This window comes from Talpa europaea, assembly GCF_964194135.1.
Source record: "Talpa europaea genome assembly, chromosome: 6".
Taxonomy (NCBI): domain Eukaryota; kingdom Metazoa; phylum Chordata; class Mammalia; order Eulipotyphla; family Talpidae; genus Talpa; species Talpa europaea.
The window spans coordinates 57554889-57615836 of NC_140072.1; the positions used below are offsets into that span (position 1 = coordinate 57554889).

Sequence of the window (60948 nt, forward strand, 5' to 3'; positions counted from 1 at the left end):
ACGAGGTAGGAGAACCAGAGAAGGAGATGGTGGTCTCCTCATGCCTGCCAGGCCCACACCCCCTTCTCAAATTTGTCTTTCAACCCTGAACAAAGTGACTTCTCTCTGAGGCCCAACCCTCCCTTGTCTGTACAACCTGGTGGCACCTCCCTATGACCTATTTTCCTCTAGGTCCTTCAGATTCTGGCCACAATTCTAGGCTGAAGGTGGGAGGATGTAGGTGGTTGGTGGTTAGGGGATGGGGAACTCTGTGCCAGGCCAGAACCCCAGGGCAACACCCAAGTTGTCTCCTCCCTTCCCCTCATTGTGCTTGATAGAGAGCTGAACCCAGTCCTGAGTGAACAGGAAGGAGGTGGCCTGTGTCCCAGCTGCAGAAAATCATCCTCCCCAGTTATGTGTGAGGAGAGCTGGTCCGAGCCACCAGGCCCGCAGCCTCTCCTAGAGGGGGTGGCGAGGTTGGCGTCTGCAGCACCGGCGCCTGTGGCGGGAGGAACTCAGGGGTGGTTCTTACCTGGAAACCTAGAGTGAGACTTGAGATAGGTGCTGTGTGGATGTGAGATGATTGCAAATGCAATGTGTGAAGGTGGAACCCAGGCTGCTCTCCTGGGCGCAGAGTTTCAAAGGGGGAGCCCAGGAGAGTAGTGAGCACTTGATGCCTGGGTGAAGAGTTTGCCCTTGACCTGTACACTAAGGTATTTGAACTGTGGAGGAGTCGGAAGATTCCGCTGGCTCCTGGGTTGCGGGTGGAATGAGGCTGCTGGCAAGGAATCCAGTTTGGAAGGCATGGCAGTACCCAAACTTAGAGTCTGAATCTGAGGTGATGAAATGGAGGAGACAGTGTAAAGGCTTAATCCTGGCTGTATGTTAGCCTCACCTGTGGAGATCAAGCTTCTGGTGGTCCTGTTGTTGATTGGAGGCTCTAGAACCCCAGGTTTAAACCCAGCTGTACCTACCTCTTTGTGAACCAGAGAGTAATTCTGAGCCCAGGAGAAAGGCAGCATCAGCATCACCTGGAAGCTTGTTAGAAATTCAGAATTTCATCCCCAACCAGATTTGTCCTGGGATCAGCATGAAACAAGATCTCCAGGTGATTTTGATGCTATGAATGTTTGAAAAGCCTGGCCTAGAACATTCTGATCCCTCTAGTTAAGGGGTCAATCACAACCCCAATATTGACCACCACATACTGAATGCCTATTGAGGCCCCAGTCTGTGTTAGATAATTCCTTGTGCTTTTATCCTGCCAATGCATATTTTTGAAACTTTAGTTTTGAAATAATTGTAGACCTACAGAAAACCTGCAAATGCAGTACATAGAACTTCCAGTTTCCTCAAGTATTAATACTTCATTAAATTTAACATTCTCACTTTCTGTTTCTATAGGTATATGAACTATTTGAAAATGCAAATATGATAATCTACATACATCAATGTTCATTTCCTAAAAAAACAAGGAAATCCTGGATATAGTTACAACACAATGATCCAAACCAGGAAACTAACATTGAGTATTTTTGTAAACAAATGGTAAAGCAATACAATCTGACTTTTAAAAATACCAATAACACTAAAAAAAAAAAAAAAAAACACCAAAAAAGCAAAGAAGTTAGCATTGATACATAATACTAAAATTTTCCTACTATCCCAATAGTAATCTTTTTTTTTTAAGATTTTTTTTTTATTATTTATTTAGACAAGCACTGGGTACAGTCAGAAGCGCAGGAAGGTGAGAGAATTCACCAGGCCAGAGTGGGGAACAGAACAGGCAGACTGACGAAATGCACTGCTGAGGGGAGCAGCGGGCAGCAGGAGAGGTCTGCGCGCCATGTGGGACCCTCGGTCAGCAGCCAGGGATTGAACCAGCGCTGCAGAGGCTGCGGGCAGCTTCGCAGCCCAGTGCTCAACTGCTGCGCCACCAGGGGAGGCCCACAGTGGTAATCTTTATACAGAAGAAAACCATTGTTTTCTGGTCCAGGACCGTGCTGCCTTCCGTTGTCATGTCTCTGTTCTTTCCCTTTCCTCTGAACCAGTCCTCACTCTGGCTTTCATGACTTCCACATTTCTGAGGAGACCTGACCAGTTATTTTGTACGAGTGCTCTCAATTTGGGTGACTGGCATTTTCTCCTGATTAGATTTGGGTTATGTGTTTTTGGCAGGAATACCCAGAAGTGTGTCCCTCTCTGCGTCGCGTGAGGAAGCACAGAATGCCCATTTGCCCCATTAACCGCATAGTCACTTGCTCAGAGCGGTGTCTGCCAGGTTTCTCCACTGGAAAGTATTTTCTCAGTGTGATTGTTTGAATGTTGACTTAAATAGACTTATTATCTGTTTCTTACCCACCAGATCCACTGATAGTTCTTGCACGCCAACGATGATTTCTAATTCTGCTCTTTTGCATTTACTTGCTGGCATTCAACCCTAAAGAGGAGTTTTCCCTTCTTGTTTAATTATTTTATATTGCTGTAGATTCAGATTCTTGTTTTGTTCAATGGGTATACCCAGTTAGCATCATTATTTATTTCAATGCTCAAATTGTTTTAGATTTGGTCTTGGGGGCCCCTTCAAAATAGATCCTGTCTTCTTGGGACATGTCCCCATTGTGACCCGAGCCCATTCTTATTTTCTGTCACAAGACATTCCAGGTTCATCTTGTACCTCCCCTGCACCAGCTCTAGAATCAACCATTTCTCCAAGGAGCCCTGGTTCCTTTTGGTGGAGTCGGGTATTCAGAGTCCAAGACCTGGATGTTAGGTATGCTCATCGCTGTGAAGGTCTCGTTACTCCTAGGCCCGCTCAGTGGTCAGAGCTAAGAGCTAAGGAAAGACACACAGAATATCTGTTCTTGTTCTTTTTTGTATATATATAAATATATATAGAGAGAGTATATACTGATCCTGCTATCATATTGGCAACCCCTTCCTCCAACAGTGAAACCTGGCTCTATCTCTAGGTTGGTTGCTTGTTCAATCATAGAGTACTCAGAAGTTTCAGAGTTGCTAACCTGTAAGTCTGTGGAAAACAAACCTAGAACCATCAGTCATGAATCGCCTATTCAGGTGTGTGTGGGTGGTCCTTGGCCGCAAATAAGAAAGGTAAATTGTGAAATCAGGCTGCAGTCATCTCGGGAGAGCAAAGGTTCCCAGGTGTGCCAGGCTGAGATGCCAGTCTGCAGGTATTATTTTACCTGAGGACTCAATGTGTCCATCAGGAGGGCGGCTGGAGTCAGAACTCGAAACCCACGAACTCTCCTCTTGTGATGCTGAGGGCGTGGCTTGCCCCTGCGTCCCAGCGAGGTGAGCTGGCCTGCCCACCTGGGCCTCAGCCACTGAGGAGACACTGAGGCAGCTGGCAGGACGCCACTGCACATTCCATTTCCACCATTCACTGTCCTGCCACTGCCAAACAAGCCCGGTAATGAATGTGGCTTCCCTGCCTGGGCTCAAGGAGGGCATACTCTGGTCGGGCTGCTCTGACCATCCATTCTACCCAGCTGTTGTGTTTTCTCATTGTGGGCTCATAAATTGGTTACGTTCTGACTGCTCAGATAGCATGGGCCAGCCTCCCCCAAGCTGGACAGTGGTGAGCTCTCCAGGGTGTGTGTTGCCTGTGGGACCTACCTGGGCTGACTTTGCCCAGGCCTACCTCTCCAAGCTTCTGTGAGGATCTTCTGCACTGGGAAACGTGTGAAGTGAGCTATAGTCAGAAAGGCAAACAAACCCTAGGCCTGAGAGGGGGCTGGTGGGTGCTGTGTCCCTACCTTGTTCCCATCTGTGCGGGGGCTACAGAGAGGGCTGTGCATCTGGTGCTGCCTTGTAGGCCATGCATGGGGGCGCAAGGAACCCAGGTTGTGGGTGTTGTCTTTCTAGGGACACCAGGGAGTCTCCCTGTGATGTCCTACCCCTTCCTAAGGCCACTGAATGGTGTGTAGAGGCTTGTTCTCGTGACTGGCTACTGTCCAGCCCCTGCCAAGCCAGATCTGTCCTCCTCTCCTCTTGCTCATCCCAAGATCATCCCATCCAGGATGCGTGCACATGTTCTCATCCATGGGTTTAGGCAGGTATGAAGGATAGGGAAGAAAATGTCATGTCTACAGGCAGCTCTGGCTTTTGGCCACGTAACATAAGAAAACCCTAAAAAGACTGGCTGCTTGCTTGAGGTGGAAGGATCAGGAACAGAGGCCCCTATCAGTGTTTTCTCGGTTCAAGGTGTAAGGCTATAGTGAGGTTGTCTGGGGGGAATTCTGTGGGGAAGGGGCTGGGGGTCTTGACACAGGCTGAGGAGGCTCAGTGGGGAAGGAGGCCAATTCCAGAGTTATGTGAGGAGGAACCCACCGGACCCGGGGCATCAGTTACTAGTGTGAGAGAGACCAGTTTAAAGGAGCAGTTGTCAACTGGGGGTGATGCCAAGGCAGAGAGAATGGACTGAGCACAGCACATGTTGCTGATTTGGAAAGTTCTGAGTCTCCTGTGGGTTTTGTAGCCATTTTAACAGATGGGGAAATTGAAATCAGGCAAAGTTAATTTGCCCAGTTTTGCTTAAGTGGTAAATGACTGACCTTAGGTTGGAGTTTAAACCTGCTTGACATTAGAGTGTTCGATTCAGATCACTGGAGTGGTTTGGACAAAGATAGGTAACTGCCTGGCTTCATTTTTGCCAAATCTATTTCAAGTAGAGCAAGACCAGCCAGACAAAGTGGGAGGAAATGAATCTGAAAAGTCAGTGTCCAACAAATAGGTTTTGGTTAATTAAACAGTGTGTAAGCTATTTTCCGAGTTCAAACACATGAACTGGTTGGAAACATTGTTTTGATTAATTTATGAAAAAACATTCATATAACTGACCCAACAAACAGAGGGGACATAATTGGCTGAAAATGAACTAGCAGGAAAAAGAACCCTAAAATTTATCTCCCCAACTTCCAGATCCTTTTCTTTGTTACTGTTTGGTTAATTTTTTTAAACTTTTTAAATTCCTTTCAGTGTTTTTTGTTCATTTGTTTTATTTTACAAAAGCGGTGAGTGTTCATTATAGGAAAACCAGAAACTTAGGTCAATAGAAAAATATATAACAAGGGGAGGTACAGGTGGGAAAAACATATGTAACAAACCTTCTTAAAGGGCCCGGTACCCACTCACCCTCCCTACGTCAAATATGGCACATTTTTCCAGACCTTTCTTTATAGACATACATAAGGAGTATTTTCCTTCCTCTTCCACCCTCTCATTCTTGGTTTTTTTCTTTTCTTTTAGCAAAAATAGGATTACAGAGTAATTTCTGTTTTGTAAACTTTCAACTTCATCTAACCAAGTCCCTACTTTGAGACGTTCAGATTGTTGCTGATGTTTTGCTGTTAGAATCCTCACAGCACAGCAATGAAAAGGAGTCGCTACAGGCACAAGGGCACACAGCTCACAGCCTCGCATCCTGCAAACGAAGCCAGACACAAACTTGTACTTTTCCATTTATAGCATATCATAGAGCAGCTCAGCACATGAAGCCAGAGTGTGTGGAGATGGGTACTCGGGAGACACAGAAGGCTAGAAGGGTGTGATCTTGCTAGAAACTGGTAGCTGTGTCCCTTAGGGTTAATGACGTATGGGGGGAACCCTGGGGACAGGCAGTGTCCTGCTCCTTGAGGGGGTGGTGTTTATGTGGGCACTCACTTTATAATAATTCACTAAGTAGCACATTAATGTTTGCCATGTGCATGACATTCATGATACATGATCTCAAATGAACAGAAAGTTGTTAGCTAAAATACCAGGAGTTTAAAGCAGAGGGTCAAACTATTTTGAAATTTAGCAAGGCATGAAAGGATGAACTCTACCCCCAGGCTCGTCAAAATTCCAGTTAATATTTTTATATATAATTGAAATGTTATTGGTTTCAGGTATGTCACATGATGAGTGAACACTTGTGTTTATTGAGAAATGATCACAATTAGTCTCGCTGCCAGCTGGCTGTCACCACTCAGAGGGAACTCTTGGGACTGTCTTGGTAACTTCCAAGTACGTGCTTCAGTATCGCCAACTGCTGTTGCCATGCTGTTTATCCCAGCCCCAGAATTTATTTTCTGTCTGGAAGTTTGTATGTCCTCACCTCCTTTACTCACGGAGCTAACCCCCAGCCCCCACTCCTTCTGGCTATTGCCATTCTGTTCTTGGCGCCTGTGTCAAGATTCTAATTTTTTAAACATAATGTGGAGTGTATTTTAGGCTAAATTGTCCTTTGGACTGAATGGTTTTTCCTCTCAACTTTTTCTCAACCAAATTGTTTTCTATCAAATTGACCAAGTCATCTGGGTTATTTGAAAGCCGAGGCATCTTCTGTGCTTCTCACTGTGCTGCCTTTGCGCAGCTCTGATGGTGATAAAGTCCTTAATTAGTGGTAAATAAAAACCTCGTGTTTCACCATCTGCCCTTAGCGCATGTGACACTGGTGCTGTTGTCCTGGCTCAGCTCTGAGCCGCACATTTTTTCTTCTCTTATTCACCCCCCCACCCCCGCCCAACTGTGATTGGTCGAGCACGTACTGTGTCAAGAGCACCCAGCGCTCTAGGTGCTGGGACAGCGCTGCAGTGGGGGGTTCCGTCTCCGCTCTAGCACAGCCCATTTTAACACCAAACAGACCACAATATAATGTGTCTTATAGTGAGAAGAAGTCAGACAAGGTGGGGGGTAGTGGATAGAAACTGAAGGAGGACATGCAGTTTTATACAGAGGGGGTCGGTGGATAAGGTGACGTTTGTCCAGAGACCTGGATGAAGGGAGGGAACGAGCCATGCAAGCACCAAGGGCGGTGGGCATTCCAGATGGAGGGGGTAGCAAGTGCAAAGGCCCTGGGTGTTTGACAAACAGCCCATCTACCAGGGTGGGAGGAGGACATGAAGTCAGGGAGGGGGTTCAGGCCAGATCAGGAGGGGAGTTATCACTAAAGAGATTCAGGGATTCTGAGCTGATGGAGTTTCAGAGGAGGAGGCTGTGATCTATAGTCTATTTTAAAAGGTTGGTGTGGGAGGGCCTGGTGAGAGCCAGGAGTGGGAGGGGTGCGGAGCCTAGGAGACCTGCTTTGGGCTTGGCTGGGGCCCAGTGCCACCTTTAGCCCTGATCCCATTCTGGTAGTCTCACCTGGCCTCTAGGGTGCTGACTCTGGTGCTCCCTTCACTAGGGGTGGGGGAGCATTTAGCCCACTTGAAGCCCCTTTTGTTCTTTGACCTGTTAGCAGTAAATGGCACTCCTCTTGTGGCTGGTGGGGTCACAGTCAAGTATGGGAGCCTGGCCTCGGGTCCCAAGATGCCCTGGTGCACAATGCCCCTCACTTCCTGTCAAGAACATTTCGGATAGGCCGTCAGAAGGCCGGGGTGCCTTCTTGGGGTCCTCCTCAGCTGTGAGAATATGCCATTCAGACCTGCCTCCAAGTGGTTGTCTTCATGTAGAGTGGGACAGGGCTGAGGCCAGGTCCCGTTCGTGCCACCACACACTTTGCAGGTCAGGCTGTGTCCACTAATTTGACCTTGGTTGGGCCACAAGTAATTTGTTAATAAAATATTGAAATTTGCAAGTGAACTACCTTCTAAACATACAAAACAGAAGATTCCAGGCTCTTCCTTTAAAAACAGCATTCTCTCTTACTTGCAATCTAATGAACTTTCTTCAGTTGGGGATAGAGGGTGTTGTTCCCTCTGATTCTGACAGGTTACTCATACCCAGGTCAGTTCTGCCCCTGCCCTCCAGGAGTCCTTCCTCTAACAGTCAGAATTCCCTTTGCATTCAGCCCTGAGGCAGCTCCCTTCTGTTCTTCGGCAAATTTGTTCCCACTAAATCTCTCCCTCTCTCTCTCTCTCCCTCTCTCTCTCTCTCCCTCTCTCTCTCTCTCTCTCTCCCTCTTTCTCTCTCCCTCCTCCCTTCGTTCCCCCCTCCCTCTCTCGCTCCCTCTCTCCCTCCTTCTCCCCCCCACTCAGTCCCCACTCCAATCACCTCACTCATGCTTAATCAACCTACCTCCATTTGCTTGTAAAAGAAAAGTCTGGAGCAATTATTTTACGCAGGCAGAGCTCCTCTATGGCCATGCCCCTGTTCTCAACAAAAGTTGAGCTGACATGACTTCCAAAATTAAATATATAGAAAAGACTAGGAGGAAATTAGGACACAAATATACACAGGGTCTCAAATAATTACTGAAGATCAAGTGTGAATTTGACTCTGAGCTTCCAGGCAGCCAAAGCAAGAAGATAAAGATGATCCATTTCATGAATCACTGCTCCTCATGCAGTGAGGAAGGGGTCAACACACAGCCCTTCTTCAGGGCAAGCAGTGCAGTTACTATGCTGAGTTTTGAAAGATTTTGGCCAATATTAAAAGATCTCTATGTGGTGAAGGGAGAGCAGAGCCTCACCCAGGTCCTGTCTGCATTGGTTTCCTCTGATGCTGCTGCTCTGGGTCGCATGCTGTATCGTGTCCTACTAGTTTGCTTGACCAGAGCTGTTTTGACTAAAGATTTTAACTGCAAAGTGACAGGGGATTGTCACAGCTGCCATAGTTGCTCAGAGTGTACACTTGAAGTGTGACTTCTGGCTAAAGCTTTAACTACTGTTCTGAACTTCTTGTTGCAAAGATGCACGCAAATGCTGGGACTTCAGGCAGCTTGTATTCTTGTAAAATGTAGGCAAGATAATAAGGGTCTCTTAGTTTCAGCCACCCCTGCGCTGCCTGGTTTCTTGGAGAGGAGTCTTTGGAGTGCAAGCCTGGAGGAGTTTTAGGGTTTGTTTTGACTTTCTAAACAGTGCTTAGGTAGCCCTGAAAAAGGTCCCCTCCCCCACTGTTGGTCACATTTTGTCCCTGAGTCACCCTCCTCTCTGCTCCCCCTTTCAATTTAACCACTTCCTGCCCACTATTTGTTGTTTAAATAGCACAGTCAGAGTGACGTATTTGAACACATCCCCACCCTCTCGTGTAATTTTCCCTTCCAGGCTGATTTATTTTCTGAATGTCAGTATTTTGTCCCCTGAAAATCCCAGTTACGTTGCCAATGGTGTCCCAGCTTCTGTCCTCGCTAGGAAAATAGTCATAATTGCTTGGATATGCTGGATGCTTCCTGGACATGAGGCGCCAGGCCAGGTTCTTTCCATATCTTATCTCTCTGTCTCCCAGCAGCCCGGGGAAGAAAGTACTAAGTCCTCCTGACTTTATAGATTGGGAGCACAGAGCCGGGGACATGTGCCCAGGTCACCCAGTGTGTCAGGAGTCAAGTTGGCGTTGGCCCTTGGATCTGTTTGACCAGAATTGGTGCGCTCAGTCATCACCCAGGAACCCCTCTAGGGTTACTCAGGGACATGCCCCCTCTCACCTCCCGGGACCTCTCATTTCACTTGGGCAGCCCGCTTGCCCTTTGTTGATCAGCATTAGCTCCAGTGTTTCCTGATAAGAGCACCCTCTCGCTGATGGGGCTATCAGGCAAGGCAGGGGTTTGTCAGACATTGTTTTTAACTAAGTGAACTTTGCAGCAGGTGGTCATTTGGTCTCTCAACAACAGGTTGCCTTCAGGAGCTTCACAGCCTGGGCTGGTGTGGCTGGTGTGCTTCTCTCTTCCTCTGTCCCCTGGGCCTCCCAGGTGCCTTCTTTCCCAGAGCCATGGGTTTCCTTGAAGGTAGACATATTCAGGACAGACACAGAATTCCCCTGCCTTGACCTTTGGTCACCTCTGTCCCCAGGTTAGGCCAAGATCATCTCCAGGGCCTCAGTGAACTTTTTTTTCCCAAAAGATTTATTTTATTATGCATACAAGAACTAGGATGTAGGCCAGAGTTGCAGGAGGTAAGAGGATTCACCAGAGACAGAGTGGGGAATAGAACAGGCAGATCCACTGAAATACACCACGGAGGGCAGCAGCAGGTGAGACAGGAGAGGTCTGCCGTGCCATGTGGGTAGCTCCCTGGCGGGGGATCAAACTCCTGCCACAGTGGCTGGCGAAATCTTGATAGTGCTGAGACTTTAACCCCTGCACCACCAGGGAGGCCCTCAGTGAACTTCTCTAGCCCTGTGTCTCAGTACGTGTGAGATGACCATGGTTATGACATGAACCCATGAAAGACCCTTTCCATCAGGCTTCTGAGAACAAAACCAGGAAACCTTGGAAATGAGATGTGTCATCTTTGGGGCTGTGGGGAACTATCTTTCTGTGAGCGTTGTCTTAATTCTCTGCGGTTCAAAGCTTCCTCTCCGCCACAGTAAACAAGGACCCTGATGTTATGGAGAACTGAGCTTTCTTCGGTGGTGGTGGTAATTTGTTCTTTGGGGGTTCAATTTGGAGCCTGTCCAGAGATGGATCCTGGCATCGCATGCGCAGGCAGGGCGAGGCATGCCGGCCCTGAGCCGCGGAGAGAGCAGGATTGCCGACCACCTTTCCCAAGTAGAGGTTCCGGAGAGCTGCTCTCGCTCACCCTCCTCGCCAGCACGCGCTGACTTCTAGGGAACTCTACACACCTTTCAAAAATTTTTGGTGGTTTTTGGAATAAGAGTCCTTGGTCATGACGGAGAAAGACGCCTCTCCCCTTACTAACTCTATGCAAGTGCTTTTCTGGGGCGCGAGCCCAGATCAGGACAGGTCAGGATGATGCGCCAGGAGGTCATGGTCCCAGGGCTGCCCCCAGAGGGCAGGGATTTGGAGTTTCGTTCATTGAAAGGTGTTCAGCTCTGTGACAGAGCCTGGCTCAAAGGTGTTCGGTCCCCCTTTGCTAAATGAATAAATGTAAATTAAAGGAGTTAATATGCAAAAGAACTAACTTTTTAAACCAGGTTGTCTTTTTCTCCCCTTTGTGAATTGTGTGGAGCACAGGGTCTTTGACAGCCTGGTGTCTTCCCAGAAGACCCCCCCCCCCCCACCCCTTGACCCTTGTCCTCCGGGCCACACCCCAGCCACACGGGGTGCAGTGCCCTTTGCTGACTGCAGCCCTCTTGCACTGGCTGTTCTCTTTCCCTCTCGGACTTCTTGGTCTCCCTGCAGGGTTTCTGGCTAAGGCCCTCTCTCACCTGGGCTCAACTCGCATGCCACCACCTCTGTGATTCCCTTTAACACTTCCTTGTACAACTTTATTCCTTAACTAAGTTTACTGCATTCGAGCCTGAGTGTCGCTCTGTCTTTCCCGCCTGGCCATGGGCTGCTGGGAGATGGTGAAGTCTTGCTGGTCCCACATCCCTGGCACATTGCCCATGTATCACAGACCTCAAGAGCCAGTGCGTGAGCAGAAGTGGGTAAGTGAGGCAGCCGGCAATTACTAATTCTGATCAACGAATGGGCTCAGCCAAAGTCATACAATCGAAATTTGTACCATAGACTCCAGAGGTTGAAGACTTTTGGCCAATGAATTGTCCATGAAATTAAAAAGGATCTATGAACTCAGTTCTGTAGGTAAACACTGTGAGAGATTGAGCTGGGCACAAAACATCAGGAAGGCCAAAATTTCTTTCATAATGAAATAATTTATTATTTGTTAACGGTTAAACAATATAGAAGTTTACATATACACAGCAAAGATTTTCTAAAACATGTAGTTCTAAAAATGCATGTGCTAACTGTAGTAAAAAGCACCATTCTCTATGTCTTGACACAGGATTTACATTGGCGTATTTACATAAAGAAATAAACATCTGGAAAGAATTTCACACTCTCACCTGCTGCTCCCTGTCTAGGTTGCATTTACCACTAGGAAGATGCCCCTAACGTTGATGGTTGACAGTATCCCCAGAGCACCAATCTAGGGATGGGGGGTAAAGGCAAGTTTGATTCTCAGGTAAAAGCTAAAATGAAGACTGTCCCCTCAACCCCCTACCCTCCCAAATAGAATAAGTAATCAAAATTAAAAATCTGGGTAAATCTTAAATTTGGTGCCTAACTAATTCTCAGTCTATGATTTTGAGAGAAGACAGATACTCAATTTCTTTAGCTATTCAGTAGCTGAATCTAGCAGAGCCAGGCAGATATTTCTTTCAGAAGAATGTAAGAAAGTTGTCCATGTAACGTTAGTGAAAACAATCATGATAAATCATATATTGCACTCCCACCCCCAGGTATCTTTGAAATCAAAACATCCCATAGTCTACAGAGATCTTATCTGATGAGGAAAAACCATCTCATTTAAAGGGTCTTTTGGTTATCTTCCTCCAGGAAGGAATTTTAAGTGAGGAGTAGCCAGCTACCTAAACATCCAGCATCCAAGAGTCAGACATAAAAAAAGACTGACATGCAAGAAATTGTCTTGGAGTCTTTGACTTTCTGGTGTTCAACACGCAGGGCAGGTAAAGGAAAGACAAACGTGAGAAAAAAGAGAGTGAGTTTTGGGGGAATAAATGATCATAAAGGACAATGAAAGTGATATTCTTGCCAATGCAGTGCAATATAACAACCTAAATAATGTGTGTGTATATATACTCTTTAAAAATAAGTTTTCTTTCTTAAGGATGGGGGAGAGGCAAGAAGGAAAACAAAACCCAAAAAGTCCATTAGCAAAGCCACAAGATATCGCTAGCCAATTGTTCTGAGCATCACAATTTACCTAGTCCACATTTCTTCCCCTGCAATTTCCCACCCCCCCCTCCCCTTTTAGGATCAGCTCTGGGCCACTTCTGGAATGAAGAGGGGACACCTATGTGAAGTCCAGGTGAGACCTTTGTTACTTTTGATAAAAGGTTAAAGGAAATGCCCACCTTAAAAATAAACTGCAACCATTCAAGGGGCAGATTGCAGGGTCAGGGCCTACTTAGTTCTCAATTCTGAATTGACACTGAAATTATTTTGGTCTTGGGTTGACAGGGAGAAGGAACTAGGTCCTGCTCAAAAATATGATGCTCTTTGAATCATTAATTGGCATTAGATCTGTGACTACAGAAAATTGCTGACAGTCACATCAGCACCTGAAATTCAAAATCTCAGCTTAGCAAAAAACCCAAACAAAAAAAATACCCTGGGTGCTCAGCCCACCACTCTAAGCCAGCAAGGTGTGGATAGCAAGCTGTGTTTTCTGGGATGGCAACAGAAGCACACATATATATTTTCTCACTGCATGAAATTAAATTGGACTACGTAGTCTTATATTTTCCCATTTGCATTGCAATGGTATCAATAAGTGTAGTTTAGATTTTTTTTTTTGTTTTTTAAAATCAACTTTCACATAAAAATATGCATGTGCCTATATTTATACACATCTCTATTTACGTACAATTGTCAAAGTCTTAAAGGCTGGGGTTTATATATTTGCCCCCCCCTGCTTTCCCCAAACAACCCGAATAGAAATGTTTCTATTTTGCTTAAAAAAAAAAAAAAAAAACACAAAACCAAAAAGACTGTACAGCTCAGAACAGTCATGCTGGTGGCTCAGTGAATGAGGACAGATCGGTGAGTCAGGGCTGCCCATCAGCCGTGTGGGGAAGGGGATCAGCTGCCTTAGGGTGAGTTTGCTGGTCCTGGAAGTTAGTTTTGGTTAGAAAGAGGCCTGTCTAACATGTTGACTCGGTCTACCTTGAGCTCTGAAAGTCCTATCCAACCCTGGTGTCAGTTATCACAAGTGCATTAAAAACATAGCTCCATCCAGTCCCACATTTATATGCAATCAAATTGAAAAGGACCAGACAAACAGTGCAAAGGTCAAATAATTACTGTTTTATATTGGGACAGTACATTTCATATTTCAACCAAAAGACAAAAATGTAATTTAACTCAAAGGCACAACAATTAAAACACAGAGAATAATGGCATCTCTTCGATGCCTTATTTCTAAATTAAACAAATACACAAATTTTGTTCCCTTCCCTCCCCCAGTGTAAGCCCACAAGCTTTTCCCAAAGTCTTGAGTTTTCAATGCCTTATAGCATCTAGCATCGTGGACTTGTGAGGCGCTTGAACGTAGCAATTTAACAAAATGCTCACGAGGTGTAGCGAATGGCATCCAAAAGGGACCCCAAAGTGCAGATATCTTTTTCAAACATGTTACAGGCTGAGCTGGCTCTTTGAACACTATCACTCTGCTTCAATTCAGGCAGGCTTAAAAATGCAAAAGGCATACAAGTTGTATTTCAGTGCAAATCTTCAGCTGGTAGTTGGAAAAGATTCCAATGATTTAAAAAAAAAAAAATCCGTTGTGTCGCCTGTTCCTCCTCCCCCACCCCCCAAAGTGGAAATGAAGAAGGAAAAAAAAGAATTACAGATGACTTCGGAATCATTTTAGGAATCCACTACTGCCAATTAAATATTTTTAGTATATTAAAATATTTTTAATATATTAAAGAATCATTCAAAAGAAAAAGCCAACGCAAAAGTAATCTCGCGTTTCGACTGCTCTTCGTGTGTGGAACGAGCCTGGCAGGGTGTGTCTGGGCTTTCACTCTAGCTGTGTGGCGGTGGAGGCGCGGCGAGGCTGTGGTGAGCAGGAGCCGCAGGCCGGCAGGAGCCCAGGGCGGCCGGCACTGCTGCTTCAGCTGTGGAGCCCTTAGGTTGCAGTGGGTTTTAGGAATGTTCTCATCGCTTTGTGACACACACACTCTGTTTCAGCGTCACAGATTTTACAAATGGTTCAAATTCAATGAAAAAGATTCGGCAGAGGCTGAAAACAGCAAGACCTCAAAAATATGAATGCAAAAATATTAAGGGGGATGAGTCAATTTTGTAGATTCCTACATACAAAGTTTCTAGGACATCTATAAAAGCACAAAGTCATAAGAATTTATTTTCCATTACATTAGTTTATATAAAATGAATAAATAGTATTTATAGATTTAATGTGTCTTATGTACATATACATGTGCTCTGTTTTAGCTTAAATAAAAATGCTACAAAGTGGGAGACCACTTAAGGGAGAAATCATAACCCAAAAAAAATCAGCCTTTGAAACTATCAACCCAAAAGCCTCCATAAAGAAGTTTCTGGGTATATCCAAAAATAAGGAGAGGAATTCTGGTAATTCCGTACCATCCCCTCCTGTCACCTGCAACAGAGCAGAAATGTGGACTTTTCCTCTCACTGGTGGTGGACACTAGCTCAGCTAGTGCCAAAGCTCAGTTATTGCTGAAAGTTAAATAGGAAAATAGATTAGAATTGGACCAAATGTCACTTATTTGGGAAAAAAGGAGGCATAATCACTTTGTGTTAAGTGGGAAATGGAGATCTCATTTATCTCTGAGGTAGGAAAAAAAAATGTTCCAGAGACAAGTAGCATAACAAACTTCGAGGGGAAATGTGCCTCGGGAGAGCAGAACACAGCGCGGCCCCAAGAGCATCGCACAAAGATTGTACCGTTTTGTTTGTGAGAACAAACAAGGTTGGAACTTTGAGAAGCTGGGCAGCCCCAGAGACGTGCTATCAAGGTGTCCGTTTTAGGGTGAGAAATCCTGCTCTCCTCCACACGCGGGTCGGGCGGTTAGCGCGGCTGTGTGAGGGGTGCTTTCTGGAGGTATTCCTGACTCCTCCCTGGGGTAAGGTCCATGGTTAAGTGCTCTCAAACGCTGCTTTCAAAGCTTACTTTGGAGTTCTGAGATCAGGATCTCAGCTTGAGAAGTTTGTTTCCTTCAGGTTCCTAAGCACAAGACACATTCGGGCATTTTCTGCTAGGCAAGTAATATAGTGAGCTGGAGAACTTTAAGAAAGGTCTGGTAGACAACCCGGGGGCAGTAAAGGGGTAAGTGCTGAGATGTGAAAGTCGCTTATTCGGTCTAAGAATTCTTGGGTGCTTCAAATTGATTGGAATGTACGGTCTCTCAGAGACGAATTTTTATGGAGAGAGAGAGAGAAGCTACTGGATGCAGTCAGAAACCCACAATCCTAAGCACTTCCTTGAAAACTCTTACAAAGCTGATTTTGGTAAAGGTGGTACACTGAAGTTGACGTGCAAGGGAATCGTGGGCAGGTCCGATACACTACCTAATCAGATCCGACAGAACCATCCTGGAGGCAGCTGGGGCGACCACTCTTAGAGACCCAGACACGTCTTGTGATTGTCCTGGAGCTTTATTCTCTTGATGCTGGCGCTGGAGTAGCCCTCGTCACTGCCCAGGCTCTGCATGCTTCCCCGCTCGTCAGAATCGCTCACGCTGCTGCTGCTCCAGTCCAGATCCCCCGTGAGATAGTCTGTGCTTTCAACGTCAACATCGATTTCTTCTGTAGGGAGGATAAGAGAGAGACACTGGTGACGTCATCGTTAGAAAACTCAGGCTGGATGACAAAGCGACCCCAGGCAGGCCCCGCTTTGGACACGGAAGGCGAGAGGGACTTGTTGCTGGAGGTCACACTAAGCCCTCAATCACAAACGGGTATAGTTCTTCTCTGTTCTGCCTCTGACCTGTGGGACGGGGAGGGGAGGGGTGCGGGGAGGACATGAGGAGCATGGAGTGCGGCTCACCCCGGTCGGAGTCCGAACGCTCTGAGGAGACCGTGGAGCCGATGCTGTCCATCCGTATCCGCTCGATGCCCAGCTTCTCCAGCTGCCTCTTCAGGTGTCGCTGCTCTCGCTGAAGCTGGTCTATTTGGTGAATGGCTTTTCTGTCACAATCTTCAAGTTTCTGCAAGTCAGAGGGGTAGTGGTTGGAGCCCACAGGCATGTTTCAAAACAGGCAATGACCCTGCATCTTCCTCTCTAGCAATGAGATCGGCCAGTTTTCCTCAGACGCCATTGGGTGTGTGACTTGTCAAGTTTCTCACAGAGACGGGAAGTTGACTGGTCAGTGGCTCCTGTTTTCTTCTAACTTCAGTATTGACAATACTGTGGGGACCTAGAGCTTCACGGGGGTCCTGGGGAGTCGGAGCCCTTGGCTTGATACTGAAAAGACAGGTCTCCTTGTCTGCAGTGACACCCCAAACACCTAATCTGTCCCAACTAGGACACTGCATGCGATGGCGCTTAAACACATTTCCACTTAAAAATGTTTCTCTAAATACATGGCCCTATGACAGTATACTAATTCCTGTCCTGCCCACTCAACTAACTTGTTTGTTAGCAGGAAGTAGCTAATGCCCTGGAAATCCTGATTCCAAATTGTCCAGCAAAAGAGCACAGAAAACATTTCCATAGACCACATGTTTTTACAAACCTCTCCTGTAGCTTCTCATTATTGAGACGATTAAGAAGATTGATAAGCTTTTGCCCTAAACAGGTTCTTTTTCCCCAGAACTGTCATGTATACAGGCTACTAACCATAACTAAAGTGACACATGTCAGTCACTACACTATAAACATGTGCTGAACAGTGATCTGGCCACGGCGCTCAGGAGAGGGCATACTACTCCTTTACCCTGTGCTGTTCAAGCAACGTACTGAGGGCCGAGTCTATGCCAGATGGGTGGGGGAGGCAGGGTGAGGACAGCTTCCGTTGTGGAGTATACATTCATTCTCACAATGGAGACAGCCAAAGAGTCACACAAACCAACATCTGCCATGGCGACTGCTGCAAGAGAGACACCTAATGATAGGCCCACCCCTGAGGAAGGAGGTAATCAGGTCAGGGAAGGCTTCCCAGAGCTAGTGATACCTGTGCTGAGATCCGAAGGATGAGAAGTTAACTGGGTGAAGAAGGGAGGAGAAAATGCACCAAGCAGTGAAACAGCTTGTACAAAGGCCTTGAGGTAAGAGCAATGACAAGTGTGAGGACTGAAAGCCGGGGAAGCAGAGGAGAGCGTAGGGTGCAAGAGGCTGCCACACAGGCGGGCGAGGTCAGGCTGAACCTGAAGCAGGTTTGGTGACAGTGACCTGAGGCACAGAAGAATTTGCAACAAGGTGCTATGTTTGGGAGGACTGTTCTCAGGAAGCAAGGAGAGCAGCTATGGGGAGTCAGGGTAGAGGAATGTAGGGAGACGTCTGAGGAGTTTACCACAGTGATGATGGTCGGGTGAAGGTAGAGGCAGAGCAGGCTGAAAAATATTTAGGTCTTGGAGATGACTGAGATGACTAAGGAGCAAGAACCATAGACGACGGGAGTTTCTGGCTTCAACAATCGGATGGCTGGGTGGCCATTTAACTCCTGGTGCATAGGGGTGAGAAATATTCAGTTGGGTTCTGGATGTGTTGAGTTTGGGGTGCCTGTGATTCATCCATGAGGCAGGCTGGAAGCGTCCAAAGGGAGCACTGTCCTGGAGCTACACACTTGCTGTCCCATACAACAACAGCTGGCCCTTACTGCACAAGTGAGGCTAAGACAACTCCCCAAGGATATACTTACCTTTATGTGCAATTTGGCTTTTGTTAATAAACTCAAAGTAGTGTGTCTACTTGATTCGGGCCCAAGTGGTACCAGCCCCTTCAACTTTTCCAGGCACAAGCGAAGATGGGCCCGTCTGCAAAAAACAAGACCACAGGAACATTTGAGTTTGAGTGGCCCAAAATGTGGGCAAGAAGAGTTAAGTTTTATGAATGTGAAGCTGCCTAGGCGCTATGATGGCAAATGCCCCAATGATCTCTTTGCCAAATAAAATCTTTTGAAACCAAATAGCTCAGTGAAAACCCAGGAGTAGCAAAATCCAGGGCTTTCTAACATTAAATCTGCCTATAATACAGGAATTGGGATGGGGGCTAATATCTACTACTATCAGGTTTTTGGGTTACAGTGACCCACAGACACTCAAATTTAGAAAATATTGCCATGCTAGGGTGAGAATTGTCTTTCCCCTACTGTGATCACTAAAATCATCATAACCTTATTGCTGAATATAGTATTTACACATGTGAAGGACCTCTGTGTGTGCTTAGTCCTTATAGCTTTCTTTTTTTTTTTTTAAAGATTTATTTATTCAAGCACTGGGTACAGTCAGAAGCGCGGGAGGGTGAGAGAATTCACCAGAGCCAGAGCGGAGAGCAGAATAAGCAGACTGACGAAGTACACTGCTGAGGGGAGCAGCGGGCCGCAGGAGAGGTCTGTGCGTCATGTGGGACCCTCGCCGGCGGCTGGGGATTGAACGGGCGCTGCAGAGGCTGCGGGCAGCTTCGCAACCCAGCGCTCAACCGCTGTGCCACCGGAGGGGGGTGGGGAGCCCTTTATAGCTTTCTTTGTAATAGCAAAGACTGAACTGATAAAATTTTATGATACATCTAAACAGCTTTGGAACATGAATGATAATGTGCCCTATGAACTATTAGGCAAGAGGTCTTAGAAAAATTAAGATCTCATACTATGCGTGTGACAGGCTATCTTGGAATAAAAATGGAGGAAAGCAAATTACATTCATGTTTTCTTGTATGGATATAAAATCTGGAATGATTACATTAGAAACTAGTAACCGGCTGGGCAGGGAGGACTCTGGAAGAGTCGGTCCAGGCTAAGAAAAGGAAAGGAATCTTTACTCGTTTTTTTATACTTTTTGGTTTTTCAGCCTTGTAAATGACAATTCAAAAAATTAAAAACATTTAAGGAAAAAGTGTATCATTGGCATTACTATACTGACAAACATGCCAAACAGCTGGAGAAAACCACATGTTGAGCTGGAGTGTGGCAGAACAGCGCAAGAGCACAGTGAGGAGGACGGACAAAGGCTGAAGAGGAAGCCACAGCAATACACAGAAGAGAGAACCTTTAATCACAGGCTGACCAGAAGCACTCGAGCCCCCCAAGTTTTGGAAACTGATTAACTGAACCTTTGGTCTGGGTATTCTAGAAGAACCATGGATATGAGGAATGGCCAAGATTTGGAGTTTTTTCTTCAGTCCACCACCTCCTTCAAGCCTCCGCAGGTGAATCCAGCCCACAGTGACCCCTCCATCTTCTAAGTACTTGTTTATACTATTCATTGGGTAGTGCACTGCCCTGCCTGAACTGAGAGTTGCTTAATTATTCATTGCAAACTCCTTAGAAATTTTGGGTTGCAGCTTACCATAATGCCTCCCCCCACACATGCTTAGTGTTTGAAGAATGAGCTGTCATCTATTCAGCTAGACTAAAAGCTTCTCGAGGACAGGGTCCATTTCAACTACATCATACACCTTCCACAGTGCTCAGGGTTCAGGGCCCATACATGGCAACCTGGAGCACAGCTCTCCTAAACTGGGAGGCTACTCTCTGACTGAACTGGGAGACAACTTAATTTGTTCCTCCTTCTTCTCAAAAATTTCACAGTAGTAAAAGGTGGGAATGCAGATGAAAGAGGAACATTGCTTCCAAAAGTTCCAAGATAGGTTGACATGCAAAATACTGATGGAGGAAATTACATCCTTTACATCAAGACTTGGCACCCCAAGGCAATGGTACACTAGACATCCTTTTGAATCCTCAGCCTCATCTGCTCTGAGCCTCATTTTTCTTCTGGAATTTAAAGGAGATATCCTAGGTGCTCCAACAGCCCACTAAGCCTTGATAAACTCAAGGAGTAAAGCATTTGTTCCCAAGCTAGGGAAATTAATAGTACAAATGTCTATTTTATAAGGCAGCCATTTGCTCTGAAAACCTGTCCACATGGAATGGACACATGCAAAGACTCACTGTAGAGGATTGCTTCACGCATGACTGAATGAGGGGGGAAAATCCAGAGCTAACAGATTAACTGCCAAACTAGGAAACTGAATTCAAACATTTGAATTGTATTCAGACATTTTTTAGCCTGCTTGTTATTTGCAGCGACTGCATGATTCAGGATAGTGTCATATTAGTCCTTTTATGATGTGGGTTTATCTATAGATATGAGTGTGTAATTTTTTTAGGAAGTTTGTCTATTGATAAAAATATAATAATGTCATCTTTCCGTGCATGGTCATTTCAAGTTACTCAGGGAGTTTAGTCTCGAAAGTACAAATTTCACCACCCAAATGTGGGCTTCCAAAGAGCAACCGAGTTGTGAAGCTAGAAATCAAGCCATTTGACTAATCAGGCTGAGGATAATACATGTTCATTCAGTGTTTTCTGGCCTAGTTCTATGAAAATAGGACCAGAGTGCTTTCTTGATTTTTACAGGGACCCAAAGCCAACTTGTCTTTGGCAGTGCCTGCACAGGCCTTCTCTCGGGCCTCAATGCTCCAACCTAATGGCTGTCCTGCCCATCTGCCACCGCCTGCAGACACATCCCCTGGCCAGGGCCAACCACAGGGAGGGAGGAGTATATTAAGCAGGTTCTGTTCCATCCCACTGTAGTGAAATTCAATTTCTGAACCAGGAGCAAAAGCCAACAGGTCCTTGTAACAGCTCCCACTGAGGACCCCCAACCAGTGGGGGAATCCTTCAGGTGCCACCAGCACCCCTGGAGTGCTCAGATCTTAAACAAGCAGAGGGGCATCTGTCTCAGCAATCCCCTCATCTGATCACTCCCCTACTAAGGGGTTATGGTTCTCTAGGAGGGACCCAGTGTCCTATTTTGAACCAGGTCTAACTCTCTTTACAACAAGACCATGTGGTACTTCATTCTGACTCTTCTGTGCGTTCCCTCCCATCACACTTTCTGCAGACAGCCCTCCTATTGCCAAGAGCTGCCTCCCAGCTCCACATTCCCAGCAGAAAAGGGTTGTGCTGAATACTCAATCTCTCATCCAACTACTACTTTCTTCACTGAGCCAACTACTTTGGACCTAGGTCACGCACCTTGACACCTGTCAGCTGCTGACTCTTCAGGAACATCACTTTATTCTGAATGGACTGATACACCTTTGGTCTATAGTGGCATAAAGAAACCAATCTTTGATCTGAACTGTAATCAATGGCCCTCAGAATCAGGCGTCACCCATAACTGGTGATAACTAACTTCTCTTTAGTACTTTCTAAAAGAAATTTCTATTTAAATTTTTATATTATGAATTTGCCAGTAACCATAAAACCACGTTAGCATAGCAATGAAGAGACAAGGTTTAGGATCCTGGCTTTGCCAGGTCTCCCGGTGTGACCTTGAGTGAATAACTTCACTCCATGCAGCTTCATCGCCTCAGCTGTGGGGAGGATGACAGTGCAAGCAGGAGGGCTGTTGGGAGGAGTGTAACTGAGACAAGGTCTGGAAGCCCCTGGCCAGAGCTGACATGGAGCGCTCCATATATGGTAGCAGCTATTCTTTCAATCCCAGGTTCCTCTGTAAAAGGATAATTACCAGGAACAAACAGCAATTATAGCACTCTAATACTCTTTTTAAAATCAACAGGGAACTCAGAGTGTCTCACTAGGTAGATAGAGGTGCTCTGCTAAAACCCAATTCACTGAACTCTTCCTTAGAGAAAATGGACATCTTTTGCCATTAAAAGATTTAATGGAAAAATCTAACCCTGTTTCTATGGAAACACATATTACTTATGCTAAAGGTACTATTTTTTTTACATTTAAAAAATTAGCAAAGATTTTATACAGCTAATGAATGCAAAAGTAAAAGACTCCTTTGTGGCCACCCACATCATGTAGAGGGCAGGGGTAAAAGGTTCAGAGGGAAGCACACGCCTCACTTCACTTGCTCCACGTGCGAGCCTCTGAGCACACCTGTGCTCCTGCCTGCATCTCCACTGCTCTGGCAAAGGAAAAGAAACATAGGGGCATGGAAATCCAATGTGCTCTCCTTATCTAGAAAGATACATTATGCACAATAGCAAAAAAAAAAAAAAAAAGCAAACATTGCCTATTTAGGAACACACCTAACAGTTTGGGAAGGATCTCAGAAGAAAACTATAAAACTTTGCTGAGACATAAGAAAATCTGAGCAAATGGAAAAAGCACATTCCTAGATAGGAACCTTCAAAGTAAAAATGTCACTGTCACCCAGACTATAAAAGTACATAATTCTAAGAAAAAAATCTAAGTATCAGCATTATTTTTAATGCTAGGAAATTAGTCTAAACTTCATCTGGAAGAATAAATGTGTGAGAGGCTGCCAAAATTTTTGAAAAAGTAATAATGAGGAGGAATGTGCCATATTGGCTATTAAATTGTATTATAAAGGTTCCATAATTAAAGACAGTGTATACTAATACAGAAATGGACAAATCAAGTGACCCGACTAAAAGGTCCCTAGTAACAGACCTAAGAATAACTATGAATTAATTTAACATAAAATGGAGGTAACTGCAAACCCTGGAGGAGAGAATTAATTTTTCAGAAAATGGCAGAATAGGAGGTTCAAGTCTAATACAGTTTTCCTTAACTCTTGTCAGCTGTGAATTATGGAAAACTAAATAGCCAAGTGAAGGAAGTCATTAAGGAAGTGGGCAGACGGTGCTCCTCCTCCTAGTGCTTGCTTACTTGGACACGGTCAGGCCAGGTACGTGTGTGCCTGTATCGCTGCGTTTTGAGGGAGGCACTGTTATCAGTGGTTACTCTTTTACTGAAGGTGAAACTGAAAATTACTCTCTCTGACTTTCACAGTAAACTGTATGACACACAAAAAAACAATGATAAGGTCAGGGCAGAGGGTAGATGATGGCAGCCAGTTGACGGGTAGCTAATCAGGCTGACCGGGGGTGGGGGTGGGGGGTATCTTGGGACATACACTTGGTTCTTTCATTTAGTCCACTACCATTTCTCAAAGGATTACTATGCAATGCTACCTGTGTAGGTGCTGGGTATCCTACCTGGGTATCCCAGGTATTCACAATGTTGAACATGACTAAGTCCTTGCCTCTGAGGGGCTAAAAATTTAGTTGATCAAACATGTAAAAAATTTATTGCAGAATTATTTGTCAGAGATACCTTCAGACTATGACAAATATCAGCTCTTCCATTCAAGAAATGGGCTCCCCTTTGCCCACTCGCAAACATGTTCTTTTCCCTCCCGCAAGTTTTGTTTTACTTCTCCATAAAACTGTTCAAGCTTTCATAGCCTATCATAACCTTCTTCCTTTCCAGATGGATTACATTCATTCATTCATTCATGCACTGTGTTTTTTACATTACCAAACAATGGAAGAGACCAAGTCTTCAATTTCATGTTAACCCTTTAAAGTCTAGAAATAATAATCATCTGCAGATGCTGACATAAGAATAAAACCTGGTATCTTTAGTAACTAACCTCCTTTCTCTTTGAGGGAGCATCTACTTAACACAATACGCAGAACCTCACTGAGTACAACACTTGCATTAAAATTAATCCTGAGATTATTAACCAAAGAAAAAAAGTTACATAAAAAATCGTCTGTTTAATGATAAGGTTTCACCATTTCCTGTTTTTGTGTGGGCACAGATTTAGTCATATAAATAGCTTCATAAATCCTGTAGGATAATTGGACGTTGAATAAAAGTATTTTCAGATACAGCTATATATAAACTGCATATTATGTACAGTTTACAAAAGAGGTCATTTAGTGTACAGTAAGAAGATATAAATCTTAGGGGATCAAAAACTTTTCCCTAAAGTGATTACAGATCACAAAACATCCTAACCTCTAGGTTATGTGTTGAGAGCAAAGTCTCCCTGGGTTGCTTTGAGAAAAGTACCCTCCTCCTTTTCCTGAAGGACCCCTTTATAAACAACTGCCAAAAACATCAACTCAAGCTATCATATAATTGTGATTGCCATCTTTGTGAAAAAGACAAAGGAAGTTATATATGCTAGCTTCGGGTGTGGGGGGCACGGCCATTCAATGAGCAATGCATAAAATAGCCATTCGTGTGGCTAAATTTTAAATTTATAAGATCAATTATTTATAGAAAGTATGATACGTGAAAGTATGTCTCGTTAATACTTCGAGACCAGTTTTTTAAACAAAATATGAAATCTGTATTATAATTGGTACTTGCTGTCTCTGTCTCACCCTTTGACTACTTTTGTCAATGACAAAGTCATGGAGTTCACCAGCGCACCAAGGGAGGAGATGCAAACTGGCTAAATAAGCAGCATATGTCTCTTCAAGTTCTTCCAAGGGCAGATGCCATCTACTCAAGAGGTGTGGTCCGGGAAAGTTAGATTCTAGGGGTACCATTCTGAGTGCTCCTCTACACCATCAACATAGACCAGATTTATAACAATATCTACATGCCCTGCCTTTGTAATAACCAGGCTGTGCCCTCAGTACCATGTGGCAACAAAACAATCTTACAACATCCTAGAGTGAAATCTGAATGTGGTCAAGGGAGTTCAGAAGCAGTAAGAGTGGTGCAATGCATACCAGGACTTAGGACCTATCTTCTGATATAAGGAGCCTGGCCATCTGAAAAGCCAAAACCCAAAACAAACAACTATAGGGACCTGCATTCAATTAGAATATTCTACCAGAAGAAACCTGACAGGGATGGCTTCTCATGCCAGACCAGATGCTAATGAAAAATACTGTTTGACCAAATGAAAACAACAGCTTAGATCAGGCTGCTGAGTCCTCCTCACAGAGCACACCCAAAAATCTTTTGTCATTGGGTCAGACGACGCTGGCAGTGGTAATCTCTCTTAGACCAGCTGCCTAATTCCAGCAAGGCCTGCATATGTACCATTCCAGAAAAAACGAGTGTCTACTATTAAAGGAGATGCCAGAATTTTCTTTTGAAAGAGTCCATTCTAGCACCTGACTCCTGACCTACAGACTGCAGCTCATGCATTCATGGTCTCCATTTGCTGAAGAACGTATTGAAAGGCATTCAAAGTCAGAGGGATTCCCAGCTAAGAGAAGGAAATGGCAGAACTGTCATCACTAAAGGTCATGTAAGAACAAAAGATAAAAATATTTCCTATATTCCGTCAATAGTTATTTAGTGACTATAGTGGGAAACCAGTAACACTTTAAAAACACATAAACCTAGGAATACCTTTTACAGCAAATGTGTAAGAACTCTATGTGAACATTACAAAACTTAGAGGCAAGAAAGGAAATTTGAATAAATGGCACATATCACATCCTGGATAGAAAGATCTAATATGTACCATGAACTTTTAAAAGTTACATTATATTGGAATTACTTCATTTCAGTTTTAAAGACCTCAAAGGAATTTTGGGGATGGAGAACTGTTGAATTTATTATAAAATTCATCAGGCAAAACAATGTGGTGAGAATAGCTCAGAACACGATAAAGTTAAAAAAGGGAAGGATTAGATTCCATTTACCAGAGATCCTGAAACACATGAAAAATAGCAAAGATGGAAACAATGTACACTGGCACAGGAAGAGCAGATGGATGGGTGGAACAGAACTAGTTTAGAAACAGACAACAGAGACAGCAACTTCAAACAGCAAGACTAATTCTGTAAAGGTAAGTGATAAACTGGACAAGTTACGCAATATACATATTTAATCTTTATATTATAGAATCTTTTCAAAATAAAGAAAAATATAAAATCCTCAGTAGAAAATAGGGCAAAAATAGGCCTCCCTGGTGGCCTAGGGGTTAAGTCTCAGTGCTATCACCCCTGTGGCCTTAGTTTGATCCCTGAGCAGGGAGCTAACACACATGGCACAGCAGATCTCTTCTGTCCGGCCCACTGCTTCTTTTAGCTGTGTATTTCAGTAAATCTGCCTGTTCTGCTCCCCACTTTGTCTCTGGTGAATCCTCTCACTTCCCCACACCTCTGGCCTACACCCCAGTTCTTCTATGCAAAAAAAGAAAATTGGCAAAGGTTATTTAATAGGTAATTTTAACTCATGCACACACAAAAATAAGAAAACTGTTTAACCTATAAATGTACTAGTACTATAAATGCAAATTAAGACAAGTTGTATATTTTGTTTTTAGATTCATAAAGGTCTTGAATTATAAACTTGTGAAGAGATATAGAAAATACTGCCTATAACTCGCCTGGCAGGTAACCCATCAGTCAAAAATCACAACCTGTTTATCATGCATTCAACAATGATAGATTTATCCTAAGGAAATTATGATGTTTGAGAAATTTATCCACAAGTTAGTATAAGGAAGCAATATTTGTGTCAGCAAAACACTAGGAAGAATCAAAAATAGGGATTGGTTAGGAGTAATTGCCCATCCATATGATGCAGTCTGGACATTTACTAGAAGTTAGGCCAAAAAGGAGACTTAGTGATAATGAGAATTTTCATGATGTAGCTTGACAAGAAGTTACAAATCTGCTACTATATGGTCCATAAGCATTTTTTAAAAAGTATGACAGGGCCTCCCCGTTGATGCAGCGGTTGAACGCTGGGCTGTGAAGCTGCCCGCAGCCTCTGCAGCGCCCGGTTCGATCCCCGGCCGCCGGGCAAGGGTCCCACATGGTGCACAGACCTCTCCTGCTGCCCAAGCTGCTCCCCTCAGCAGTGTATTTCGTCAGTCTGCCTGTTCTGTTCCCTTCGCTGGCTCTGGTGAATTCTCTCACCCTCCCGCACTTCTGACTGTACCCAGTGCTTGTATGAATAAATAAATTTTTTAAAAAAAAGAAAGTATGACAAAGGTCTCGATGGACATAGAACTCAGCAGCAATGTTAGCAGTTGCTACCACTGCAAGGTGTATTATAGATGATTTTATATTCATTGTGCTTTTCTGAACTTTCTAATTTTCTACATTAAACTACTTTTAAAGTTATATTTTGAAACAATTGAAAAGATAGATCTTAAAGTTCCATTTGTCCCCCCTGGCTGCTAGAATTATGGATGATTTAATTTTTCAGCAGGATTTTCTATATTTCTCAAAATTTTCTACTGTTGCCACTGCCACCGCCACCACCACCAGTCCTCATCTCCACCGTGCTAGAAGTCTTTTATCTTCCTACCAAGGACAAGTTTACTAAAAGCAGCAGTATTAAATGTAATATCCTCCACAATACCAATTATTCTGAATCTTTAAAGCACCACAGACAGGTTTCTGTTAAAAAACTAACTCAAGGATAATCAACTCTTCAATATCAAGGCAGAAAAAAAAAAATTCCCATTGTTAAATTCTTTTCCTAATTTGACTTTTTTAAAAAAGAGCCATGGCAATCTTTTTAAAATGTGATGTGTTATGGTAAAAAAAAGTCTAAGGTATATTAATATGTCACAAAGTGGTATTCTTTCATAGGATTTGGCTACTAAAAATAGCAAGACTCCAGGAATAGTTGTTTGACCTCAAACCCCTACAATTCTTAAGCATCCACACTAGTAGTTAGGAGAGACTCTAATAACTTTAACTTTATGGGCTGCAGCAACCAATGCATGGTCAAATTAAGTAAATTTGAATTCTTCTCACATGTTCTAGACCAGAGAAAGAATTATCAAGGCCTTAAAAGATCAAATTCCAAAAAAGAAAGAACAATAAAGAAACTAGATAACCAAGCTCTCAACAAGCAGTTGAGTGACCCACAGAAGTAGTCAGACGAGAAGCAGCTGCCCAGGAGTGACATGGCATCTAGTTTTCTAGAACACTTACCTCCACAGCCTCCTGTGCATACCTGTCTTAGTGCTCACTGTATTAACTGAAACTGCCTTTGCCTTCCATTAGACCAGCCACGTTTCTCCAGGACGGGGCTGTGCTGATTAAGATCCATTATGAACTCAGTACTGAGCACAAGTTCTGGGGACACGCTAGGCAGAAAATAACCATCCCTGAGCTACTAAAATAAATAAGAACGTTGGGCCTCCCCGGTGGCGCAGCGGTTGAGCGCTGGGTTGCGAAGCTGCCCGCGGCCTCTGCGCCGCCGGTTCGATCCCCGGCTGCTCCCCGGCCACCGGCAGAGGGTCCCGCATGGCACGCAGGCCTCTCCTGCCGCCCGCTGCTCCCCTCAGCAGTGTACTTCGGTCCTTCTGCCTGCTCTGCTCCCTGCTCTGGCTCTGGTGAATTCTCTCGCCCTCCCGCGCTTCTGACTGTACCCAGTGCTTGTATAAACAAAACAAACAAACAAATAAAAATTAAATAAATAAATAAATAAGAACAACGTTCTGTGGCTCCTACAGAGGGAAAAGGCACAAAGGAAGCAAACCTAAGAGCCCTTCCCTGAAGTGACTTGATAATTTAAAAATACCTGCTTAAGAACAATGTGAGAGGGGAAGAAAGGGAGCTAGAAAACTTTAGCACAGACAGTCCCAGTTTACCTACTTTATCCCAAAGACAGGAAGCTGGACAAGAACCTACATTTGCGAAAGTGAAGGCACATCATCTCACTTCCTTTCCATCTTTAGCAAAGACTTTTGCGTTTCCAGTTCATGACATATAAATGCCTACAGCTTAAGGGAATCTCACAATGGCAGAGAAATTAAAAGGGAAGGCGGAAGAAAGGGAGAAACATACTTACCATCTTGTCCACTCCCTCTCTCTCACACTAACCCTGCATGTTCACCCAATTCCAAGGCTCCTTCCTAGAGTCTTTCCCTGATCAGATGAAACTTTCACTGATGAAACAAGTCATTCAGAGCTCGACTTTCAGAGTCAGGCTCCCTCTTTAGAGGGTTTTATGAAAGAACCACGTGTATTTAGAAAATCATCACTACACATCATCTTGTTTGTGCAGGGCACTGAGAGAGCCGCTTGGTGCAGACATTTCAAATGGAGGGGAGCTCAGAAGCCAGGAGGAGGTTTATTTGATGGTTTGCAGCCCTGGCAGCACATGAGAATCACCTGGGAGCTTTTAAAAAAAATACTAGTGCAGAGTCTCAACCCAATTAAATGAGAATTGCTAGGGGTGAAGGCTGGGCATTTGCTTTTTGTTTTTAAAACTCCACAATGAATTTTTTTTTTTTTCAGCGTGAAAAACAAGTGGTTATGATCTTCTTAAAGAATCTTTACTGAGATATGGGCCTCCCTGGTGGCACAAGGGATTAAGATGCAACCTATGAAACTATCCGCAGCCACTGCAGCATGGGTTCAATCCCCGGCCAGGGAGCTAACACATATGGCACAGCAGACCTCTCCTGACTCACCCGCTGCTCCCCTCAGCAATGTATTTCAATCAGTCTGCCTGTTCTACTCCCCACTCTGTGTCTGGTGACTCCTCTTAACCAACCCCCATCCCCTCCCCTCACCTCTGGACTATACCCCAGCTCTTGTATGCATAAATAAATAAAATAGGGCCTCCCTATTTAACCCCTGCAAGGGTTAAAACACAGCCTATGAAGCTATCTGCAGCCACTGCAGCATGGGTTCGATCCCATGCTGGGAGCCAGGGAGCTACTCACATGGCACATCAGACCTCTCCTGTCTCGCCCACTGCTCCCCTCAGCAGTGTATTTCAGTCAATCTGCCTGTTCTGCTCCTTACTCTGTCTCTGGTGAATCCTCTCACCCCCCACCCCTCTGGCCTGTACCCCAGTTCTTTTTTGCATAAATAAATAAATCTTTAAATAAAAAAGGAATCGTTGCTGAGATAGAAGATTTGCTTTAACATACTCCATTGGAAAAGGGGTGGTTCTGATTACTGAAGTTGGCAAAATGTTGATAATTGCTGAAGCTGGGTGAGGCTACTTAGAGGCTGATGACATTCACTCCTGTATATTTGAAAACTTCTATAACAAAAATGTTATTTTGTAAAATCAGCACAAATAAAAAGGTGCCCACCCCCCAACTATTTGTATATGATGTATTTAATACAAAAATATTTTTAAAAGAACATTTAATAACTCTGCAAGTCACTAATATGTAAACCAAGTTGAGAACCACTAGGCTACATCACTGAAGGAAGGGCAAGCCTGACTTGGAAAATAAAGAATAAGCAGCAAGAGGCAAACTAGGTGAGAAAGATCAGCTCAGACTCATAGCAGGATGAAGCCAAGGGAGGCTGGCAAACTGGCTCTAACCGATCAGCATCTCCAACTCCTGTTATGCACATATCTGCCTGAATGTTGAGAATCTTTATTTACAAGTAAATTGCAAACGTATATACACACACATGCATACTGTGTGTATATACTTGACAGCACTGCCAATGATATGTTCAGGAGCATGTAATCTTTTAAAAACACTATCTGGAAAAGCTGCCCATGACCTAAAAGGCTTTGGCCTGTGGAACAGTCACATAGAAAGGCACTCCTAGGGAGGAGCAGGTGGTAAAGGTAAGGGCTAGAGTGTGGTCTTTGAACTGGTGAGCTCTTTATCTACCTAAGTGATTCATAAGTAATGCTGCTTAGAGAGCTGAGTGAACTCTTAAACCAAGTGCTACTTGTGGGAAGAGTCAAAAAGAACGACTAAGTCTCAGCTTAATGACCAGAGAATGCATCAAAAAACACCCCTCCCCCATCCCATGCCCAAAATCCCCAACTCACCTATTTTTCTCCATTTCATTGTGAGTTGATCTGAAAGAGGGAACAAAGAGAGTAAGATTATTCTAGTCTTAAAGGACTACTTGAACACTAACACAATTATTTTAACGTCTTTCTCTCCAAAATTGGTTGAAGACAGAACAGGAGAACACCCCAGTCAGCTCTACTGTAGAAACCAGTCTATTTGGGGAGTTAGAAAAACATAAATAGGGGCCTCCCCAGTGGCGCAGCGGTTGAGCGCTGGGTTGTGAAGCTGCCCGCAGCCTCCGCGGCGCCGGTTTGATCCCCGGCTGCTCCCCGGCCACTGGAGGAGGGTCCCTCATGGTGCGCAGATCTCTCCTGCCGCCCGCTGCTCCCCTCAGCAGTGTACTTCGGTCCTTCTGCCTGCTCTGCTCCCCGCTCTGGCTCTGGTGAATTCTCTCACCCTCCCACGCTTCTGACTGTACCCAGTGCTTGTATAAATAAATAAATAAATAAATAAATCTTGAAAAAAAAAAAAAAAGACTGAGACGGTAAAGGATTAAATAACTTTAAAAAAAAAAACAAAAACAAACAAAAAAAAACGTAAATATCTAAAGTAGAGTTCAAGAAGAAGTGACAAACTAAGAGCAGGCATTCCCTCGTAGAAAATTATTCCATTTTAAGAAAAGGAATAAAGGGGGTCTATTTATACAAAGAAAGCCAGCTGCACAGGTGATGTAAACTTACATAACAACGCACAGCTTTCTTTAGGCTGGAGGTGGCACCCCCACCCTGGACCTGCAGTTTTTTCTAGGTGTAGCGTTAGATAAAATTGAAGGCTAAGTTGGTAGATTATAGGACAGTTGTACACTGTTTAAAATAAGCCCTCTTCCCTCAATCTGTCTACTCCCTGAAGTGACTATTTTATCAGGTACAACCTTCTGAAAGTTTCTACTCTTGGAATGGCTAGGAACAGGCTTCCAAAACTTAGTTTGACATAAAGATGAACCGGTTAAAGCATTAGTTTGGTGGAATTTGAAGTCCGTCTTTGCCACTGACTGGTACTACAGAAGAAAAAAAAATTCTCTACCATCCTGTCCTTGGCTAACCCCTCCATAAAATGGGAATAAAACTTATTGCTAATTATTTACTGAACAAGCGTGGATCAATCAGGTAGCATTGTGATTAGAGAGCTGTGGATGAAAGCTGTGGGAGAAGTGAAATCATATCATTAGTGTGTTTATGGCTGGCCTTGAATATAAGGTCTAGTTCTAAGAATTTATGGACAGATTTCCACAAAATCACAAGTCAATGTCACATTAGCGCCCTCCTCACACAAATTCTTCCTAAATAGTTATAAATTTGAGAATGCTCCCAGCATTATAAAGGAACCCAATCTTGACCTTTCCTATGGAAATTCTCTGGAATCTAACCAGTTCTGAGAATTGTGCCCTGGCTCAGGTCATGACTTCTGTGGGTCCTTAAAAACTTTACTGTGTCTAGAAAATCAATTCTTCAGTAATCATGGAGGAACACTACATTGTGAATGCCCAGCCAGTCACTTATTTATATTAGGGGCACCAAATTCATTCACACCAGGCCAAGGGTGTGTGTGTGTGGAGAGGGAGGGGTAAGGGCCTATGTGTGTTCTTGAAATGGGAAATTTCCAATCCAGCACTAAAACTTCTCTTCTACAAGGCTCTTGGGATACCAATTTTTATATATAAGGAACAACAAAATAATGACATTTCAAATTTTGGAATACTTGTTTTCTAGACAAAGGCTACATAGACCTTAAAATTGGTTAACTTAAAAGCTTTCATGGGCCTCCCCAGTGGCGCAGCGGTTGAGCGCTGGGTTGCAAAGCTGCCCACAGCCTCTGCAGCGCCGGTTCGATCCCCGGCTGCTCCCCGGCCACCAGAGGAGGGTCCCACATGGCGCGCAGACCTCTCCTGCCGCCTGCTGCTCCCCTCAGCAGTGTACTTCGGTCCTTCTGCCTGCTCTGCTCCCTGCTCTGGCTCTGGTGAATTCTCTCACCCTCCCACGCTTCTGACTGTACCCAGTGCTTGTATAATAAAATAAATAAATAAATCTTAAAAAAAAAAAAAAAAAAAACCTTTCATTGGTTCACTTGGTTATCCCTCAGCATTTTTTCAGAAGATTTACTTCCTGCAATGACCAGCAGGATATTGGAGTTAACAAGAATCTAGCTTCTACAGCAAACCTTTGGCTTTAAAGCACGTGGCATTTTAATTTTAACAGGGAATAACAAGTTCAAAGTCTGACAGATATTTTAAATGGATGAAAGTATATGACAACAGCTGGTCAAGATTTCCTTGTTAACTGTAGATAACGACCATCTCAGTAGATTGTAGGAGGGTGGGTATTTGAAAAGAATATGGTCTCTGATTGTAGAAAATAACAGCACTCAGGGTACTCTTCCCCCAAATTTCTGAATTCTTTGAAGATACGTTAAAAAAAAATTCAGAATTCCCCCCCAGATAAACTTTTAAATATTCCATAGCAAACACAACTTCTTCCAAACTTTGAACCATTTTAGACTCTACAGATCTTATTTGATTAAACTAATAGTGTTGAACACATAGTGATTTATTTATGAGGGGGCTTATGCCTCATTGCGAGGGCATTTGATTTACTGAAATGGAGCTAATCTTTAATAAAAAATCAGGTCTCTCAAAAAAAATGACCAGAGACTGCCTGTCAACTCTGGTGATGGGCAAACATTTATATATTTAATGAAAGCATTATATGATACATAGGCATCCGATGTCAAAATTATTTTCCATGACATTATCAAAGACTTGAATACTCTGGAATCACTGATAAAGGTTAAATGTCACCATTTAAAAATATATTCTAACAAAAATATAGCTAAGCCAAGCAGAATACTGAGAAAGGGAGAAGTCCTTGAGTTAAAAAAGACTCCCTATGTTGACAAGCTACATAGGCACTGTCTCATAAAACAACTGGGTGGAAAGTCTTGAACTTCCTCTTTCACATGAGTGCCAATGCCTGCTCTACCAATTTAACAATACATACTTTTACAAGCTCTCGATTTTGATTCTAAATATTGAGCAACTGATTTCAAAAATCAGTAGGAAAGAAAGCCACTTTCCTGTATTCCAGCACTCTGGAAGATTCTAAAAGAATCAGTATTCACAATTTCATTTGTTCTTGTTTTTTTAAATAAGCAACTAAGAAATTTTATTAAAATCTGAATTTTCAGTTTTCAAGTAGTTTGATATGTGGCTAAATTTTATATTTTATTGTTTAAACAAAAGCACCCCAAGACTTCACAAAGAGCACAGAATTTCAACTTGATTAACAAAATTAAATTGTTATCCAATGGTTACATAAACCAGTAGTCATCTCTCCCTAGTCTTCACCTCAATTCAAGTACTGAGCATATATGGCCTTGGATACACAACTAATTCAAACTGCAATTCAAGGGGTCAAACTTCAACCTCTGGGGAGATGTCTTATTGCTCAGGCAAGAGTCATTGCAAATAGGTCAAGAAGGAAGTGATCACATTTAAACAATACAACCTACTCTTGCTTCATATGTTTGCTTGGTGCCATCTCCGGGGTTAATCACGGGCTCTCAGAGATGCTTGCACCACATGAAGATATTACACTCACTCATTATTAGTCAAGAATATGGACAGCTGTGATAGTTCCCCTGTCTCTAACCTTGGAAAACAAATCAAGTCCACAGAATAGAACTTTTCTAAAGAATCAGGGTTTGCAGCCACTTTTCAGAAATACTGGTAGATATTAAAGAGAAGAGAAATAGTCAGGATTCTTGGCTTGAAATTCTCAACTATTATTTTTATTTCCTAATGATCCCAGGGGACACTGGCCCTTTTTCCAGCCTTGGGACTAAGCCACTTCTCTTCAGCATTTCTTGCTTTTCCTCTCTCTACCATTGAATACCCCTGACACACACATATACCTTTCCTGTGAAAGTTAGGAAACTTGGGGGGCGGGGAGGGGAAGCTAAGGCATCAATCCTTAACTACTAATGTAATCAACTCCTCTCAAAATCATTAGACAAGAGCAGAGAAGAATAAAAGCAACAAATGTACTAACTAAAAAAAACCCCCTCAAAAACAAAACTAAAAGGGCTCTAAGTTCTTCCAAATAAAAATTGAAAAATTAATACTGTAACATATAACACAGCTTAATTGTTTCTAATATTTCACAATACAAGGCGTACTAACATCTTTCTTAAAGGGTCTAACACCCATGTGTTGGCTACTACCTTCAGGTAATGCTAAAGTTGGGAGGGAAAGGAAAAACCACCAGGTAATTAATTACCAGGTTCATTCTTCACGTGCCTTCCAATTCAAGAGCTCAGCACATGTGTGCTGCTCACATCCCGTGGTTCCACCAACACTAAGAACAATGGGGGTGAATCAAGGACAGAAGAGTCAGAAAGAATAGGTTAGTTTCATGTTTATATGGGAACCTCTGGGCTTTCAGTGGTCTGTATTATGCCACAGAGGCTAACCAAATGCACCTCCTTGCAGAGTGTTATTCATGAGGATCAGGAGAGATAAGGATTCTAAATCAGTGATGAAAATGTCCATGAATTTAATTTAATGGAATGGAAGGTATAATTGAATGCATCTATGAGTGGATTTAAATAAACAGATTTCCTAGTTAACATATTTTTAAGAGAAAAGAGGGGAGAAGAGGGGCCAGAAGCAGTTCCTGTACCAGGAACAATGTGCAGCACTTCAACGTGTTGTTTCACTGCCCAAATACTTCCCAAGGAGAGTCACAGATTTTAAGAACCAAAAGGCTTATATGAAAGGTTGTAGCATATTGATATTTTAATACTATATATATTTTTTCAATCACCAAAGAAGTAGATTTTAACCTTTGTCATTCCTTTTTGCCATTATGGATGTGGTAGATTATCAGAGAAACCACTGTATTTAATTTACAATCAAATATAAACCCCTAGCACCTATGCCAAGATACTTTAACATGTTTATAAAATCTTCACTATAAAAAATGAAAAAGCAGGTATTTTCAACTACTTGCTCTAAATCTGTAATTTCTGAAGGCAAAATGTCACTGCTGCAAATCTCACTGGGAGTTTCCACAGATTTTTGTTCCAAAAGGGAAGAAAAGCAAATTTTAAAAAAAGTTCATAAAGAAACTTAAAACATTTTCATTTCTCTTTTCTTTTCAGTCCCCTCAACTCAAGCAGAAGGACAGCTTCATCCTATGGCTTAAGCCCATGTGTGTATTACTGAATCATGATTGCCACTTAATGTATTTACAGGGTTATAATAACAACAGGCAACTTCTCTGCAGTTTCTGTCAGCTGCAGTAATGATCTAAAGGAGAAAGAATTATTTACCAAATTACCTGCTACTGCTGTTATTCTTCTTGGATTTGTTCCTCCGTTTTAAGGCATCTCTGTCCTTGTTATTGTATGGTAACATGGAGGCATAACCGTGTTCAGCTTCTAGAAAACCGGAGGATCCAGTTAATGAATGAGCCCAGAACATTCAATACCCTCGCCTTATTTTTTAATTAAGAGAATAGTGTGGAAATAATTAAAGGGAGCAAGGTGGAATTCTTGGAACAATGATTTCCCCTCCACCCCCCAAATTGTGTGAATACCCTCAGTTTGGAGCAGGTGTAAGGAGTATTCCAGCTGCTCATTGTTGAGAAAGACACAGCAAGTCGCTGAGCTCGTGGAGCCCGGGTTTCTCATTAGCAACGTCCAGCAGGTTGGAGTGTTAAGTGGGACCAGCCCCAGGCTCCGGTGAGGAGCAAAAACAGAGCGGCAGGGGAGCGGCAGGTTGGGGAGGTGTTGCTCCTGAGGAGGGGAGACCAGGGGCCAGGCCCGCTTGGGGTCCGGCTGGGACGAGCCCGTTGAGGTAAACCAAGGGCCTGGCTGAAGGGTCCCTGGGCATCCTACCGGCGACGGTGTAGGAGGGGGCGTCGCTTGGGACCCTGGGGTCAGCGCCCCCGTTCCCACCCTCATTCATTGCCCGAGGGGCAGCCGTGGCTCCCTTCGGACCGCGCGTGGGGAGAGCTGGAGGGGTTGGGAGCGCTCGCGGTGGCTCTCTCCGCGCCTCCAACCACCCCCGGAGCGGCTGGGCGCTCCGACCCGCGGCAGTACACCTCAGAGTCCCTGCCCCGGCTCGGGCCGGACCCCTCCCGGCCCTGTGCACCTCTCTCTCGGCGCTCCAGGTAGTCAGCCGCCTCCAGCAGCATCTGGATGTTCATCCGAACCGCCGTCGCCATTCTGCACCGGGGGCCGGAGCCACGGGACCAACCCCCACTGCCCACGGGCTCGCCGCCTGCGCTGGACACCTGCGCCCCGCTGTGGACCCCGCAGAGCAGGGTTACCGCAGCTTCGCTGGCGGCCACGCTCGCCGGATAGGGGGAGGGGGCTGGTGAGCGGGGTACCGCCGACACCGTGACAGAACCTAGAGAAGAGCAGCAGCCACCACCGCCGCGGAGTGTTTATCCCCGACTCACCATCCCCCCGCCCCCAGCCCCTTCTCTTGACAGGCCTGCTTGGGTTTCGTTCCTCATTGGGCACCCCAGAGAATGCCCCGCCCCTGGCCTTGTCCCATTGGGGAAGGACACCGCGGCCCCGCCCACCAGAGTCCGCGCCCCTCGCTGGTTGGCCGCGCCTGACAAGGCCCGGGCTCCTCCCCCTCTCCCCAATTGGTGACAGGATTCGCAACTCCGCCTCGTGGCCCTTCCCTGTTTTCCATTGGTTCTACACCGACAACCGAGCCCCCTTTTGCTTTGTTAGTACTGGCCAGGAGCTACAGACAACAGCCACTTCGCCTGCCTCCCATTGGCGGAGCCTTCAGAAAACCTCCCAACTACGATGACGTCACCCCCTCCCGGTCAGGCGAGCCCTGAGTGGCTGTGGTCACCCTCCCGGCTGCTCCTCCCCAGCACTCTCTGGGAGGGCCGACCCCGGCGCCTCTGATTCACCGGCCGCCGCGGAGCTCGGCTCCACCCGGCCCCTCCTGGCCCCACGTCAGACTTGTTGCCGGGACCCGTCCCCCAGGAAAACTTCCTGTGACCTGCTAGGGCGTCCCTGGAGTGGAAGATTGACACTGCATCGGGCGCCAGGGCGCTCTGCCCGCACAGGTTCGGGCCCGGAGCCCTGCATCTGACGGGCGCGGCCCGGAAGGTCTCCAGGCTTCCCGGGACTCAGCCCGCCGAGGACCCGGGCCTACAATCCCCCGAAAGAACGACGCGGGCAGCCCGGCGGGGGTCGTTGGGCGCCCGGCTCTGGCGGCGTCACGTGGCTTTAAGGCTTGAGGGGGAGAGCCTGGTCTGGGTCAGTGCCCGCCGCCCAGCCTCTTTCTTTCTTCAGGAAAGGTTGGAGTCAGGCGGCTGTATGCAGCATTGAGCTCTCCGAGCTCTCGGCACCCCTTCCAGTGCTGCCGTAATTACTCCCTCAAGCGAGTGGGTTTTAAAAGCCTCAGAAACGTCTTGTACCTACAGAATGACGCTGAATCCCGAGATTCTTTGACCTAAAAATCCGTCAGAGCCTTTCCTTCCCTTTTAATTTCAGGCAAAACATTCCCAAAACGGTTTCAAGACAGCTCTAAGTGTGTGGTGTGTTTCTGTGAGTGGTGGTACCAATACACCTGAGGGGGTGGGGGGAAGCAAGTATTGTTTAAAAATGAACAATGATGTAAAAAATAAAAAAAATTAAAAATTTAACAAAAATTATAAAGAACTAAAAAAAATCATTCTTTAAGATTTTTGGATTGAAAACTCTCTCGATGCCCAGGTTACACTATTGATACGCTGACATCTCCATTTTAAACAGTGGAACTACAACTCCTGGTAAGTCTAGAGTCCTGAATATAGAAACGAGTAAAACATAAACATACTTTGCAATACTTTTAAGAAATGTTTATTATTGTTGCCTTATATGACAATAGCTTACTATGTGTGAGGTAATTTTTTACTTACATTAATCTCTACCTCAATAAAACCCCATTAAATAGGAGGAAATTGAGACCCTGAGAAGCAAAGTGACTTTCCTAGTCATCCAGTCAGCCAGAGATGGGAACTGCACCTACATTTGTTTCACCCTGATACTCGCCTTGCCTTGTTCTAAAGGTAAGACAGTTAAGTCTTACCTTACCTAATAAACTGAGTAACATTAACACTGACAAACACTGGGAATAAAGAAAGAACATACCTGTAATTATGGGAAATTTTAAACACATCCTATTTCATGACTGACAAATCCACTAAAATTAAATAAACTCAAGAGAATTAATAAGTAGAATAAAGGTAGTAAACGAGGCCTGGCACACAGGAAACATTCTGGCTTTAACTGCTAATTGGATCCAAATGCTAGTTTTTTACAAAAACATAAATAAATATATGTAGGGAAAGGTTTTCAAGAAAGCACAAAAAGTTGGAAATGAGAATGAGGAGATATGAGTAATTTAAATTGCAAATTATTTGTAAAACAAAACTGAAAATCAATGAAATGAACATAACTACTAAAGTACCAAAACTGACAATAAATAAATACACTTGGAGTTTGTTGTCTAATTTTGGATTTTGTTCCCTTTTATATTTTCTCATCAATTTTACTATGAACATTCAGCAAATCTCTTTATTCTTTATCCTCAACTTTTAAAAAAAAACCAATCTTATTTCAAGATCATGATTCCCTAGAATCACCCCGATTGAAATCATACTTACAAAAAATAAAAAAAAGGTTGAAATCTGAGTCAGAAGTAGTAGATGAATAATTTAAACACCAACAGGTCTATCTCGAATGCCAAACAAAAATGCTAAATTATGTAACAATCAGAGAATTAGACCAAAGAATGGGCCCTTTTCTGTTCCCTGGTGGTGAGGGAAGAAAATATCAAGTAGCTAGCAACACCAACTAGGAATTAGTTATGAATAACTTCAAAGGGTATTTGGTGCCATCTACTGGAAATCAAGTAGGAAATATAAAACAGGTTCTGTTTTGTTTTACTAGAAATTAAACAAACCTATGTACAATGACCAGTTAAATAATCTGAAAAGTAAGGGTTTTGGAAAAAGAACTGAAAATCCTGAAGTACAAGTGGTGATGTCAGTATCTCAAAGCCATTACATAAATATTGACTGAGAGGCACAACCCAAAAAATAAAAATCGGGAATTTCAAAATGTTTGTATCTTAACTTTATTGAAATTACGTGTAATCTTATGTGCAGAAGCATAAATGTGGGCTGATAACAGTTAATATCTTCAGCAGGCTTCAAGATAAACTAATAGAGTTAGAATTGGATAATAAAAACTTTTGAAAATGGGGAATCACAAAGACGTATTTTTTAGGTAATCTCTACTGCATCTTTTTAGGAAGCCAAGACCCAGTTTATTCCTTTTTAATGGGCTTAAACACAGAAGGGCACAGGATGGCATGTAATGTCAATGCTGAACAGCAGGTTCATTAAATGCTGTGTGAGTTTGGACAGAGATACCTCCCAGTGAGTCCTTTGGAGAGGCAAGGAATACAACAATGTTATAAGTGTCTAAACAATTTCAAAACTGTTATCAAAACATTACTTATAACTGAGTTTAACACCACTTTACCATTATGACACTACAAATTATTTTGTTTTATATGCTTTTGAGGAACTGATTTTGTTCTTTGAGGTATAAAATTTAGGACTAGAATTTTCTGCTTCAATAACAAATCCCTTCTTTGTGGCTATTCTGGGACACTCGAACATCACACTATTAAGTTTAGAAAACCTTCTAAACTACTGTTTTGAAGGGCCCTTTTAATTGCTAATTACTGTTAATTACTCCACAAGTTTTGTGATTAAACAAATGGTGGTATGTACATTACACAAAACACTATGTAGAAATTAAAAAAAGGGAGTTATATATACTGGCATGGAAAGATCACCAAGGTGATGTTGAGTAAATAAAACTGAAAAATGATCCCTACAGCATATTACCTGTTTCAAAATCAGCACAAATTTTGTATTTTCCTCATTTCCACCTCTAATTATGTTATAGACATATGTATATAGACTATATAGACATAAGTATGGAAACACATATACTGCAGAGGAGTTAGTGGAGAAAAGGCATTAGGACTAGGACTGTAGGTACTATTCAAAAGGGATTTACCTTTGTCATATGTTTTAAAATTTTGCAGGAAAAATGTGTCCATTTAGTACTTTGGTAACTAAAGGTTAACATAAAAATCAGATCAGTAGTTAAGTGAATAAACTTACTGACAAATGAACAGATATTTGAGCGCTCTACTCTGTTGTCAGACACTGTGGTCTGGGGCTACAGCAGCAAAAAATGAGAGAAGCTTCACTAATCAGAGCTCGATACCTCATGGAGAAACCAGACAATAACAAATGAATAGAGTATGTTGGGCAGTGGTAAGCTATAAGGAAAAGGCAACTTTACAGAGGAAGTAGAGAAACTGCAACCCTCATACATTGCTGGTGGGAATGTTAAAATGGTGCAGTTACTTTGGAAAATAGTTTGATAGTTTCTCAAAAGTTAAATATGGAGTTACTTTATGAACTTAGTTACCAGTAATTTCACTCTTTGGTATACACCCAAAATAATATTTAGAAAATTTTATAGTAAGACAAAACACATGTTCAACAAAAACTTGCATACAAATATCTATGGCAGCATTATAATAGCCAGAAACACATCACTACGTATCAGAAACATGCTAAGTCAAAGAAGCCAAACCCCAAAGGCCACGTATTTTATTCCATTTATAAGAAATGTCCATGTATGTGAAAATGTCCAGAATAGGTACATCTTTAGACAGAGAAAGTACATTAGTGATTTCTGGGGTGAGGCTGGAGACAGGTGGGGAAGGATAAGAAGTGATTGTTAATGGGCATGGGATTTCTTCTAGGGATGATGAAAATGTTTTGGAATTAGTAGTGATGGATATATTACTCAGAACATACTAAAAACTACTGAAATTATTTTTTCAAAGTGTGAATTTTACAGTGTATGAATTTTATCTAAATTTTCTAAATGTTAAAAAAAAGCAGGGTAAAGAGAGAGAGAGATGGTTGCTATTTTAGATAGGATGGTCAGGAAGGATCTTATTTTGAGTAGTTTTCTGAACAACATAAAGAAGCTACCCATGCGAATCTGGGAGGTGAGGGGAGAGGAGGAGCAACATTCCAGGAAAAGCAAGTTGGAAAACCTCTTAAAGTAGATGCAAGCCTGTTCTCAAAGAACAGCAAGGACAGCCGCATGGCTGAGTGTAGCAACAAGGGGATAAGGCTGCAGGGAGCTCCAGGGTCTAGACTGTGCAAGCTGTAGGCCACTGTAAGGAATGGACTCTATTCTAAATGACAGCCAATCACTGCAGCCAAGAGCAATGTGACCTGATACACATTTTAAAAGGTTCACTTCTGCTGCTGGGTAGAGAATAAATTGAGGCAGCAAGAGAAAGGAGAACTATTAAGAGGCTACTGCAGTAGTACAGACACGACAGCTGCCTTCCATTAGTAGGTGGCACAGATGGTCAGCATGTCATGATGTACTTTAAATATCTTACAATTTTTTTATGTCAATTATACCTCAATAAATCTGCAGGAAAAAAGTGGTTGAATTCAAAACATACTCTGAGGTTAGAGACAAAAAATTTTGCTAATGAAACAGAGAAGACAAGATTTTGGCCTGCAGAGAGGAGTGAATGGAGGAGGTATTTACTGAGATGGGGAAGCCCAGAGAAGATTAGGCAGGAAAATTATAGTTCAGTTAATCTCAAATTTGAGGTGCCTAATTAGCTAGGTGCATATATACAAGGCTGGAATTCAGTATAGAGTTAGGCTGTTAGTATAAATTTGAGAACTATGGCAGATACTTGAAGTGATTCAGATGGATGAACTGATCCAGCAGAGACTGGAGAATTCATGGACTGAGCCCTGGAAATCATTTAAATACTTAAATGTGGCACAATTTAAATCCTCTCAGAGTCAGTGGCCTGTCAGAGTAAGACAAAGATGTCCCATTTTTTAATTTTTACAGAACTGGATAATCTGATGGATAAAATTTCCTTCAAATTAAGAATTCCCTTAAGAAAGAACACAGGAGGGCCTCCCCGGTGGCACAGCAGTTGAGCGCTGGGCTGCAAAGCTGTCCACAGCCTCTGCAGCGCCGGTTCAATCCCCGGCCGGCCGGTGAGGTCCCACATGGCGTGCAGACCTCTCCTGCCACCCGCTGCTCCCCTCAGCAGTGTATTTCATCAGTCTGCCTGTTCTGTTCCCCACTCTGGCTCTGGTGAATTCTCTCACCCTCCCATGCTTCTGACTGTACCCAGTGCTTGTATAAATAAATAAATCTTAAAAAAAATAAAGAACACAGGAGCCTCCCTGGTGGCGCTAGGGATTGAGACACAACCTATGAGGTTATCCGCAGCCACAGTAGCATGAGTTCGATCCCCAGCGCAGACCTCTCTTGCCACATAGCGCAGACCTCTCTTGCCACATAGCGCAGACCTCTCTTGCCTGCTGCTCCCCTCAGCAGTGTATTTCAGATAGTCTGCCTGTTCTGTTCCCCACTCTGTCTCTGGTGAATACTCTCACCCCCCACACCTCTGGCCTGTACCCCAGTTCTTGTATGCATAAATAATCTTTTTTTAAAAAAAAAGGTTCTCCCTGGTGGCACAGCAGTTGAGCACTGGGCTGCGAAGCTGCCTGCAGCCTCTGCAGCACCGGTTCGATCCCTGGCCGCCGGCGAGGGTCCCACATGGCACGCAGACCTCTCCTGCCGCACCCGCTGCTCCCCTCAGCAGTGTATTTCATCAGTCTGTCTGTTCTGCAACCCGCTCTGGCTCTGGTGAATTCTCTCTCACCCTCCCATGCTTCTGACTGTACCCAGTGCTTGTATAAATAAGTAAGTAAATAAATCTTTAAAAAAAAAAAAAAAAGAACACAGGTATCCTATCAATAGATTTTCTTTTTTTTTTTTTAAAGATTTATTTATTTATGCATACAAGAACTGGGGCACAGGCCAGAGGTGCGGTGAGAGAATTCACCAGAGACATAGTAGGGAACAGAACAGGCACATTGATTGAAAAAACACTGCTGAGGGGAGCAGTGGGTGAGACAGGAGATTGTTTGCTGCACCATATGAGTTAGCTCCCTGGCAGTGGCTGCGGATAGCTTCACAGTGCTGTGACTTAACCCCTTGCGCCAACAGGGAGGCCTGATCTCTGGATTTTCAAGGATACTCTCTTGGTTTTCTCTGGTATTCGTTCAAGGAGAGCAAGCCTACTGATTTACCAGGTATTCTCAGATTTTTTTTTCCCAAAAAATCTGCTGCCTTGAGGATCAGTCTCTACTACCACCACACTAAAATGGCTATAAAAAAAAACCTATAATTTGGTTTTTAGTTTATTTTATCTCAGAAGTTTTAGCTTTCCCATTAAAATAAAAATCGAGTCTGTTTTCCTTAGGTGTACACAAATGTGGTCAGAAATTTTTCTTGTATTGGATAATTTATAGAAATGGCAAATTATGGTTACATGATGGGTGGGTGTATGGGAATCTATTTAGTTCAGCTGACAAAAAGTCAAAGCTTAGGGCAGTGACACGTGTGCAGTGAGTACTACAAGCTGTACAACTGATGCAGCATATTCAAATATTTAAGCACTGAAGGTAGTAGGTAGGATAAATACCAGTAATTTCTGCCCTTCTGGCATGAACAGCCTAAACTTTCTCATCTGGAAAATGGAGATACCAGTACATGCTTTACCTAAGGATCAAGTGAACTAAGGTACACTGTACACTGTCTTATGCAACGCTGTCATACTACTATCTTCTTTATAGGGAACTAACTTGACAGGAAAGCTTTTAAAGAACTAGAACAAGTAGTCAAATTTCAGATTCAAAAAAGATTTAAAAATCCAACTAAAGACACCCATAAAATGATGCATGTACAAGGACAGTGATTGAAGAATTTTAAAAACTTGAATATCACATATGGAATCACCAAAAACCCCGAATAGCCAAAGCTCTCCTGAAAAAAAAAAAGAAGGGAATGGAGGCATCACACTCCCAGACTTCAAACTATACTACAAAGCCAAAATCATCAAAACTGCATAGAATTGGAACAAGAACAGACACACAGATGAATGGAATCAAATAGAAAATCCAGAAATAAACCCACAGATTTACGGTCAACTAATCTTTGACAAAGGAGCAAAGAATATGCATTGGAGCAAAGAAAGTTTGTTCAATAAATGGTGCTGGGAAAACTGGGTTGCTACATGCAAAAGAATGAAGCTTGACTACTACCTAACACCATGCACAAAAACCAACTCAAAATGGATTAATAACTAGACATAAGACCTGAAACCATAAAATACATAGAAGAAAATATAGGCGAAACACTAAATGACATGCACATCAAAGACATCTTTACATACACATCACCCAAAGCAGTGATAGTGAAGGCAAAGATCAACAGCTGGGACTACATCAAATTAAAGAGCTTCTGCACAGCAAAAGAGATAATAACAAAAACAAAGAGAAACCCCACCGACTGGGAGAACTATTTTGCACACAACACTAATGGATGAAGGACTGATCACAAAAATCTGCAAAGAGCTGATGAGACTCAACAACAACAAAGAAAATAATCCAGTCAAAAAATGGGCAGAAGAGCTAAAAAGAAACTTCTCTGAAGAGGAAATGCAAATGGCCAACAGGCATATGAAAAAATGTTCAACATCACTTGTAATCAGGGAAATGCAAATCAAAACTACAATGAGACACCATCTTACACCAGTGGGAATGGCACACATTAAAAAAACTAGCAACAACAAATGTTGGCGAGGTTGTGGAGAAAAAGGAACTCTCCTGCACTGCTGGTGGGAGTGCAAACTGGTCTAACCACTATGGAGAGCTGTGTGGAGATTTCTGGACCTACTAAACATAAAAGCTTCCATATGATCCAGCAATTCCACTCCTAGGTATTTACCCAAAGAACACAGAAACATTAATTCCAAAGGGCACCTGCACCCCTATGTTTATAGCAGCACTGTTTATAATAGCTAAGCTTTGGAAACAACCCAAATGCCCAAAAATAGATGACTGGATCAAGAAGATGTGGTACATATACACCATGGAATATTACTCAGCATTCAAAAAAGATAAACACATGCAATTTGCAACAACATGGATGGAGCTGGACGGGATCATGCTCAGCGAAATAAGCCAGAAAGAAAAAGAAAAATACCGGATGGTCTCACTCATAGCAGGAATCTAGAAAACTTAAATAAGGGACCAGGAAAAAGAATAACTATAAGAAAGAAAATATCAAAATCAACAACTATGAACCAGAGACACTCTATGGGGGGTGTGGGGTGGGGAAAGGAGGGATTGGGGTCAAAATAAGGGGGTTGTAATTGTACGGGGAATATAAAAATAAAATTTAAACTAAAAAATAAAAAAACAGGGCTTGATTAAAATTAAAAAAAAAAATGGGGAATTAGTTAAAATTACAGTCTTACAAAGGACTATAATTTGCTGCCCTTAAAAAATGAGGCAATATTACATGAAGTGATAAGAAACTATCTCAAGATATACTAGTAAGTAAAAAAAGGCTAGGTGCAAGATAGTGCGGAATTTGCTTATATCTGAATAATAAAGTAAGATATATATATATATATATATATTATGTTTATGTATATATGGGATTATCTCTAAAAAGATATACAATGAACTCATCATTCACCCTCTGTGCTATATGAATTATATTTCATGTATCTATATTATTTACTGACAAAAACCTAAAATTTAATATCTAACCATAAAGACTCAAGTATCAGTGAAATATTAAAAAGAATAGGTAAAGGTTATTATCTTCAATTTAAAAAGCGCTTCCTTCAATAAGATAAAGAAAAGCTTGCCAAAAAATGAATCCAAGATTTGGAATTAGCATTTCATAGAAGAAATAGATATGGCTAACACATTTTAAAAATGTTCATCCTCCTTAGAAATTAAATTAAAATTAAATAACACAATTTTACCTATCAGGTTGGAAACTTAAAATTATATATCCAGTATTAGTGTGCATATATGAAATGGTGAGAGCTGGCTGTTACTTTCTTGTCATATTTTTATCTAAAAGCTTAAATCATGAACGCACACCCTTTTATCTCACCCAGAAATGCTAAATCTAAGTGCTGAACCTGAGAAAATCAGGCAACAAGTACAAAAATATATATGTAACAAGGATACTACACCATTTTAATTATAATAGCAAGACATGGGAGAAAAGCCAACATTTACCAATAAAGGATTAGTTAATAAATTATGGTATAACCAAGTAGCTACTAAAAGCTAAGTTTTCAAAGAATAGGTGAGGGTATTTAAAAAATGTTCATAGTATACAGGACAAAAAGGATAGTAAAAAAGAACAGCATAAACATTCTGATCTCATGAGTGGAGGTGAGAAATATGCACCCATAGGAGCCTGGAAAGACATACACCAAAATATTAACATTAATTCTTATTGGGGGATAAACTGTAAGTGATATTTTGGCTTTTCTTTTTACTTTTTGGTTTCTTCCAAGATTTTTGCTTTGTTTTTCCTAATAAGCATGTATTACTTTTAAACTGGGGGAAAACCTACAAAAGGTACAAAAATGTAATTATAATTTTTCATTCTTTTAATTTTTGAACTACGAAGAATCATGATATCTAACTCTGTATGTTAAAAAAGAAAATTGCAGGGAGATTCTTTTACCTAACAATAAAATATTTGTCAAATTCAAAAGGGTAGACATAACTGCTTTATTTGAGAAACTTACATCCAAATTATTTTTATGTGTTTTTAAAGGTCCTAGTGAGCATCCAAGAAGAAAACATATACAGCTTCCACAGGAATAAGGACAAAACAATGGGGTTGATGACTGCCCCAAATGTTATTTCCTAAAAGAAAGAAATGTAATATTTAACCTTTCCTCTTTGGGGGCAAGGTAAGTGAACTGCATACATCATAAATAAAATTTTCTTACTTTACAAGGAGGAAGGACTGTGATCCTGATTTTGATGCCTAACATCAGAAAAGATAAAATCCATTCTTCTGAACAAGATGAAGGGGAAAAAAATCATTCTTCAACATTTCTATTCTCATGCAATGAAATCCAAAGGTCTGTTGAATCCGCCTTTTCGATTCATGTACTGCCTACAATGAGAAAATCCATTGTTTATTTAAAAAATTCTGGGCTCCTTTTAAGAAAATAATCCTATACTTCAGAGATTAAACCTATAGTTTACCTTTAAAATGCCAAAGTCGGCCTCCCTGGTGGCATAGGGGTTAAAGACGGCACTATCAAACTATCACCAGCCACTGCAGCATGAGTTCGATCCCCAGCTGGCCAGGGAGCAATCCACATGGCAAACAGACCTCTTCTGCCTTGCCCGTTGATCCCCTCAGCAGTATATTTCAGTAGATCTGCCTGTTCTGCTCCCCACTCTCTCTGGTGAATCCTCTTAACTCCCCGCACCCAGTACTTGCATGCATACATAAATAAATCTTTGGGGGGGGGGGGAAAGGCCAAAGTCTAGTATTATAAGTATGCAAGGTTATTTAATTCATGTTAAGAGGAGATCATTTCACTTTCAAAATAGCCACACCCTTCAGATTCTTTAAAATTCAAATAGGAGTATGAAAATATACTTTTAAAATTACTTGGGAAGATTCTACCATTTAAAAAAACCACCTCATTGAAAATCCTTATTTATTTGGGCCTCCCCTGGTGGCGCAAGGGGTTAAGACACAGCCTATGAAGCTATCTGCAGCCACTGCAGCACAAGTTCGATCCCCAGGGAGCTACCCACATGGCACAGCAGACCTCTCCTGTCTCGCCCGCTGCCCCCCTTCTGCAGTGTATTTCAGTACATCTGCCTGTTCTGCTCCCCACTGTCTCTGACGAATCCTCTCACCCCCGCCCCCCCACACCTCTGGCCTGTACCCCAGTTCTTGTATGCATAAATAAATAAATCTTTGAAAAAAAAAAAAAAAGAAAATCCTTATTTATTTTAGGTAATACACATATAGTTTAAGCAAATAGAAAAGTTCCCAAAAAGTACCATATGAAGTAAGCTTGACTGCATATTGTATTAGTTCTCCCCATAAGACGTTATCTGAAGGTAACTTTACAAAGGACTGCCAATGATGATTCTGGACCCTTAGTTCATAGCATTCTCAAATCATATTATCCATATTCTAAATTAACTGGAATACTAGCCTTGTATCAGGATTAAAGGTAAAGACACAGGCAATGCTGAAAGATGGCTTGACTTTTCCCTTCATTAGGAACTCAATAATATTTCAAGAAGTATTGGTTTGTTCTGTGGTATTAATAAAATAGGACTATATTTAACAGAAGAATATATTTACCGTTGAAATCTAGTAATTCAGGAGGGATCTATTTTAAACCTATAACTATAATGAAATTAAAGTCTACATACTAGAATATGCTATTTTGAAGACAGAACTAAATCCTGCCCTAAAACATTTAAGCCATCTATCCCTTTCTATGATAGTTATTAGCTAACAGGTAAACTGGAAATTAACAGAAGAATATAAGAAAGATTAAAACAAGAGATTGTATGGAACTACTACATTTCCTAAAAATATGATTATTCCATAATAAATCCTTTCCAACGTATGTCATTTGTCATTAGTTGAAACATAATAATGAGGCCCTCCCTGATGGGTTAGGGGTTAGTTTCAGTGCTATCACCGCCTTGACCTGAGTTCAATCCCTTGCCAGGCAACAGATCTCTCCTGTCTTGCCCACTGCTCCCTTTACCAGTGCATTTCAGTAAATCCATCTGTTCTGCTCCCAACTCTGTCTCTGGTCCATCCTCTCACCCCCAAGCACCTCTGGCCTATATACCAGTTCTACACAGAAATAAATAAATCTTAAAAAAAAAAACAACCCAATAATGAAGGCTATGCATACCTGTATTTCCTCTTCTGAGATACATTTATGGCATAGGCATTTACAGAGCCATCCACCTTTTTCCCCTGGAGAAAAGCAATAAACAAATAGAAGAAACAAGGAAGATACATTAAATGCCTCAATTAAATAACTATCAATAGATCCTATAGACAAACTTAAATAGCAAGATCCATTTAAAAACAAGGCAGCCCAAGGAGAGAAAAAGAATTCTCAAATTCTGCTGAACTCCATGACTTCTAAGTATTACAACACTCTGTTTACATTTCTATAGTCACACATAAGCAATTATCACAATATTGAGGCCAATATATATTCATGGTATATGTATTAGGTACAAGGCAGGCAGGGAAAGGATACCAGATCCTAACATTCTGGTCAAAGAATTCTTTGAAAACAAATACAAGTTATGAATTTCTCTAGAAAAATTCACATTCACGCAAAATTTAATTTCTGAGCTAAGCTTAAATCACATCTCCAACAGTCACTATTCAGCTAGATCCCATTTCTTGTACATGCCTTGAAATTTTGATTTTTAAATCAAGAATCAGGATGCAGAATAACAAACTAATACAAAGTGTCACTTATACCTCAGTCTTTCGTTTGTGGCATCTATCCTTTTTCATTAACTCCTTAATAGGTTTTTTTTAATTCAGCCATAAATAAAAATTTATTGTGCCTTCATGCTGTTCCTCAAACCTGAATTACCTTCCTCCTAATCTCCAATTCCCATCCAATCTTCAATTATCTGCCTTTAATTAATCGTTTAAGACCAATTCAAATGATCCAGTTGCCAGGAATCCTCTTCTCTAATTCTAATTGATGGAGGAAATACAGCTGTGAGTTACCTTTGCATTCTTACATCCTAGGCCACTTGAATATATGAACATCACTGCTTAATGTTGCCACAACACACACAACACACACACACAACTCCCAATCACTTGTCTCCCATTACTACTCACAAGATGTGCCCTATTTAGGCATATTTATTTTTTAAATATCTATGTTAGGGCAAAACAAAGATTCTGATTCATTGGTCTAAAGGTGGCACAGGTGAGGCACATTAATTGAAGTGACTCTACAATAAACACATGTGGTCTTACTTATCTATAGATTTTCACTACATTTTGAGAGAGGGGGAAATACTAAGTAAATTACTTGAGGTATATGATTTTGACCATCCAAGAATAGGAGGTGGGTATGACTTGGGGAAAAATAAATGATATTAACCTTTCTACTAAGTTCAAATACTAAAGGCTCACTGATTTTTTTTTTTAAAGATTTATTTATTTATAGAAAAGCTGGGGTACAGGCCAGAGGCGCGGGAGGGTGAGAGGATTCACCAGAGACAGAGCGGGGAGCAGAACAGGCAGAAGGACCAAAGGCACTGCTGAGGGGAGCAGCAGGAGAGACAAGAGAGGTCTGCCACACCATGTGGGACTCTCCCTGGCCTGCTGGAAATCGAACCAGCGCAGCAGAGGCTGTGGACAGCTTCACAACATGGTGCTCTACCAGCTGTGCCATCAGGGAGGCCCCAAGGCTCACTGACTTATTAGCCCTATTCTCATGTATATGCTAGAATAGAAAGATACCTTGAAACTTTCCAGAATTTTTAAATGGAAGGTAAAGTAAGTGACCACACTGGCATATGAAAAAGTCCCACTACAGACGAATGATGAAATGTCTTGAAACAGACATCACTGAAAATTACAAAGTGCTGAGACTTTATTAAGTGCCATGAACTGTACACAAACTAAATTTACATTCCTGTAAATGTCATAAAATAAACAACTGACATCATGTGTCCTTATGGTAGTCCATAATTTTTATGGGATCTATGCACGCTCATCTAATTTTTCCTTTATAAACAAACATCTTCAGCACAGATTCGACCTAAAAGTACAGTATGGCTCCATCTTTACATCAAATTCTCAGAGATTTCAAACATAACATTAGGCAGTAGTAAAAGCAAAAAATAATTCTGGTAAGTTCCCTCCCTATTTTTCTAAAAAGTCATTGCTTTAATTTGGAAATGTTTTTATTTACACACCATAGTTATCAATAAATAATTTCATCTACAGTCTTTGGGAAAACAAATAATGACTTGGTATATTTAAGAGAAAAAAGCTGATACCTAAGTTACAATAAATTCCAAAATGGGGTTTACAAAATCATTTGTGAGAACAAAAGGTCACTCTTAACTCAAATAGTTGTGCCTTCTCTGGTACTTTTTTTTTTTTTTTAAAAAACAGTTCTTGGGCCTCCCCGGTGGCGCAGCGGTTGAGCGCTGGGTTGCGAAGTTGCCCGAGGCCTCCATGGTGCCGGTTTGATCCCCGGCTGCTCCCCGGCCACCAGAGGAGGGTCCCACATGGCGCGCAGACCTCTCCTGCCGCCCGCTGCTCCCCTCAGCAGTGTACTTCGGTCCTTCTGCCTGCTCTGCTCCCCGCTCTGGCTCTGGTAAATTCTCTCAACCCCCCGCACTTCTGACTATACCCTGTGCTTGTCTAAATAAATAAATAAATAAGTAAATCTTTAAAAAAAAAAAAAAATAAAGAACATTCTTTTTTTTTTTTTTTTTTAAAGATTTATTTATACATGCACTGGGTACAGTCAGAAGCGTGGGAGGGTGAGAGAATTCACCAGAGCCAGAGCAGGGAGCCTAACAGACAGACTGACGAAATACACTGCTGAGGGGAGCAGTGGGCACAGCAGGAGAGGTCTGCGTGCCATGTGGGACCCTCGCCAGTGGCTGGGGATCAAACCGAACCGGCGCTGCAGAGGCTGCGGGCAGCTTTGCAGCCCAACCCTCAACCGCTGCGCCACTGGGGAGGCCCTTCTCTGATACTCTTATGAGGTTATACACTGTCATTTAAAAAAAAAAAAAATCACATGATGAAATAAGCCAGAAGGAAAAAGTAAAATATCGGATAGTTTCACTTATAACAGGAATATAGGGGAACCAAATAAGACATCAGTTTAAAAAATAAATAAATAAAAGTACAAAACACAACAAAGCGAAAACAGACAATTATAAATCAGAGACATACTGCAGGTGGGGAGGAGGGAGAGGGATCAGAGGGAGGGAGGGAGGAGCACAGAGAACTGTGGTGATGGCGCACGAGGGCCATGGGGAAGGAAATTCTACGGGGACTCAATCTGATGGGGTGGGGGGAAGCAAATATTGCTTTTTAAAAAAAAAAATCAGATGAGTTTGGCACTATCAAACTCAGTTAAAAAGAAACTCCTAGAGCATCTGCAATTACCCTTCTCCATTAACAACTCAGTGGGACACAAGATTAGAGTACGTGGATTATTTTTTAGTTTTTCTTAAAAATCTAAATTTCCGGGCATCTCTGGTGGTGCAAGGGGTTAAGTGTCAGCACTATGAAGCTATCCACAGCCACTGCAGCATGAGTATGAGTCTGATCCCCAGCCAGGGAGATAACCCACATGGTGTAGCAGACCTCTCCTGTCTTGCCCACTCAAGCAGTGTATTTCAGTCAATCTGCCTGTTCTGCTCCCCACTCTGTAACCAGTGAATCCTCTCACCCTCCTGCACCTCTGGCCTACACCCCATCTCTTGATTGCATAAATAAATAAATCTTTAAAAATCCCTCAATTTCCATTTGTAAAGCTAAATGCACTTAAAATCTTCTAAAGGCTTTAAAAGTATTTCCTCTTTCCTAGTACCTTTACTAGTTTTCTCTCTCCATCCCCTCTTCCTTTCCCCTCTCTCCAATTCATCTCTATCTGCACCTTCCTGTTTCTGTCTACTCTCTCTCCCACAGTCCCCTCTTTATCTCCCTACTCCACAATTCCTCTCTTTTTTTCCCTTTCCTACGCCTATTCTCGATCGTATTATGATGTAGACAGCATTCGCTCTCCAATCCACTCCTCTTTTGAGTTATGAGATTTGCATTCAGCTATACTAATATCATCTTCATTTGGCAGCTGAATTTTGTTCTTTGGTGTCATAGCACTTCCCCTCTCTATAACCCTTTATGGGTTAACCCCATCACCCAGTCTTTCAGCCTGACTATTCACTTCCAACTTCTACAACCACTAACTTTAGCTCTGGAGGGGTTCTCAATGATCCAGTCCTTCCTCTCAATTCAGCTCTTCAATCGTCTTTTACGTTCACATTTCAGCAGTTTTGTCTCCAATCTAACTCTCCACACCTGGTCATTTTTCTAAAACATGTACATAATCCTGTTATTGCCTTGCTTAAAAATCATTGTTTCCTCTTAACTTAAATAACCAACTCTAAATTCCTTACCATAGGTAAGGGCACCAAAAGTCCTCTACAATTTGCTCCCGACCTATTTTTCTAGCCTTATTCTTAGTCACCAGTCCATTTACCAGCCTTTTACCAATCACTGAATGTGAAATCCCCACAATACACTATATTCCTTTATGCCTACACAGCATTTCATTGTCTTCTATTAGTCTTTTAAGATCTAACTTAAAAATGTCATCCAGGCAAACACACCCTGAATTTCAATGGCAAGTCACTGGCTCCTTCTCCCTCTCAATGCATCGATAGTTATTATAACAAACTTGTATCAGTGGAAAAATTTACAAGTAATAGCAAAAGAATATGTAAAAATGGGACAGTCATTAATGGTTAATTAAAATCAGAATGCCTAACTGACTATTTTACTTACTTTTGTGGAGTCAAAGGAGGCAAATCCCATTAACTTCATCATTTCTATTTCTTCTTCTGTTTTGCCCTCTAAGTCTTCCTCTGCAAAAACAAGTGACAATTTCTAAAACTCCACTGTTCTATATATGTATATAAAGGGGTGGCAATAAATTAATAGTTATTCCATCCACCCAGCAGAAAACATACAAAACAATTAGAGAAAGACTTGAATCTAATGAAAAAACAAAATTCCTTTTCAATTTGGAAATATTACTTAAGGTGTAAGGAGGAAACGTGCTCTCCATTCTCCTTTATCTGAAGACTGCTTAAAAAGGACTAGCTTGGAGACTTTGGGCAGGACCATTTTTACTATCTGACATGATATTAGCTTTGAAGGTACTTTCAAAATAGAATATTTTCATATTTTTAACTATTCTTCCTGTATTGGGAGCACCACAGATAACCAGCAACTATGGTACAAATAAAACAAAATCTCACAACTCTATGTACTGGGGCCCTGGTGCTCAGAGGTGCTTCTGTGTCTTTTAAGACCAACCTGGTATAACAGCTCAAGCTGAAAGCTGGTGTGGAGAGGAGCAAGGTCTCCGAGGCAGCTGCAGAGCTACAACAGTACTGCACGTAGAATCCTGCAAGGATTCCAGTCAGTATTCCAGTCAGAAGCATGCCCTTCTGAAGCCTAGGTCTTATGCTTTACTTTGAAGACTAGAGGGTACACGTTCCCTGAGGAATGCTTTCAAGTGTAAAATTGTGAATCACTGGCTCCAGTCCCAAGAAAACATGCCTCTCTAGTCAAACAACTTTGATTTATTTCAGATCATTTGTGTGACTTGGTCCTAAAACCAAATTCTATAAAAATTATGAATTTCCACTTAATTAATGAGGCTAGGTGAAACAGATTTTTAAAAAATAATTGGCAGCTTTTTTTGGTGAAGTGCATTCTACTTAAAACCTTATCACCAAACACATCTCTTTCATAAGTGAATCACAACTATTTCTACCACAGGAATAGTAAATGTGCTTTATTTACTGGATGTCTATCTACACTATCGGAAGAAAAATCTTGTTTCTCAAAAAACCTGAATTTGTATCATGACATCATTTCATATCACAACAAAATTTGTTCTTTTCTCATGAATTTATTTCTAAATGAAGACAAACAAGTATAACATTAGGAGAAGAATAAGCACTATTAAATGATGTCAATTTTTCTAAATGAGAAATTGTTTTTAACTCTAAACAAGGGAACTTTTCTTAGCAAACTTGCTTGGAAAGATTAATGTTGTGTTTATAAGATCACTCCATCCTGTGTATGAAGCAGATTTGATCCTTTGCTTTTTTAGTTCCTCTATTTTAAAGTTGTGGTACTTTAAAACAATACTGTATTATTTCCTGTCTTTTAAAAAATGTTTAAAATGTGACCTACAGAATACTGCAAGTGATTAAAAACAAAGTAATGTGACTATTGCAATCTAAATGCATTCTTAATTTTTTTTTTTTTTTTGGTGGGACCCTCGCCGGTGGCCGGGGATCGAACTGGCGCTGCAGAGGCTGCAGGCAGCCTCACAACCCAGCGCTCAACCGCTGCGCCACCAGGAGAGGCCCAATGAGAAATTATTTTTAACTTTAAACATGGGAACTTTTCTTAGCAAACTTGCTTGGAAAGATTAATGCTGTGTTTATCAGATCACGCCAGAGAGAGGGGTCAAAACAGGAGGGAAGAGCACAAGAGACTATGGTGATGGTTTCATGATGTGGTGGTGGGAATTTTATAGGAATTATACCTGAGGGGAGAAAATGAAACACTGTACAACAATGAGTAACAATGTAAAATAAATATACTAAAACAAACAAACAAACAAAAAACAAAGTTGGAAGGGAACTCGGGAGATGTTTAGCTCAGTTCAGCTTCCACACGAAGAAGTGCTCTGCCTAGGATCTATCTTGTTAGAAATGCCACAAATAGAACCCAGGCCTCATAATTCACAGTTGAATTCTATCTGCACAATTTTACAGGACTAAAACATTTTCAAGCAGAGTAGTAATATTTGTCTCTTGGATGAATCATTTAACTTCTCTGAAACTTAGAATCCTGTTTACAATGAAAAGACAGACCCAAATAAATGCTTTTTGTTTTTATAAAAAAATAAATAAATAAAATTTCTGCTTAATTCATCATTTTCTATGACAGCAAAAAACCTCCAAAAACAACAAAAACCCTGTATGCAACAAATACTATAAGAAACAATATTTAAATGTTGAAAACATATACTTTTGTAATTTTATCATAATTGAAATTGTCTAAAGAAGGTTGTACTTTTCCTATGGTTATTTATATAATTAGATTACCAGTAATTTGCCGTTCTTTGTTCTTTGTTTCTTTTGTTTCTTTCTTTTCTTCCTCTCTTCTTTCTTTCAGTCGAGAAGGGGAAGGAGATGTGGATCTATGCCTTCTTGGGGATCTAATATTTAATAAGGAAAGATGTAACAAAGAGAGACAAATGGAGAGGGTGTGTGTGTAAATAAGCACAGATATACATGAGTGCCTGAAAGGTAACGCTGAACAAAAAGTCAGGCTCCAGAGAACCAAGACTCCATTCTCCAAAGTAGAGTGAAGAAGGTTCTGTCTAGGCCCTGACTGCGAATAAAAATTAAAAATACAGTTTACTGGGCCTCCCTAGTGGTGCAAGGGGTTAAGACGCAGTACTACGAAGCTATCCGCAGCCACTGCAGCAAGAGTTTGATCCCTGGCCAGAGAACTACCGACATGGCACAGCAGACCTCTCCTGACTGGCCCGATGCTCCCCTTAGCAGCGTACTTCAGTCAATCTGCCTGTTCTGCTCCCCACTGTGTCTCTGGTGAATCCTCTCATCTCCCACACCTCTGGCTTATACCCCAGTTCTTGTATGCATAAATAAATATTTTTAAAAAATATTTAAAAAATAAATATTTTAAATAAATATTGAGTTTACAACTCAATCATCAGGCTCAGTACAGTTAGGGCTAAAAAATTTGTTAGAAGGCAGAAAAAATTTAAACAGCTTCTAACAATGACAAATACAAAGTGTTAATTAGATGATAATTAACACTTACTAAGAATCAAGAATTCATTTCTAAGATTCTTTCAAGATCTCACATTCTTTTTTTTTTTTTTAATAGAGGCATGATTTATTTATTTATTTGTTTGTTTGTTTGTTTTTGTTTATACATGCACTGGGTACAGTCAGAAACGTGGGAGGGTAAGAGAATTCACCAGAGCCAGAGCGGGGAGCAGAGCAGGCAGAAGGACCGAAGTACACTGCTGAAGGGAGCAGCGGGCGGCAGGAGAGGTCTGTGCGCCATGTGGGACCCTCCTCCGGTGGCAGGGGAGCAACTGGGGATCGAACCGGTGCCACAGAGGCCGCGCGGGCAGCTTCGCAACCCACCGGGGAGGCCCAAGATCTCACATTCTTGATTATACACTTGAATAAATCACTATCACCAAACTTAAGAAAAAATCAAAATAAAAAAAACAACAACACATTTCTTCCTTTTACCAAGCACCATGTTAAATGCTTTTCTTGTTTATCTCATTTACTCCTCAAGGCAATGCTACCGCTTAGAGTTATTAACCTTACTTTACCAATGGAAATGTTAGGCTTACATTAAGAAGGGCTTTAAGTTTCCCTCCTCTCATGAAATTGTCTCTTTTTATAAGTGATAAAAACAAAGCTAAGGGCAACAACTAGCTTCTTTTGGATCTGAAGTAAAACTACAGGTTATTTTCTGCACTTACCTGGAGCGCCTTCTGTGTGGGGATCGAGAACGGCTCCTCCTTCGATCTCTCTCTCGGGATCTGGATCTTTCTCTGCGTCTGCGTTCTCTCTCCCGGGATGTAGATCGGGAACGTCTACGTTCTAATACAAAAACAAAAAAATTGCAGAGCCAAAAATTACCTCAAATATCTTGAGGTTTGCCATCTAATAAAATTGAAAAGCTAGACATTTCTAGTAGTCACATTAAAGAAGTAAACAGGTGGAATTACTTTAATAGTATTTGAACCAATATAGCAAACTACTATCATTTCAACATATACCCGATACAAAAACTGCTGAGGCATATTGCATTTTGGGGGGTACTAAATCAAGTCTGGTGTTTATTCTACTAAAACAGCAGTTCTCAATTGAGAACAGTGTTAACTGTTCAATAGCTACAAATGGCTCACAGTCTCAACTATCTAAAAAAAATCAAATATCACTACATCCCGAGTTCGATCTCTGGCCAGGGAGAAACCCACATATGGTGCCACAGATGTCTCCTCCTGTCTTGTCTCCTGCTCCCCTTAGCACTGTATTTTGCCAGAATTCACCTGTTCTGCTCCCCACTCTGTCTCTGGTGAATCCTCTCACCCCCCCCCCCCAACACCTCTGGCCTACATCCCAGTTCTTCTGCGCAAAAAAAAATATATGTATGTAAATATATATGTATATATAAAATCTCAACGAGTTGAAGTTGATTACAAATACAAACAAACCAACCCAAGCAAACAAAACCCCCAAACAACAAACCGAAACTAACCAGGGGGCAGAACCCAGGCTCTAAGTTAAATCTCCTGCTCCAAGTCCTGGGTTTTTTACTAGCACTACCACATGAGGGATGGAGGCCAGAAGACATTACTCGTGAGCTCCCTGGTCGCAAAATTCTAAATGCCGATTTTCCTATTATAAATTGGGAAGGAAATTAACATTGAGCTTTTAAGAACCAGTGAGCGTCAGATGCTGAGTGTTAAGGGCTGTGACATTTTCACATCACTTTTTAAAGGTAGTTGATATTATCCCAATTGTGTAATAACGGGAACTCGGACTCAGAAAGGCTGGATAACTTGCACACGGACACTCAGAAATTAAGTGAGGGAACTGTGGCCTGATTCTAAACCCCCCGAAACAAATATAACAAAAAGTTATCGTATGAGGCTGGCAAAGAACCGGCAAGATCCTAATTTAGGGGGCTGGGGGAAGAGGACTGAAGAGTGCGGAGACTTGGTTCCCCCATTCAGCCCCGTTTTCTTCTCATGAGAAAAAGGCCCGCCATTCCGCTGCTCTGGTACTGAAAAGTAAAAAGGGACAAGCCTCCCACCAAGCCCCAGGCGCCCCCAAATTACTTGCGAACTCACCCCTCCGTGGGGAGCGGCTGCGGCTGCGACCCATTCGGAGTCCTTCTCTAACTCACACCGCCCCGGAAACGACTTGCAACAACTTCCGGGAGAGGCGGGAGCTGAACTTGCCCCACCGACTGGAAAACGTCGAAACGAATCGCTAAGGTTCCGGCTTCGAGAGAAGGGCCGCCGCGCTGAGGCTGCCCAGAATTTTGCCGCCCCGCCGCGTGATGAGGACAGAGGTGTCTTCTCAGCTTCTCGAGCCACACTTAAAGGTGGCTTCCCCATCTTCTGTGTCCGCGGTGGGCATTAAAACGTGGTATTTAATATTATAGAAATATCTGGTAAAAGTTGCGTACCCAACACCCTCTCATTCTTTCACTTTTTCTTTCCAGTTTTTGCCCACAAGTATACAATATTTCATATCAAACCACCTCAAATTGTGAATTTGATAAAGAAGGTTGTTGGGGTACTGACTTTCGCTTGGCAGGTTTGTATGTGAAAGACATACTCAGAAGGGTGTCATTTGCTAGCTCTAGGAATTAGCTAACCCGGGGAGAGGCAGTCTCTGAAAGGCCTCAGATGTTAAAACATCAGAAAATTAAATAGGTATAATTTATACCATTATTTACGCAAATATTTATAGTATACCTATGTGCCAGAGCTTTTTAATCAGAGAAAAAGATCAAATATTAGTAAAAAAAAAAAAAAAAAAAAAAAAAAAAAGCCTGCTCTAGATAGCTTGCAATCTAGTGGGGGAAACAAACTGTGAAAGTGCATTGATAGGGGAAGTGTTACAGGGCAGGGAGAGGGGCACCCCAGACCCAGCAAGCCTGCCTGCTCTAAATAGGTTCTGCCATCTGCCGCAACAACACAAAACATATGACACTTTAATGGGAAGGAACTTTAATACAATTAGGAAATAATACAGGAAAGGCAAAGAACATAGTTTCTAAATTAAGTACTCAAAGTTACTGGTCCCTTAGTGGGTAAAAGCCCACCCAAGCAGGATTGGCCCAGAACAAGGCCCCAAAGCCTGTCACAAGTCTAAAGCATCTTCCAGTGGGGACCCACAGGAAAGAATCAGAGACAACCAGACAAGTCTGGAAGGAAAAAAGCAAAAGCAAAATCAAGACAAAAACCACCATTG

General features: G+C 42.3%; 2 protein-coding genes across 4 annotated transcripts; both read right to left on the reverse strand.

Moving 5' to 3' along the window:
• Positions 1 to 15956: 15956 nt before the first annotated feature.
• On the reverse strand, positions 15957 to 37281 carry MXD1 (MAX dimerization protein 1; the record flags this gene model as incomplete). 3 transcript variants are annotated; one of them, XM_084235206.1, is made up of 6 exons in its annotated part: positions 15957 to 16141; positions 16386 to 16545; positions 18199 to 18313; positions 31036 to 31065; positions 36394 to 36493; positions 37209 to 37281. In XM_084235206.1, the coding sequence occupies 6 exons, from the start codon at positions 37279 to 37281 to the stop codon at positions 15957 to 15959; spliced, it is 663 nt and encodes a 220-aa protein (XP_084091332.1). The 3 variants fall into 3 exon arrangements, with proteins under 3 accessions (XP_084091332.1, XP_084091331.1, XP_084091333.1); XM_084235205.1 differs by having other exon boundaries at positions 15957 to 16144; XM_084235207.1 differs by lacking the exon at positions 31036 to 31065 and having other exon boundaries at positions 15957 to 16144.
• A 10881-nt stretch (positions 37282 to 48162) lies between these two features.
• On the reverse strand, positions 48163 to 59879 carry SNRNP27 (small nuclear ribonucleoprotein U4/U6.U5 subunit 27; the record flags this gene model as incomplete). Its single annotated transcript, XM_084235134.1, has 6 exons — positions 59817 to 59879; positions 58440 to 58560; positions 57013 to 57125; positions 54668 to 54747; positions 50004 to 50068; positions 48163 to 48217 (listed from the first exon to the last, which is right to left on the reverse strand). The coding sequence occupies exons 1-6, from the start codon at positions 59848 to 59850 to the stop codon at positions 48163 to 48165; spliced, it is 468 nt and encodes a 155-aa protein (XP_084091260.1). The 5' UTR covers positions 59851 to 59879.
• Between the last annotated feature and the right edge of the window lie 1069 nt (positions 59880 to 60948).